At 36.1% G+C, this 72,089-nt stretch overlaps 2 protein-coding genes across 3 annotated transcripts; one reads left to right on the forward strand and one right to left on the reverse strand.

Moving 5' to 3' along the window:
• Positions 1 to 8,708: 8,708 nt before the first annotated feature.
• Positions 8,709 to 36,905, forward strand: LOC122006047. 2 transcript variants are annotated; one of them, XM_042561369.1, is made up of 20 exons: positions 8,709 to 9,125; positions 9,203 to 9,451; positions 10,615 to 10,693; positions 12,889 to 12,967; positions 13,042 to 13,358; positions 14,949 to 15,170; positions 15,625 to 15,752; positions 24,672 to 24,746; positions 24,939 to 25,010; positions 25,677 to 25,742; positions 25,833 to 25,950; positions 27,909 to 28,005; positions 29,718 to 29,877; positions 29,946 to 29,994; positions 30,081 to 30,163; positions 32,177 to 32,385; positions 35,185 to 35,271; positions 35,358 to 35,433; positions 35,544 to 35,600; positions 36,445 to 36,905. In XM_042561369.1, exons 1-20 carry the CDS (start codon positions 8,805 to 8,807, stop codon positions 36,517 to 36,519), a joined length of 2,619 nt encoding a protein of 872 aa, XP_042417303.1. In that variant the 5' UTR covers positions 8,709 to 8,804; the 3' UTR covers positions 36,520 to 36,905. The 2 variants fall into 2 exon arrangements, with proteins under 2 accessions (XP_042417303.1, XP_042417304.1); XM_042561370.1 differs by having other exon boundaries at positions 35,341 to 35,433; positions 36,445 to 36,534.
• A 1,180-nt stretch (positions 36,906 to 38,085) lies between these two features.
• On the reverse strand, positions 38,086 to 44,601 carry LOC122006048 (la protein 1-like). Its single transcript, XM_042561371.1, has 10 exons — positions 44,444 to 44,601; positions 44,298 to 44,376; positions 44,033 to 44,185; positions 43,483 to 43,625; positions 41,538 to 41,686; positions 40,745 to 40,822; positions 40,193 to 40,574; positions 39,396 to 39,540; positions 38,671 to 38,749; positions 38,086 to 38,545 (listed from the first exon to the last, which is right to left on the reverse strand). The coding sequence occupies exons 1-10, from the start codon at positions 44,495 to 44,497 to the stop codon at positions 38,440 to 38,442; spliced, it is 1,368 nt and encodes a 455-aa protein (XP_042417305.1). The 5' UTR covers positions 44,498 to 44,601; the 3' UTR covers positions 38,086 to 38,439.
• Between the last annotated feature and the right edge of the window lie 27,488 nt (positions 44,602 to 72,089).

The following is a 72,089-nucleotide window of genomic DNA, read 5'->3' on the forward strand; positions in this document are numbered from 1 at the left end:
AAGAAAGATAAATGCTTGGCCTAAGCATACCTTATCATAAGCAGGGTGTTTGGATTTGGTGGGTACGGTTCTTCAAGGTATGGTGTGTTTGCCAACTATAGGACTATCCTATATGCTATCACAAGAAGGATAAATGTTTGACCTAAGCATACCTTATCATACGTCGAGCATTTGGAATTGGTGGGTACGATTAAATTAACTTAGCTTGATAACAAATTGAGTTTGATTAATTAAAGTTTAATTTTGAGTTTGACTAATTAAAGTTTAAGTTTGACCTAAGTCAATCTCACTCTTTTTATAGATTTTTAAACAAGGAACTTTATAGGTTTTATGAGATGGTTATTAATTTTATCTTTCTTGATTTATTTTAATATCTAAGGATTAATTGACATTTAAGGTAGATTCAGATTTAACTATTAATTAGTTAAATATATATTTCAAAAATTAGCTTCTAGGTTGTGGCGAGGCACAGATGCCTTCTTGGGTATCAGAGCAACGACTATTTTTAGACAAAGTCTTTTTAATAAATTATATATTTAACCTTCCTATTGAAAATTTTTGATCTAATTAGTTTAAGATGTGGTGAGATAGCTTCGGTTAGTTTTACTTAACTAAGTAGACCAAATAGGGTACATCTTACCTTACTTAACTTATAGATTAAGCTTTCCTAACATACTATCATCTTGTCCCACCCTGGTACTAGATTGAGCAAGTCTCAATAAAGCCTAAGTCCTTATCTAACCTTTCTAAGTTAAGAATAAAAATAAGCATGTAAAGAAAACTGTAAATCAAACAAACATGCAAATTTATCTAATTAAGAAAATAGTTTTTTATTGGCTCCTTGAATCATAGCCTTGATAAGGTCTATCTAGGAAATGAATCTGATTCTTGGGGATCCAATATTAGTTTGGTCCAACTTGATTAATCAAGTTTGATTTAGGGACCCATGCTTGGACTTAATTTGTAGTTATTTGATTAACAATTGATAAATATGATTTATAATGAGACTTATCCGTATATCATAGTTCGGATTGATTGTATACAACCCTTTGTTTTCCAAGAATCATATCAAGATTTTTGGAACCTAAAGTGAACCATTCCAATGAATCCTTAAATTCTTTAACTTGGGTTTTCAAAGTGAATTTTCTTTCTTAAGTTATTGGACTTGAGTTGAGGTTTCACTTTGAACTGGTTTAATCAAAGAACTTGAGTTAGTCTCCTCCATAAGGGCATTTACCTCCTTTTGGAGTGACTTGACTCGAATATTGGACTTGACTAACTTACAAGTTAAATATGAAATCATGTTATACAATTTATTTACTAAAACGGGACTTACAACGATATTGGAGCCTTTTGAACCAGATACGGATTTGTGGCTTGACTCAGACTCGGCTTCAGATTTAGTCTCGGACTCGACTTTAGATTCAATCTTGATCACTTGTGCTTGCACTAGTAGTGCTAGAAAACTCACTTGTTCTTCCTTGTCAGATTCATCGGAAGACTCGGTCCATGTTGCTTTTAGAGCATTCCTTCTTCTTTGCCTTTTGTTTTCCTTTATGTTCGGGCACTCGGGTTTGTAGTGTCCTTGCTGATTGCACCCATAGCATATCACTTTCTAACTTTGGCTTTGTTGTTTGACTTAGACTTGGTTACTTTCCCTTAGATTGAATCATCTTCTTTTTCTCAAGAATTTTCCGAACTAGGTTGACTAGTTTGAAGATTATTTTCTCAACGTCTTTTAAATCTGATTCGTCTTCGGATTTAGGTTCGGTTCTAGGCTTGGGCTTTAACTCCTTATGCTTGATTTTTTTTTTGCAATCAAAACAATAACTTTCTTGGTCGGAGAAGTATTAGTTTGTTCAAGTAATTCAAATTCAGAAAATAACTCATCTAATATAATAAATGAAATGCCCTTAGAAACACTGTAAGCATCTACCATAGATGCCCGTAATGTATTCCTAGGAAAGGCTTTAAATGCATACCTTATAATGTCATGATTTTTTATTTGTTGGACAATTATGAAGTTCATTTAGGAGGTCCTGGATTCGAGCATGTAGCTGGTTTACCGACTCTCTTTCTTGTTATGCCTAAAGGATGTCCACATATCTTCACAATAGTATGATATTGTCCACTTTGGGCCTACGCCCTCATGGCTTTGCTCTTGGGCTCTACCCAAAAGACCTTATACCAATGGAGATATCCTACATCCTTGTAAACTCATGATCTATACTAAATCTTTTCAATGTGGGACTTTGATTGAATCCCAACAATCTTCCGCTCAAACGAAGGACCACAATTACTCTCATAGTCTGGGCCCCCATGAGCATTCAGTCACCCTCAACTGTTCTGGGCCTCCCCGCAAGCAACTAGATCGGGTCACTCTTGACCTGCTTCGGGCCTATCCATAAGCATCCGGTCACCCTGACCTGCTTCAGGCCTCCCTGTAAGCATCCGATCACCCTGACCTACTTGTCTCCCCGCAAGTATCCAATCACCTGACCTGCTCCAAACCTCTGCGCAAGCATCTGGTCACCTTGACCTACTCTGGGCTCTCCTTCAACTTTATTCAAGGCCGTCCCACATGGCATCTGGTATAAACCATGAGTCTGATATAATTTGTTATACCCAAAGGATGCCCACATATCTCCACGATAGCATGATATTATTCACTTTGGCCCTAGACCCTCATGACTTTACTCTTGGGCTCTACCTAAAAAGCCTCATGCCAATGGAGATATCTTACATCCTTTGAAACCCATGATCTTTATCAAATCTTTTTAATGTGGGACTTTGATTGAATCCTAACACTTCTTACATTTTTATATTATACAATTTATTGAACAATAAATCACGTTTACATACCTTTGTGTCGGAAGTGCCTTCATGTAGATCGATCAACTTCTCCTATAGGTCCTTTGAGCTGATGAAGGATCATACTTGGTTCAACTCCTCTTTGGTTAAGCCACACTGGAGAGTTTGAGTCATTTATGAGTTGGCCTCAATTTTCTTTATTATTTGTGGGTCCCGGTTCTTGCATCTTGTCGGCACTCCATTTATGTCGATAGGTATCTTGAACCCTATTTGGATGATCATCCATATTTGCACCTAGGTCTTTAGGTGATATTCCATCCGATTTTTCCAGTAGCCGAAATCCTTGTTTGAGAAAAGAGATGGGCAGGCGGGCGGGGCGGTGTTATAACCTTGATGAGTCATAAAAAAATCTCACACAACAAAAACATAAAATAAATGTACCAAAGCTTGATCTTGAATTAGTAGTGCGGGAGAAAAGAAAATTGTAAAAAAATGACTCGAGTAGTATTGTACCAACTTCAAGAAATTTTTAAAAAATGAAAAATTTGACAGAAGAGATAATTACACCAATTTTGACTCAAGAGAAAAAATTGAAAATGAAAATCTAGAAAAAAAAGTGTAAGAATATTTTTTCCTTAAATAAAAATTGAAAAAGCAACAAAATACTTTTATGGTGGTTATACCAATTCAGAGCTCCCCCACTATGACACCAATTGAAGGATCGAAAAGCATGCGGAGGGGTTAATAGTGCTTGTGACTTTTTCACATTTTTCATAAAATTTAGAGAGAATAATGCAGTGAACTAAAAACAAAGAAGGAAAATAATGCTAACAGTTTTCTTTTACTTGGTTCGGAGTCTGTGACGACTCATACTCCAAGACCCGCGATCCTTGATTAATTTTGTTGGATAATTCACTATCAATTCGAATATTACAAAGCTTGAATATGAAGATACATTTTTTAAAAATAAAATATACCAAAAAATAAATTATCTGGGATAAGGCTAGTTATCGAAGTAGCATTGTAGTGCCATAGTCGAAGTTTGGAGCAGTGCGAAGCTTGTTTGATCATTGTTAGAAGTTATGATTTGGCTACTGCTTGTGACCTCTTTATATAGATCGATCCATGTGCCTCTTGTTGGTTGCTACTCGGAAAACCTATCGGTTCCACTGTACAAAAATTTTGTACAAAGGTCTGAACCTTTTCCTAGCTACCATGTGTTCTTTTAAATTAAACTTGGATCGCCTACGGAACTTAACACGTTTGATCCTAAGTTTAATTTATTTGTTCTTTTAGGTTTAGACTTTGATCTCCTGCGGAACTTAACACGTTCGATCCAAATCACCTAAGTCACAAAGTTGATTAAATATTAATTTTCAAATTTAGCTTCCAGGACTGCATGGCGAGGCACATGGCCTTCTTGGATATGGGAGCAACCACCACCGTCTAGACAAAGCCTCTTAAGGAAAGTTAACATTTAATTTCCTTAAATAACTCTAGGTTAACAAAAAAGAACAATCGAAGCACAAGTTCGAAAAGAAAACAAAATAACACAACATCGAAAACTAATTCGAAACCTAGAATCACATGCCTCTTGTATTTGGTATTTTTACAAAGAAATAAAACTAGTATGATGAGGAAATTAAATACTAGTATACCTTTTCTTTTGCAAGCAAAAACCTCTAGGTCTTCTACCGTATTCCTCTTCTAACCTCGGACGTTGTGTAGGCAACGATCTTCCGAGATGAGAAACCACCAAAGCACCTTCTTCTCCTCCTTGGAAGGTTCGACTACAATAAGAGCACCTCCAAGGATGAAGAGATTCAACCACCACCAATGCTCCAAGGGATGCTAGAAAAGAGGCTTCTTTTATCTCCTTCTTAGATCCGGCCACCAAAGCTATCTCCACCAAGAGAAGGTTTTGGCCACACAAAGGAGAGGAGAGGAAAAAGAAGGGGTCGGCCACACCCAAGGAGAAAAGAGAGGAAAAATATAATAGAGATGTTAGCCATGAAGGCACCTCTACCCCCTCTTTTATAATCCTTGGTCTTAGCAAATAAGGAAATTTTAATAAAAATTTCCTTAATTCCTTTGTCATGAAAAAGAAAATTTAATTAATTAAAATCAAATTCCTTTTCTCACATATCATGGCCGGCCACATTCAAATCTCCAAGCAAATAAAAATTTTAAACACAAATTAAAATTTCCTTATTTGCTTCCGGAAATTTATAAAAAATTTCTTTAATAATTTTTCCCTTCATGGTGGATTTATAAAAAGGAAATTAAAATCTTTCTTTTAAACATGTGGATAAAAAGAAAGTTATCTCTAAAAATTAAAATATCTTTTAATCTACAAATAAGGAAAGATATCAAATCTTTTCTTAATCTTTTGTAGAAACTTATAAAAGAGAATATTTAATTTTTTAAACTTTCTTTTAAATCATGAACATGGTTAAAAAGGAAAGTTTTCTTAAAATTTAAAATCCACCTTTTAATCAACAAATAAGGAAAGATTTCAAATTTTAAACTATCTTTTAAACATGTGGATGATTTACAAATAAGAAAAGTTTTTACCAAAAATTAAAACCATCCTTTTAATCTGCAAATAAGGAAAGAGATTAATCTCTTCTCTTAATCTTTTGTAGAAAGCTATAAAAGAAAATTTTTAATTTTTTAAACTCTCTTTTAAAACCATGATATCCACATAAGAAATAATTTTAATAAAAATCCTTTTTAATATTCTAGTGGCCGGCCACCTAAGCTTGGGACCCAAGCTTTGGCCGGCCACCAACTTGGCTCATCCACTTGGTCTTGGCCGACCCTAGCTTGGGTTTCAAGCTAGCTTGGCCGACCCTATTGAATGGGTAAGAAGGTGGGTATGTGGTGGGTATAAATCTCTATATACAAGAGGCTACGATAGGGACCGAGAGGAGAAATTGGTTTTGGTCTCCCGATGAAATTAAGCTTCCCGTGTTCGCCCCGAACACACAACTTAATTTCATCAATAATAATTCATTCTACTAAAGAACTATTATTGAACTACCGCACCAATCCCAAATTACATTTTGGGCTCCTTCTTATTATGAGTGTGTTAGTCTCCCTGTGTTTAAGATGTCGAATGTCCATTAATTAAGTGAGTTACTGACAACTCATTTAATTAATATCTTAGTCCAAGAGTAGTACCACTCAACCTTATCGTCATGTCGGACTAAGTCCACCTGCAGGGTTTAACATGACAATCCTTATGAGCTCCTCTTGGGGACATTCCCAACCTAGATTACTAGGACACAGTTTCCTTCTATAATCAACAACACACACTATAAGTGATATCATTTCCCAACTTATCGGGCTTATTGATTTATCGAACTAAATCTCACCCATTGATAAATTAAAGAAATAAATATCAAATATATGTGCTTGTTATTATATTAGGATTAAGAGCACACACTTCCATAATAACTGAGGTCTTTGTTCCTTTATAAAGTTAGTATAAAAGAAACGACCTCTAATGGTCCTACTCAATACACTCTAAGTGTATTAGTGTAATTATATAGTTAAGATAAACTAATACCTAATTACACTACGACCTTCTAATGGTTTGTTCCTTTCCATCTTGGTCGTGAGCTACTGTTTATAATTTATAAGGTGCTTATAACATGATCCTCTGTGTGTGACACCACATACCATGTTATCTACAATATAAATTAATTGAACAACTATATTTATCATAAATGTAGACATTTGACCAATGTGATTCTTATTTCTAGATAAATGTTTATACCAAAAGCTAGGCTTTTAGTATACATCCTAACACCTCTATGCCTTTGAGGTGCCTCAGTCAAAACTGATCTGATCCAAGCTTATCATAGCTTATCCGCTTTCAAGTGCCTCAATTCCTTTAAGCTGTCTCGGTCACCGATGTGGCAAGCGCTGAGCGAAACTCTCCTTAGTGTAGAATTGGTGGGGTCGAGAGAAGAGGGGTGAATCTCGATTAATTACTTTCTTTAGTTTCATTGTGTGTTTATTCTATTAGAATTACTGTGCAGCGAACTATATAAATAAAATAATAAGATAGAACACGCGAGATTTACTTGATTGCCAACCCTCTAGGGTCAGTACATCCACAACCTAATCACATGAGACACCCGTCCACTTTGTTGGAGCAATCTAAGTGTCATAGGTTTTGATGTTTGGACAAAAGTTTAAGTTATGTTTATTGTTGTATTTGATATGTATTGTGAGTGTGCAGGATACATGTATAACAAGAAAAAAGTTCAAGTGTGATCTTGGCAAAGGAAAAGTCCAAGGGTGAGTCTTTGCGGTGTAAGTCCAAACATGTAGTCTTGGCAAGGTAAATCCAAGTGTGACTTGGCAAAGGATGAAGTCTCGGAGTGTGGCTCTTGGCGGTGCAGACCCGACAACAATGACAAGGCCGATGGAAGTTCTAGAAGGTAAGATGTGAAGGATAGGGAGGCATATGAGGGGCGTGAGGCTGATTGAGGAGGCTAGAAGGCTAGGTCTAGGTTGTGCGGGCAAGGACGTGTGCATGAGAGACTGTACTCAGGGTAAAATTTTAGTGCTACTGTAGCATCACTGTAGCAGTTGACTAGTATTTTCATCAGTCGATTAGTAGCCGATCGTTGGCTTGTAACGGTTGAATTTCACTTAGGACCAGTCGACTGGTGATGGGAAAATAGCTTGGTGTTTTCCTTCCGAGCTCTATTTAATAGAGCTTAAGGTGCTTGGGCATGACTGACGAAATAGAGGTGGTTAACCCTATTAGAAGTCTACCCAAGCCCTCTTGTGTGTTTTAAGTGTTCTTGAGCAAGATTGTGGTGAGGTTTCTCCACCCACAAGGAGATTGAGCTAGCCGGAGGTTCTCCGGGAAATCATCCACCGACGGATCAAGATCGTCCACCTTACGGACAGACCTGAAGTATGACCTCTATCTTTGAACTACGTTAAATCAATGTGTTAGGTTTGCTTTCTCTTGTTAATATTTATTTTTGTATTCCGTCGTGCGTACTAACCATTATAGGAAGCGACGTTTTGGGTGAGATGATATTCACCTCCCCTCTAGCGGATATCAAGGTCCCAACACACTTGTGGTCTCCTTTCTGAAATTTTTCGGAGGCAGAGAAATCTGTCTTACAATTTAGAGTTCAAGCACAAATAAGATATAAAAAATAAAGCGCAACTTGTAAACGAAAGTACAAACAAATTATTACGGTCGATCTGGAAGTCCTGAGCTCAGCATATCCTTTTTGGAGCTTCTCCGATTGTAAAGCTTCCTAGCACGTTCATTGAGTGCAGCGATGGAGACTAAAATAAAGAATAAATTTCTTAAACGTAGAGCTTTCGACTCCTTTTATAGAGTTAGATCAAATCTTTATCAAGATCAACTCTTATCAGATCTTATTTGAATTAAGCTTTATCTCTATCCATATAATATAGCTTATCTTTATCCTCATTCATATCATAAAAATGAACTAAATCTTTTGTCACGTCATTTTCTATGTCAACATTTCACAACTCAATAATTTGGACTGAACCCATTCGATCTACTGAACCGATTTAAATCCAATTTAATCCGAATCAAGTTTGATTCACTCATTTATATTTATCTAATATCTATTTTACTTTTAGCTTCATATTCTTATAAAATAATCATACAAAATATAAACAAGCAACCGTACTATTACAACAATATAATCTAACAAGAGAAGGGAGTACAAATTATAATTAATAGAATGAAATTATAATTAATAATTACGATCCTATATTAAATTATTTTTATATAATAATAATTATGAAAATAAGAATATTTTTAGAAATTTAAAAAAAATTGATAAAAAAAAATAAAAAAAGGCATCGGACACCCTTTTATTTATGACGTAATCTAAACCCCAACGGATCAAGCCCAAGTTCATCGGACTCCTCCTGCCACTCTTCGTCGCGGAAGCGAAGCGCGGATTGCGATCCCCTTCGCCCTGATGGCAGAATCCCTTCCCCTCCCAGGCCTTGTCGCCGGAGAAGCCCTCCCTCCCTCCCCGTCATACCGAAATCCTGACTCCACTCCCAACCCTCCACCTCTCCCTTCTACTTCACAATGCTCGGCGGCGCCACCATGGGAGGCGATGGCCCGAGCTTGGCTCGCCTCGCTCCCGATTGACCACTACCCCTCGGCGTCCGAGATTGACAGCTTCATCGACGCCAATTCCGCCTCTTTTCCTGTCGACACCCAGCTCCCACCCCGTTCCCAGCTTCACCTCTGGATTCTCTCCTTCCACGAGGCTTCCTCGGGTTTAAATCAGGTACGGGAATCCATTAACATAATTCTTCATAAAAGCTTGCAAGTTTCTCCGAGCACTTAAAGCTAGTGCCCTTGTAGGTCTCCGTGAGCGATTTGGCGGAGTTTCCATACAGATTCCAACGCACCGACCTTTGGAAACCTGCCTATAGATGGCTGGAATCGTTGGACAGAGATGAGCTGGTTAACGCAAAAGAGGTATCAGAATGGTTGACAGCAAACCCAGAGGTCGCGGAGAGGTTGGTTACCAAACATTCTCGCTACCATACGATGCATTACATACAGAGAATGCATTTGAAGTTGCTCAAGAAAAAAGGAAAATTGCCAAAGGTATTGAATTCAACAACTTAATGTAGTTAAAGTTTCCTCTATAATTTTTGTTTATGTTCCCAACGCCCAGAGCAAATGTGATTATTGAATGTCGCATGAAAATCTGTTCACATTCTATATCCGTTGGTAATGTAGCTATTTTCTTCAATAAAAATACAGATAATCACCTCCATGGGTGCAGGTCTTATGGTATTACAAGCAAGCTTAAAATATGGTTCGAAGTCTTAATCTCCAGATGAAATGGTACAATTTAGGTACTCTTCTGTGGTGATAATCAGCGCGCCTAAAAGAGTTCGAAAGTCAACTAAAATTCTCCTCCTTTATCCGGGCTTGGGACCGACCATGAATGGTTCGTCATGGGCGGAGTTAAATTAGTTTTGATCTATAATGCCCTTTTACTTGATCAATCAAATTTAAGTTTTAGAACAACAAATTACAAAAATATAACAACAAATTGGAGAATTGATTCTCGTAACATTCTGTTAAAATTTATTACATAATTTTTCAAGAGTCATTAAAGAATATTGCCAAGACATCACATATTGGAATTAGTTTCACTACATGTCCATAAATATGTCTATGGGTAACCACTGAGAGATGGACTCGGACTAACCTAATTAAAATTTAGAACAAGTATATGCATAGGATAGGATATGTCACTGTTTCTGTTTCTCTTTCTGACTTGGGCTTCATTCCTTTTTGCCAATTCTAGTGTTTTGGTTGATGAATCTTCTTTTCACTGGAAACACTTTTCTATTTCCATTTCCTCATTTTCATTTTCCATATTTTTATATAGTATTACTTTCTTGTTTGTGGGGAATATCAAGTTTTTTCTGTGTGAGAAAATAATTTTTAGCATATAAAGGTGTCACTAAGTTGATTGCAAACATTTTTCCTTTTTCTTTTTAAAATTTTCATTTCAATTTCCAAATTTCTTTTTTTTTTTCCTTTAAATGAAAAGTAGATAGAGAAAACTGGATACTGTCTTCATTAATCACTTATTTAAATCTGGTGAACCCCCTTACTTTCTAAGAATCTATGTTCTCTTTATATTCTTTTTGTGCAATTACTTCAATTTTTTTATAAACTGTCTTCTCTGAAACTTTAGAAGCTCCTTCTTTACTATACTTGTATAAGAATAGTCTTTGTTTTCATGTGAACAGGGTTTACAACTATCAGTTGCAAAGGCGTCATTGAAGTCTGCAAATAATGGGGTGACAAGTCAAGAATTTGTTCTTCCAGGTTTGGCTTTCACTTTCTTTGTAGACATATCTCCTTATTCCACTATAGTTGTACATACATATGCAATTTACTAGGAGATTTGCACTGGATCTATTTACAGCTTCTTCAGTTGGAAGGGTGAATAACCAATCTATCTATTTGCATGTTCATTTGAGCGGACATGTGTATGAAATGACCAATCTATGCATCCATCCTTTACCTATTTAGTTTGAAGAATAGGTGGCAGGATAACTAACAGTGAAAAAAGAGATAATAATACCCTTTTCTTTATAACTATTATTATCTCTTCTCTTTCATTCCATCATATGACTTTCGCACAACAATTTATAACCAACAATTCATGAAATGAACAATTGTAATTAACCAATGTAAATAAGATGTTATTTTTTCTTTGCAGAATATTAGCCATGGTGATTAATTAATGTATTTTTCTTACTTGTATTGCTTTGCCTATTGAGGTGCTATGATTTGTATAGCGGGAGTTGATTCACGATGGTATGATGCTTAGCAAAGTTGGTTCATGTGGACTGTGTCTTGTGGGTGGCGAATAACGTTTGTGAGTGGATGACTTTGATGTTGTGGGAGGCGAATGTTGGTGCTATGGTACATGGGCGACAAACGGCATTGATGCTTGTGAGTGGCGGATGCGATGATGCATGTGACAAATGACATTGCTATATATAGGTTACAAATGACACTGTCGTGGGGTGCCGGTTTTGCAAAAGTGAACATTGGCACTAGTTTTATGAAGACAATGTTGGCGCATATGTGATAACGCATGAGGGAACTCCTAATGAATCTACAACAAGTAAAGCATGAGGGAATTTCACAACAAATATGTGGTTAAGGCTACGTTTGGTAGGGTGCAATCTGCCTTGTAATGTAATCAAGATTACATTACAAGGCTGATTATTTTGTTTGGTTTAACTTTAAACTTGTAATGTAATGTAATCTCAATTACAAAAGGTAGTGAAGTTTTGTAATCTGGATTACAAAGTAAATACTATGTAATTTGATTACATTACGAGATCATTGCTTAACTAAAATTTGAATGTCGAATATACCCCTAGGCAGTCGCCGCCCCCTGCCACCGCTTGTCGCCTGCCATCGCCGGTCGCCCGCTGCCAGTCGCCGGCCGGCCGCCCGCCGCCAACCGCCGGCAGCGACAAGTGGTGACGACCGCTAGTTGCCGGTGGCTGCCGCAAGCTTCGACAGAGATGCGGCGGCCCGTCGGTAAAAGTCGTAGGATAATTTTGTCATTTTATAATAATATGAATTACATTCCTTATACAAAATAATGGACACCAAACAAAAGAATGTAACCATCATTATAATCAAAGATTACATACATTATATTACCAAACGTAATAATGTAATCAAGATTACATTACATTACATTACAAATTTGATTACGTTACAAGCTCCATTATATTACACCCAACCAAATGTCGCCTAATTGTTTATAAAGTGAATTCTTAATTTAGTAATTTAGTGCTTAATTTAGTAATTAACTAATTGTTCACATTCACTCCTCCCTTTGCACATGCAATTTGGGCGGGCAAAAGACAAACTATAAATCACAATCTTTATCCCTTCAGCTTATCCTTTTTAATTATCCTTTTATATTGATCCATCCTTCCAATTGAACAACCAAGCAAATAAATATATGAACGCGTCCTTCCCCTCATTCATCCATCCTTCAACTTATCCATTCAAACAAATAGGCTCTAGATTTACAGGTATTTTACTGAAAATAAAAGATCTGCAAAAATGCTATCTAATAAATTTATTCAATTTAATCCTAATAACTAGCATGATAAATTTGATTTATATCTCAGCTGTTTATTTGCAAGTACTTATGAAATATCTCTCAACCTTTGATACTCACTAACACCTGTGTTAAACATAAGATTGCCAAATTCTTGAACCCTCTTAAAAAGTTACAACACTATGGGTTTCTTTGTCAGTGGGAATTTCTGATGCGCGGTTACTCAATGATAACTAGCTGAAGTGATGAAGTCCATTCTTCAGCACTAGATAATGGAGCATTATGAAATTTTCTTTTTCACAATATTATCTTGATAAATAATACTTTATTACTTATTTCTTGCAATCTGCTATTTAGTAATGGAAAGTGATCTATCAGAGTAATTCACATCTAACACATGTCTCTTCACCTTTAATTTCTTTTTTAGGTAAAATTTTGAACTATCCAATAAGGAAGGAAAAAATGGTACTGCACAAGAATAAAGAAGCTTTTCTTCGATATGAACTGTAAGTGACCAGCTATACTCAATAACCAATCATATTGTGGCTCTTTCCTTAAATAACCTTTTTGATATTTTCAGTTTAACGGATTTGCAGAACCAGCTAACAAGTGTTCTGTTGAAACAAAAACAAGCAACTGACTCGAAGGAGTTTCAATCTTCTTTTTGTGTGAAACAAAAGCCTGAAAATGTTACTACTCAGTCATCTGACATAGGCAAAAATGACACTCGTAGCCAGATTTTTCCTGGAGATGCATCTCTCCCTCATGGCGTGGTGAATGTTCATATAATGCAAGTGTCAAAACCTACAGCACTATCTGAAATGATGAGTGGGCGAAAAAGGAAGCGGAACCCTGTCATTGTGACTCCTGCTTGGTGTTACAGTGAAGCATCATCTGGTATATTCCTTACCTTCTGTGGGCTTATCAGCTTGAGCTTATTGCTTCCCAACAGAACATGTTTATCATCTTACACAAGAAACTGTTCTGTAGTTGGCTGAACTGCAATTTGTGCTTGAAATAATGACAAATAGTTTATGTATTCATCTTCTGTAGGTGTAAATCATATGTGAACATTTTCAAGATGGACTAGTAGGCTTTGCCCATTTTGTGGTATTTGTAGGAGAAAATAATATAATCCAACTATGATGGATGCTAGAATGCACTTTTTATAATCTAGTAATACATGCCATGAATCAAAATCTTCAATGCTAGACACCGCCAGAAATCTATTACTAGATTAGTAGAAACTGAAATCAGACAAAAACATCTCATGAGCAAGGGCAAAGGGAGACAAGCTCGACACTAGGGCTATGTTACTTGTAGGACTCAAGATTGAATAGAAAGGAAAGGGGGGAGAGGAGGGGGAGAGAAAAGATAAAATCATATTCACTTGAATGAGGTAAGGAGTGGGAATGATACATTCTGTTCACACCCTCGTCTCTTACCTCCTTAGTCCTGCCATCCCAAGTTGGGAAGGTGGCAATGGCAACGATGGTTGGCAAATGGAGATGCCTGGTGATTGTCGGCAATGATGTTCGACAATTGTTGGCCTATAATGGTAGCTAACAATGTTTGTTGAAGAAATAGCATAATGGTTTTCACTGCTTTCTTCCCTCTCCACCTTTAATTCATTTGATTTTGGATGGACCAAGTTTTGTAGAAAACAAAGGTTAAGGGATCCCTCCTCAGTTGCCACCCACCCACTTACCCACTCATCCATACATCAAATTTTAGATTGAAGAGAAAGAAAGTGAGGAGAAGAGGAAGAGTAGGGATAAATCATGTTCATCACTGCAATTAATGGTTGGCATTGGTGATCAACAATGTTCATCAAGGAAAGAGCTATGATCATCTCTTACCTCTTCCCTTTCCCCCCTCCTTTAGTCCTTCTAATTTAGGACAAATTGAATTCAGTAAAACGGAGAGGCTTGGTGATCCCTCTTTGGTTAGTTTCACTCTATCCATTGGTACCAAGGAAGCATTATTTCTCCCTCCCCTCCCACTCCTCCATTTTGGATCCCTGTGCTCCAAGTAAACACAACCTAGGAAAAAGGGAACACAATAATGCTTACATAATTCACAAGCGTTATATTGAATACTAGGAACATGTGTCAATGATAAAAGAGGCATCATCTAGACATCCACTGAGGAAAGTGGTGACCAAGTTGATAGTGCCACTAGTAAGGTGCGATATTCTCAACTTGAAATGCAAAAAAGTAAGAGTACAAGTCTATCCCTATGATAGTTGACACTAGTATACTATGACTCTCACTACCTTCGCGTTCGTGCTGATCTTGAAAGATACCAAGGGTAACAAAATTGTTATCAACAATCATAGAATGCTCTCATTTGTAATTAATTCTTGTGTTTTGTTATTTCAATATGATTTTGATTTTTTGTTCACTTTTGTCAATATATCACAATGTTTATGCTAGTTCAATTGTTATCCTTAATTCATGATTGGGTTTCAAATGTCCTAACTTACAGATGCATCTGAAATTGATCAACTATCCAATTCACGTTTTGAAGAAGGAACTACCAATATTTGGAAAGGGGATATGTATTCTTCGTTCTCACGAAGTTCTTTCCAAAGGCAAAACATTCTCATGTGTTTACAGGGGCGTGAACAAGGTTTTAGCTGGAGATCTGCTCATCCTCTAGGTGGTAGTCCAGGAAGAAACCGAGAAAAATGGATTCCATTTCTTGAAGGTAGGGCTCTTGATCATTTTCTTACAGCCTTCACTATGTTTATACCTGTGGCCAGCGATGACTAGAATCTTGTTAGTTTCCTTTCCATAACTTCTCTGCACCATAAACAAGCTTGCCAGTATGCAGTGTGTAGATTAACTGGGGTTTCCCTCCTAAGCTATCTGAACATAAAGCACTAGTAACCTGTTAGTTTGGTTGTGTTCTACCTTCGAGTCATAAGATAGACTGGTCAGACAAACTGGTGATATGTACTTTATTGGGTGAAATGGCTGAGAGGGAGTCTTGTCAAGTGAATTTGTTTTGGATTATAGTCTATGGTTCGTGTAAATTATTTAATCTTTAAGCTTTTGGTTGCTTATCTTATTATTTATTAATTTTTTCTAAACTCTTAATTTTAAAATGATGTTGTGCCCCTTTTAAAAACATATATGGCATTTGCTTTGTGGATGGAAAGGTTGGAGATCTCTTGGTAAACAGTTTGAAGGGCCTGCTGCATGGCTTACCCATAGAAGCTATTCATCATGGGTTCCTATATGGAGTGCTTATACGTCAAGTGTGGCTGTTGTGCAACCTATTGGCAGGGTACTTATTTTTATTTGAACACACAAGTATGATAATTTAATTTGTGAAATAACATGAAAAATGCTTGCATCATTGTTTTCTGTCTTTGATTTATTTTTTCTCTTATTTCTTGCTGTAACTTACATAAGTCTAATGCCCCAATTTGTCTTGGTCATTTATTTTTCTGATTCCTTATTCGATGGCCAGCAGTATGGTAGTAATCAATGTGCCATGCCATTATTGCTCATCTGTATGTTGGTTTCTCCATTTGTGAAATGATTAGGTGCCGTGGAACTGTGAAACAAACTCCATGTTGCTTGAAATAGCAATAGTATGACTCCCCTTTATGTTGGGTGGAGCAGGCCGATAGTGACGTGGAGGCCTTTAAGATAGGAGACTCAATGAATTGATATATAAATTAGGAGGGGTTGATCTTGGTTCCTTAGAAGTTATAAGTCATCATGATAGGAGCACCACAATCTGAAACAGGATCTTGTTTGCCTTGTCCTGTTCCAAAAGAATTGGTATGATGGTGCCACTGTTTTGTGGGGTTCCCTTGATGTGCTAGCGACACCACTTGCTATCTCGGGAAAATTTGAATGTGGATGAAAGTCATTCACCCTAGAAAATCATTTGAGTATTTAAGTCTTTATGCTTGTGTCCATGTGCACAATCTATTACTATGTACTTGTACTGATATCAGTATCATAATAATTTATTTTTTTAAAGGAAAACCTAGCTATTGATGTCTACCTGCTTTTAACTAGTTTTTTTTCAAATTCATACACAAGAAAACCTGAAGAGGAGCCTTGGTGCAATGGTAAAGTTGTTGCTTTGTGACCAAAAGGTCACGGGTTCGAATCCTGGATACAGCCTCTTGCAAAAAGCAGGGTAAGACTGCGTACAATGGATCCTTTCTCGAGACCCCGCATCGCGGGAGCTTCGTGCACCGGGCTGCGTTTTTTTTTTTTATACACAAGAAAACCTCCAAGATATTATTACTGGAAAATAACTTGGTTTAATTCATTCTGATCAATCCCACTTAAATACTTTAACAGATTTAGTGTTAAGTCTTGGTCTCTTTGTTGAAGCTCATCGTCAAACGTTAATACATAAACTTGAACATCTACTTATACTTTCTTTGCAACAACAAAAATTAACAGCCGAAGTTTTAAGAAATCTTGACTACTTAAAAAACTCAAAAACGTTAAAACCTGTAACAGAAACAGATACTTATCAACTTTTACTACAATCAAATGACTTGATTAATTATAACAAAACACAAATAAACGAAAAATTAGAAAAAATTAATCATTTATTAGAAGAACTAAAATATAAATGAACAAATTGAAATATGAAAATACTCGTTATGATGATGCTGCAGAATATACAAGACAATTTTCCACCACAAAAGAAGACGGTTATTGCCAGATTACTTTTCCTAGCAAAGGAGGTCAAATTCAGATACAACAAAATAATATCATTTTAGCTCTCCTTGCTTCTCTTCATTATCGTTTAACTTTGATTGAATCAAAACTTCTTCAAGTAGATAATCATCTTGTTGGTAACTTTGGATCTAGTGAGGTAAAAGAAGCATTTGCAAAACTAAATAGAGATTTTAGTAACTTATCTTTAGGAAAACCTCGTCCTAAAACACCACCAGTCACTTCTAAATTTTTAACATACAAAGCCAATGAGTCTGACAAAAACTGAGTCTTTCTCAGGACCGTCTAGAGCTGTTAGATCCATGGAAGTAAATACTTCTTCTTTATGGTTAGATACCATAATTAGAAGAAATAGTACTTCTACTTTAGGCCCTCTCCGCCTAGAAGAAGTTATAGATGTGGATAAAGATTTGACAATTTTCTCAAATGAACAATTAAATGCATTAAATCCAAAAAAACTTTATAGTCAAGGAATCTTAAATTTCTCCACCTTTGTCTATAGACATCGTAAACAAGATGCTGTTCATCTTCTAGATTGAGGAGAAGTAAAACTAGGCCTTATGACTGAGGAGGCTGCTAAAAGTCTGTATCTAAGAAAACATAATTATATACATCTTGAACTGATTGTATTTGACCTCAGAGGCTTAACTCGAGCCAAATTAGGAGGAAAAGTTTTAGTCGTATTACATGATACTCGCTTTTCTGACACTGAAAAAGCCATCATAGGACTTATTAGATATGAATGCTAATTTAGGCATTACATACTTATGCCCTAATTTTAATATGACTATACGTGATTTTGTAAAACATATTCAAATTCACATCCAAGCCAAAGGGTATGGTCACTTCCAAGGGGATAACCTCCAATTAGACATTATCTTCTTAGGAAAAACAATGAATCATATGCATAACCATTTTAAAATCTCTGTTACAGACATGATTGAAGCCTTAACAACAAAAGACATATACTTTTTAAAACCAAGAGAATACACTTCAGAGACCTTAGCAGGATTAGAATGGAATATTAATTTACAGAACCATGATTCCACTCTAAAATCCACTACCTCACTGATGTATAAAGATAGAAATAACCAACTTTCGGTTAGATTTTCCGGATATCAACCAACTTCAATGGCACCTGAAATAAAAGCAGAAGAAGAATTAGTACCTCATGTAAATTTTATGAATCAAGCAATCATTTACCAAACACATTTAAAAAGGCAACAACAAGTACTTAAATTACTAGGTAATAAACATTTACAACTTCTAACAAAGCAAAGAATGGTTAACACTAATTTGATGAATCCAGCAGAATCAGCAGCAACCTCTAAGCCATATGATGTAAGATTACTAGAAAGTACTATGAGGACTACTATGGTTAAGGACATCCACCTAGAACCAGAATAGTACAACATCTTTTCCAAAGAAAGTCATTTCTGGTGGTCTAAGTTTTCCGGTTGTTCTGACTAAAGTGTTATTATTTGTATATGGTACTATCTTGGTTCTAGGTGGATGTCCTTGACTATAGTCCGTACTTTCTGGTAATCTTTCATCATATGGCTTAAAGGTTGCTGATGATTCTGCTGGATTCATCAAATTAGTGTTAACCATTCTTTGCTTTGTTAGAAGTTGCAAATGTTTATTACCTAGTAATTTAAGTACTTGTTGTTGCCTTTTTAAATGTGTTTGGTAAGTGACTGCTTGATTCGTAAAATTTACATGAGGTACTAATTCTTCTTCTGCTTCTATTTCAGGTGCCATTGAAGTTGGTTGATATCCGGAAAATCTAACCGAAAGTTGGTTATTTCTATCTTTATACATCAGTGAGGTAGTGGGTTTTAGAGTGGAATCATGGTTCTGTAAATTAATATTCCATTCTAATCCTGCTAAGGTCTCTAAAGTGTATTATCTTAGTTTTAAAAAGTGCATGTCTTTTGTTGTTAAGGCTTCAATCATGTCTGTAAGAGAGATTTTAAAATGATTATGCATATGATTCATTGTTTTTCCTAAGAAGATAATGTCTAATTGGAGGTTATCCCCTTGGAAGTGACCATCCACTTTGGCTTGGATGTGAATTTGAATATGTTTACCAAATCACTTATAGTCATATTAAAATTAGGGCATAAGTTTGTAATGCCTAAATTAGCATTCATATCTAATAAGTCCTATGATGGTTTTTTCAGTGTCAGAAAAGCGAGTATCATGTAATACGACTAAAACTTTTCCTCCTAATTTGGCTCGAGTTAAGCCTCTGAGGCCAAATACAATCAGTCCAAGATGTATATAATTCTGTTTTCTTAGATACAGACTTTTAGCAGCCTCCTCAGTCATAAGGCTTAGTTTTACTTCTCCTCCATCTGGAAGATAAAGAGTTTCTTGTCTATGATGTCTATAGACAAAGGTGGAGAAATTTAAGATTCCTTGACTATAAAGTTTTTTTGGATTTAATGCATTTAATTGTTCATTTGAGAAAATTGTCAGATCTTTATCCACATTTATAATTTCTTCTAGGCGGAGAGGGCCTAAAGTAGAAGTACTATTTCTCCTAGTTATGGTATCTAACTTGGAAGAAGAAGTATTTGCTTCCATGGATCTAATAGCTCTAGACGGTCCTGAGAAAGGCTCAGTTTTTGTCATACTCATTGACTTTGTATGTTAAAAATTTAGAAGTGACTGGTGGTGTTTTAGGAAGAGCTTTTCCTAAAGATAAGTTACTAAGATCTCTATTTAGTTTTGCAAATGCTTCTTTTACCTCACTAGATCCAAAGTTACCAGCAAGATGATTATCTACTTGAAGAAGTTTTGATTCAATCAAAGTTAAACGATAATGAAGAGAAGCAAGGAGAGCTAAAATGACATTATTTTGTTGTATCTGAATTTGACCTCCTTTGCCAGGAAAAGTAATCTGGCAATAACCGTCTTCTTTTGTGGTGGAAAATTGTCTTGTATATTCTACAGCATCATCATAATGAGTAGTTGCATATTTCAATTTGTTCATTCATATTTTAGTTCTTCTAATAAATGGTTAATTTTTTGTTTATTTATGTTTTGTTATGATTAATCAAGTCATTTGATTGCAGTAAAAGTTGATAAGTATATGTTTCTGTTACAGGTTTTAACGTTTTTGAGCTTTTTAAGAAGTCAAGATTTCTTAAAACTTCGGCCGTTAATTTTTGTTGTTGCAAAGAAAGTGTAAGTAGATGTTCAAGTTTATGTATTAACGTTTGACAATGAGTTTCGACAGAGAGACCAAGACTTAACACTAAATCTGTTAAAGTATTTAAGTGGGATTGATTAGAATGTAAGAGATGACCAAGTTGCTTACTTCTAATATAGCATATATGTTTATTATGGTCTAGAGTTATTATATTTCTAGGGGTTTTACATTATTCAATTGAGGCTTAAGTCATTGAACACATAAGCAGAGGTTGTACTATATGCTATGCTTGTTTCTGAAAAAAACTTGAATGTCTAAAATATTGTTTTGGGTACTAGTTCTGCTGAATGATCAGAAGGGTACTGACTTGATTGTAACCTCATCCTCGATTCTCTTCTTCAATTCTTCTTTCCTCTTGTCCTACTACTCCCTTTGTGGGTGGCCTCCTTGTTTTTTTTCTTACATTTGTTCATATTCTCCTTTCTGCATTACCTCTTCTCTCTTGTTCTTCCTTAATATTCCACTTTTCCTGGGCTGAGACATGAGAACATGACCTCTGTTTGCTGGCACTCCGTTGCTGCTCTTTGGTGGATCCATTACATTCGATGTTGTACATCAAGTCTAACAATCTCAAACAGGATTTATGCTAAGACTGGTTATGTCCTGGCATGACTTTGAATGGATGTGCTTCTTGTATTAGGTAGTAGAGAGACAACTTCGATGAATGAATTGCAATAACTCCCTTGTACTTTTGTGGAATTGTACATGAATTCTTTGAGTTACAAATGACACCCCCCTGAATATGGTCACTCAGCAAAAGTAGAATTTCCTTACTATTTTGGGTTCAACTCATGCAATCAAAACACGTTTCTAGTTTCAAATAGGCTCTTTTTTAGAGTTTGTAGCCGTCTTGTCCCTTCTATGAGAAATCATCCACACCCACTGAACTTAATCTCACTTGGTGATCTTTGACTAAGCTTGGATCAACATAGACGGAGCTTCAACTATTCTTAGATAAGCTCCAAAGGTTGTTGAATAGGACAAATAAATTAAATTAATATCTATATTGTTTATTGGAGTCATTTGACGGATAAAAAGGTCTTTCAGTTGACTATATACTTGAATGATACTGTACAATTTTGACATTTGAAGGATCTTATTATAGTTTTATGAAAAAAGAAATATTCGAGGGTTAGTAGTAAACCATTAGAACAAGGAAAGTTTTGTGAAACTTTCATCAACATGGATTGAGCTGTGTGCAGATGCTCTATTGGCATGGGAAAAATATCTGAATCTACTTTGGATGAATTTCTACCATTTAGATATTAGTTGAAAATATAAATATTTCTATGTTGCTTCAAGTTAGCAACTCTATGTACTTTAAAGTCAACACAAATGCCTGGTCCAATCCTTTCATATGTAAGACTGTTTAGTTGTTATTAGTTTCACAGATGGCTGGTAATGCTGCTTTATCTCGGTAAGCAAGATAAGCTAATGCTGCTAAGAGCAACTATTTTAATTTTCAACCATGTACTGAGCTTTTCTTAATACCCTTTTAACCGTTTAACATTGACTTTGCTATGGAAGCTAACCTTTGTGATCTCACATCTAAAAATCTGGGATTTATTGATACCAATTATTGCTTGAATGCAGATTTGTGTTGTTATTGCCAGTTTTAAAAAAAGCCATGCGATAATGGAAAAAGCACCACTTTTTAGTCACACATTGCTAAATCCCCAAAGAGGATAGGTTCTTATATTTGCATAATTAGCCTCACCCATTAGTTATTTGTGATGTATGATCCTCATGCATCATCCTTTTTTAAATGGATGATCCACCTGCACCATAATGGTATCATCGCTTGGAGGGAGTGAGGAATAGTTAAGTCTGAAAGGATGAGCCAGGTGCAACCCTAGGATGGGCTATGATTTGAGCAAGAAGGATTATGTTGTCTCTTGTTTATGGTGCATTCCGTTTGTTACTGAGGCAGGTGTTGGGATATACCCGATGCGTTGTGTGCTAAAAATATTTTTCGTAAACATGCACAACGGAAGACTTAACGTAAATAAACTAATTTATTACAACACACACTACACGCATGCAGGATACAATCGCACTGACAAGATTATAAAACAAAACGAAAGGAATAACAATTATTCTAGGTACACCTTATGGATGACCTGTAACGAGAAGGGCATCAACCGTAGCGACGTTGTCGAACCTCGCCTCTATTCATATCCATGCCGAGCTCCTCAAGACAACTCTGTGAGTACAAGCCTCTCCTTCAGAAGTTACAGATCAAGAGGAAGAAGAGAAGCACACAATGAAGAGATTTTTTCCATGTAGTGGTCACGACAACAAGGAGAAAGACGGCGAGAGAGAGAAGGGGAGAGGAGAGAAAAGTTGGGTTAAGCTTTCTCAAAACCCTATCAAGCCAATTATGATTTCATGTGTTAATTTTTCTCTCAACAATATTAATATATAGCCCTCATTAATGAGTTGGATTAGAAAGCTCAAATCCAACCCACCCTTAACAAAAAATTAGTCCATTAACCCCTTGGTTTGGTTCACAACTAAACCAAGTTGGTTCATGACTAATCCAAATAGGGTCTAACTCTTCCATAAGAGATGTGGTTTATCCGTGTTTTCGATTCGATAAATATTTCCATATTTGTCTTATGTATGTTCCAACTAAACATTTATCTATTGATTTAAGAATCCTATTCTTTAACTTATTTTCTGTCTTTTAGAGACTCATAGTGTGTGTGGCCTAATATATTCCCGATTTATTTTGGTCGTCCATAATTAACTACTTAATTATAGAACGATTATGAGTGACACCTAGTAGTACATCATGATCCCCAATTAGTCGGAAAATCATAGTTGATTTCAGAATTAATTCTGAACCCTTCAGCAGCTACAATGAGTCGTGCTTCGTTCCTTTCACTCGTCTTATACCCACTTAGTGCAGGTCTATATGCCAGTCCCCACTAGGCTGACTACGTCACACCTAGCCCAAGTAATACTTTCTCATTTTGCGAATTCAAATTACTCATACATCTGTTTAAAAGTCTCGTACTCTTAACATGTGATGCTTTGGCCAAAGACTTTGAGTAATAATTCTAACGAGTGGCCATAGGGTATACATCTCCTCGCAAGGAGTGGTGAATCCTTTGTGGACTATCGAAACACCTTTGGCCACTTCAACTTATACCAAATCATCCCGGGTCCACACCTCGATGAGATGCTTGCTTAAGATGTCAAAGTATAAGTCTCCATGACCAAGATGACTTGTATACCTCAAGTCGAAGTAAACTTGCATTCGAGCTGCAGTAAGAGCTTCACAGACATATCCATATATGTAGATAACTATATAAAGTCTTACAGCGAGTCACTCCAATGAACTAGTTACCATAACTAGCATTCACGTTTAACTCTCGACATCCCACTATCTCCAACCAGTGAGAAAACAACTACTTGGCGAACCAAGGAGTATAACCCGTGCTAGTCTTACAAAATTGATGATGTCCGAATGCATCAATTCGACGACTAGGGAAATTCTAATACGTTCATAATTACAAAGTAGAGATAATCATAAGTTGTGATCCAATCACAAATTCTCTCATGCTATGAATTGCATTGCGGACATTCAGTAAATGAGTTTAAGACAATAAAAAATATAATATGCACTCAAATAGTGAATCTATATTTATCAAATAAATAGTAAAAATCATAAGGCAATTGCCTTAGGGCATCCCTCAAAATCTAATAACAGGCACAACCCTTTTACCCCCACATTGCTAGACACGGAGAGGGAGGCAGGCATGATGTTTTTGTCCCATATTGTTAGGACCCGAAGGAAAAAGGTACTTGTATGTGGAAGAGAGCCCTGCCCAACTTGGTTACCCATTGATTGATGGAATTCATGCATCATTGGTTCTGGAATATTCTTAAGTTGATTAGTTGCTTTTGTTATGATTATGAAAATGTTTGATCTCTTTACTATAGTAATTTAAAAAAAACTATTTCCCTGTGATTAAACTTAATTTATATTTATACGGTTTCTTGCATGACCTTTAAAACTTAAATGGTTCTTGATTTCAGATTTCACCCAGAAGGGCTGTGTCAACCAGTCCAATCTCCTCTCTCACCAGTTCCACTTGACTGTCCTCAATTATTCTTGTATTTATCTTATTGTCTGCATCTCCCCTTGAAATACTACATGACGTCACATCTTAAAATTTAGGATTTATTCTGGAGTCTTTTTAAGTTTGTTACTTTGTTGTTTGATGCCAAGAGGTTAGTTGGGATCTGAACAAAATTTTCACTGTTTTTTAGCAAGGAGTTCAAAAGGTTCTTAATGTCAGATTTCACCCAGATGGGCTGCCTCAATTGGTTTGCAGTTCGAATCAGGTTAGTGATATTTACTTTATACATTTGGGATGCTTGTAAATGCAAGTTCTTTGTTGACTGTGTTAAGTTCATAGTCCTACCCTATATACTTTAGTTGTTTGTTATATTGGTTTATTATTAGTTTTAGATTAGTTTCATTCCATGTATCAAAATTAATTGTTTATTCTTTGCTTTTCTTGATTTGTGTCACAGGCTCCTAATGAATTACTACTCTATAATCTTCTTTCTGGCAAGGCAGCTCAACTTAATGGTCACAATTGTCGGGTATTATGTGATTCTATTTGCTAGAATTATTTTGATTTTCTTTGTATTATATAAATGCAGATAGGGTCCTTTTGTTTAACAGATTAAGGTTTTGGGATAAAGCTTTGCCCAGATATAAGAGTGAGTAGGAGCTCCAATATTGGAATTTTGAAAAAAAGGAAAAAGGAATATTCCATGTGGTTCTGTCAACTGTTTCATGTAGTATAGTAAAAAGGAAAACTCTTTATATAAATGCAGATAGGGTCCTTTTGTTCAACTGTCAAGGCTGTTCGACTTGGCAGCATAATAACCACATGCTCGTGCCATGTGATTCTGTTTGCTTTAAGCAATATTCCATTCCTTGTGTTTGAAAGTTAAGAGTACAGAATTCTAGATTAACATATTTTTCCACAGTCAAAATTAAGATAAATATGAGGGTTGGAGTTCGGTGTTCAAATCTTACTAATGTTTATATTTAAAGAATATACATTGCTAGTTAAATCAGTGCATCTGCTGTTTTTGGCCACTAGCTTCATTATACTTCTAATTTATGCCTAACTGTTAGTGGCAACTTGTCATACTAACGTCTAGGAATGCATTATTATTATCATTATTGGTGGTGTTGTCTTGCGATATTTTGATTGCTAGAGATATAATTAATTCGTCATGGGTTATTGTTGTTTACAGATCCAAGCTGTTGAATTTGCAGCAAGGGGTGCTAGTATAGTTTCATGTAGTTCCAACTTGTTGAAGGTGAATTAACTGTCCATGGTTGGTGTATGAATATATTTACAATCCATTACATATGTATTTTTTTTTTTTTAACTTTAAATTGCAAATTAGGTATGGGACTGTACAACTGGGTCTTGTCTCTTTAACTTGGGGTCAGTGAATGGTGATGGATCAACAGTTGGGCACAAGGAAAAAATCATTGCTATGACAGTCAATCGCTGGCAGTCATGTATGGAATTCATATTTTCATGCTGTACTTTTCTAAATTGCACTTTTAATTATTTACAATCCATGCTTTGAATCCATGTCATATGACATACTTCCTTTTTTCATTCATCTCTTGATGACCAGTTATGGTCTTATAGATTATACGAATTGTTGACTTATGGATCAATTAGAAAGACCAAGAAAACACTAGAGTTCTAATGAAGGAACCAAAATTTTGATAGTCCATTCATTGTTTATGTTCCTTATCCTTGAGTTAAAATAAAACAGTATCTCACATGACAAAAAACCTGGCAATACAAGCCCGTCAGTTTTATCCATTGTGGACCACACCCACTTCCTTGGATCCACAGCTAAGATTTGACAAAATTAATAATTGTTTAGTTACAGTGTTCTAATTGGCTGTCTACAACTACCTAGTGGATCACTAATCCCTTAAATTAGGTTAATTATACTTGAACTTCCAACTATAGAATTTCCTTGGCTGACCCAAGGAGCACACCTTACTTGAGTATTGTTCTAAGAGTAGCATTTCTCTTGTGAACTTCTTTACTTGTTCTCTTGGGGTTTTTGAGCCACTAAACTAAGGTCCTTGTTCATTGGACTAAAAGCCTTTAAGTTAGTCACTGTACAAGACAATAAATCAACAGTAGGGCAAAGCATTACATTGATTATGAGAGAGTTTGGCCTTAATTGAATTTGTAGCTTAATTCCAATTGCTCATATCCTATAATTCTTGTGAAATTCGATGATTATTTGAGTGATTGTAAGAAGACTCAATAAATTCAAGTTTATTCTATTTTATATCCAGAAAGCTACGGTGGTAGATATTCTCTTGTAAACCTCTATTTGATGATATAATATGTTAGAAAGGTTTAAATTCTCATCTTGAATTCTGATGGTTTGCACTGATGAGATGGTTTTGGTGCATGCCAACATTCCGGTGAAGCTACAAGTTATTGACCAACATTGACTTGATGAGACGGAGGAATTGAAGTGAAGAGGAAGAAGAGAAGGGAGGGAGGAAGAGGACGGAGGATATGAGAAAGGCAAAGGAGAAGAGAAGGAAGATGATTATCTTATTGAGATCTCCTCCATGCGTATTTCCTGGTTTTTGATAATTTTAATAGCTTTCTAGTCCTTTAATTTTTGTTGGACACTTGACGCGATCCAAAGAAGTTGTTGATATGTGATTGGAGTCAATGTAACGGAGCCAGATATTGTGGATTCAAACTGCTTTTAAGGTTAGTACATAATTGGAGGGAAGAAAAGAGTGTTGAGGCATGGAATTGAATAATTTGGTTGTATATCATGACATCATCTGTCCATGACCTTCCTTGAGTGTGACAGGCAAAGAAAGGAATGTGATTTAGCAAAAGACCAATGTTCTGGTACCACCCTGAGTGGAAATTAGCTGTTGAATTGAATTGAAGAGTGATTAGCTGCACAATATAAGGTCCCCATGTTGTAGCTATTTCCCAATAAGGAATACGCCACTATCCTTGCAAGTAATTTGGAGGATGGGAAAATGCCAAAATAGTTGTAATATCATTATTCCTCAATGGAATAATGATCATTTTGTAAGGATGAAGAGTTTGTTTCCATAGGCGAACTACTTGTACAAATTAAGGCATTTAGTGGATTCAACTTAGAGCAATTCAAGAATCATGTCATTTGGCATTCAGTTAATTTACTTGATTGTTCCCAGTAACATGTTGGCCTCTTAATCAATCCGAATAGCAGACATTGGTGAGTTCGTCTGACACTAGTCTAAGTGGTTGACTTGCTTCAAAATAAGTTTATGAACTTTATTTCTGTGGATAATGTAATACTCAATGTTTTTCTTGCATAAATGGATAACATTCTTTGGTCTTCTCTTTCTACTTCTGTAGGAAGTTTTTCTAGAAGCTAAGCTTATTAGTGTTAACAATATTGTCTTTTAATTTGCTATAAGCTGTTCAGGTCTTGTTGTCACCAGTGGTGCAAAAGGAGATGGAAAACTTCTATTATGGAATGCTTTGAGAGGTGAACTTGATGCTGATCTTAATTCAAGCTTGAGGTAATAGCTTTATTTCCTTGTTGGCTTCAACAAATTTGATACCACTTTCAGTTTAATGTCTACAAATTTACTAACTTAAAAGAAAAATTGAAGTCATTTAGTGACTTCTTTTTCCCTCAAAGTAATAATATGGTTTTCTAATGAAGTACATTTTCAGGAAATTTGCTCAACGGCTGAGTTTTCCTTAGTTTTCTACAACATTGTTAAATATAACCTTGTGTCTAATTTCCAAGTACTTGCACAATGTCTTTTTGTACTTTTAATAATTTCCCACTTGTATGTCTCGTTCTTTTCTTGAGGAAAAAAGATAGCAGAAGTGACCTTCCATATATATTAAAATAAATAAAGTATAAAGCCACTTAGCAAGTACATATGAGGTAAATTTGGTGAAATTTACCTTTAAGTTAGAATTACATCGGACTTTTATGCTCTGACATGAGAGTGTCAGAATAATTCAATAAATAATTGGTACTTGTTCTTCAAAGGATTAATATTATAGCCTTTCCTCCTAATTGGTTGCAGTAATAAAGAACAAGGTATGTGCAATATTTCTGATGATTCAATCTTTACCATCCTGCAGTTCTTTGTCTGATCTTCCTACCACTTGAGTTTAACTTCATTGTTTTTACCGGTGCATACCATGTGCATTATCATCTTGGCATTCCTTCTCTTGCCATTCTCACATATCAATAGTATTACCACTGATACCACAAGTAACAATGGTTGCAAACACATGCAGAAACAGGATGTTGTGATGTTGGTCATTACATTGCAGCCTCCTTATTTTTTTACACATATCATCTCTCTAGCACGCTGGTCATCTCGGAACTCAATTAGTTTTCTCTTGATGCTACTGAGCTGAATGTGCTAGTGTATCTATGACCTTGAGTGCATCAAGGGAGGTACCACATGGTGTGAATGTTATTTTGACTAACTATGGTGTATTATGATACATCGTCGAGGGCAATTTATATGTAATTTCATTTATTTACTAAAGATCTGCAGTAAGAGAAGAATCTTCTTTCCTGTTTAAACTTGTATGATTATGGCATAAATTAATTCTAGTTATGTCAACTGTTTTATCATCAGCAAAGATGCAGTTCAAATCTTTTAGCCACATATTAAAATGCTCATGTCTAGCATAAAAATAATAATCTACTGTTTTCCTCAATAATATTGGGTCCCTGTTGGAATATGGGTTCACGAACATTTAGAAGATATGATTTGCTGAGAACCGTGTGATGATCTTTATGCATTTCCTTTTTCTCACCTGTACCATTTCTTAACAGATATTTGTTCTCATCATGTTAAATTTTCACGTTGTTTAGTATCCTTTAAACTTTTTATGATTTAAAGCTCTTTTTATATCTTCAATTATAAACATGTTTGCTCCTATTGTCGTGATGATTTTCCATGAATATCATTCTTTGAATTTCTATGCTTCTCTTTTTGTATCTTCAATTATTATTTAACTGTATAAAATTTGCCTTGTTTAGTAGTATTAGCCACTTTGATGCACTTTTGATATTCCAGTTTTCATCACATACTGGACTGGATCTGAACCTTCCTGGTCAAACTAGTCAGCTTGCTCTGGTTTTGAAAACATTGGAGTTTGGCTAGCGACAGTTCAATTTTTTTGTTGTTTCATTCAATAAGCAATAGCATTTAGCTATTATGTGCTTCTGATGTCATTGTTTTTCTTATAATTGCAGACCACAAGATCAGGCTCATCCTTCAATTATTGCAATGGAGTTCTGTAGCGAAAACATGTTAATAGGTGGGAGTGACTGTGAGTATGGTGGTCCTGCAGTAGTGCAATTATGGGATATCGAGTCTCCAAAGACATGTTGTTCTTTTTCTGCACATGATTCTGTAGGTTATTTTTGCTTGCATGTTAAAAGTTTGTATGTTCAATTTCTGGTGACACACTTTGTTTACAGTATATTACTTCGTTGAAAACAAACCCAACTGGCAACACTATCATCACAGGTGCTATTTTCTCTTGTAATAATGGTCTAAATTCTGAGTGTTCAACAATCTATCTTTGTAACTTATATATCTTATTATGTTTTCAGGTGCGGGTGATGGGACTATTGGTTTATTTGACATCCGGACTTGTGCTACAATCAATCATCTCTCTGTGGGCCCTGGTTTTGAGGTCATTGTACCTGCTTGATAAATTACTGTTTTGCTACAATTGTACTTTTACCATCATTCTATTAATTAATTATGTGACTTTGAACTGCAAGCACACACTTGGATCTTTTGCCTACTGCTTCTATTCATCTCTTAATATCTATTTGCAGCAAATATGGTGTAGTAACAATTCCTACTAGTTTTTGTTTAGATGATGCATTATTGACTATTTATTATTTGCCTTTCTTGTGCATTAACTAATAATATTTCTGTTTAGTTGGATCATACTTCTTGGTTAACTGAGGTCATACCTTCAGCTTGGGAACATGCTGTTTTTTTCTATATTTATGCCAGGTGAACTCTGGTGGGAAGATTTAATTATTTGCAATAATAACCAGTATGGGTGTTGAGGGCAAACTGTTTGTTGCCTTTTTTTTCCTTTCTGAGAAAGAGAAAAAGATGATATGTGATTATTGTGATGCCAGATAAGCATAATATGGCATGGAGGGAAAATGTGTGGTTGAATTTTATATTGAACTGGAAAATGTGTGGTTGAACTTTATATTGAACCATAAAAGTGCTCCAAAATATGCTTGGTTTTTTGGTTTTTGCTAGAATGTTGTCGGAACAATTCCTTATGGATTCACATCCTATTTCACTTTAGTGAGTCCTACATCCAGACATTGATCAAGATATACTATTTAAAGTCTGCAGGATCTGTTTGCATGGTGAAAATCCCAAATTGATTGACATTTTGCTTTTATCTCGATTGCTTACATCAAAAACAGAATTGTATGACTGAGATAGGGGCCAACACTCTTGGCCATCCTAGAGCAATGTGTCATCAAAAACCTCCTTTCATACCAGATGTCCTCGAGAATATGTGGAGACACTCAGGTTAGTGGGTGCCCTTACTAGGCCTATAAATAAGGCCATGGGGATCCATTCAAAGGCATGACTTCCACTTTTCCACTCCAACACCTCTTCAAGCCTATTCAAGACCAGAATGGAACCTCACATGAGTGCATATTTCAGACTCCAGGCAATGCAGTCAACCTCATTTCAATCTCAAACAACTCAGCCTGACCTCATTTAGTATTTGTGTGCTTCTTCCAATAAGACTATTGCCTGTGCTAGCCACATGTCAGCAGCCACACTATCTTATGTAATTTAACCATAACAGTTGGACTGAGCTAAAGTCTTTGTTCCATCATTAGCAAAAAGTATTAGCTGAAAATATATTGAGATAATATACTACTTAATTAGCAAATGAACGGAATTATTGAAGTTGGGGGCTCCGTGCTCATAGTTGCACATGAGAGAGTATGAGGGTCCTTTTAGTGATTATGTGAAGGGTGTGTCCCCCCACCAAGATTATTCATTTTGGAATTGATTGGGTTCTGCCCTTATCAACCTCAACATAGTACCATAGCTTTTTTTCCGTAGGCATGAAGGCTATGTTGATTCAAGACTGTTACATGCTCATAGCCTCACATGGTAGAATGAAAGTGCTTAGGGAGCATACCATCTAAGGCTAGTCTAATTTGGACCGGATTCCATCCCTCTCAACAAAGACAATATGATAGATGACTTAATAAATGAATATGATATCAGGAATTCAGAAACATCCGAGGAGAAATGGCCATGCGAGAGCAAAAACTTGACTCTTCTAGCTGACCTTCAAGTTCATTGATAATGCATTTTTCTTGGTTGACTGTATTTTTTCACAAATTTTATTGTGTTAGTTTATAGTTTAGTTGACTTGAGTACTTGGGCCAACTATCTGTATTCAGCTTTTCAGTTTGGTTCATTCTCCTTATAAGTTTTGAGCACAAAATATCTGAAGTTGCAGAGAAAGAGCCTCTTTTGTACAAATATTATTATACTCTATGTTAGCATTTGGATGTCAAAACTCTCCTTGTTTATCTATTGCTAAGTGTTCTCTAAATATTTTAGACTGCTCAAAAGATGTTGGTACTTTCTATGATATTCTTGGCAACTTCATAGATCCTTAACTCAATTTCCTTTGTCACAGGTGACGTCTGTTTCTTTTAGTAGTTGTGGAACCTATTTTACTGCATCTGGCACATCAAATAATACCTTGGTATGGGATACACGAGTTTTGCCAATGAACTGTGTCCAACTAGCCCATGAAAGCAATGATATGCGTTTCTTAAGGCCTTTGCATTGTTTGAGCCATGGGAAGCAAATGCCAACTGCTGAATATGCAGGTCAAGTTCCTGGGTGAGTACCCAAAGGAGAATCCATATTTTGTTAGCAAATGAACTTGAAAACTGAAATTGCATAAAAATTAACTAGAGTTCATATCCTACTTGAAGTTCACTGTTCCTTTTCAATTGCTTTCTTGGTAATGAACGTAGGCTTTGTATATGAACTCAATCACCATATGAAAATTCAATCCAACATAGTTATCCACATACTTGGCAATTTAGAAAATTATAAAATGTAACTATGTTATGGAGTTTCTGGAGCTTTGTGCCATTTTCATTTATGATCCCCCTGATTGTTCACACTTGACAATATCTAGACAGATGATTTTTATTATTTTGATTGTGTAATATAAGTTGTCCGTATTTATGGGCTTAGCTAATCCTGTAGTGGATGTTATTTTGTTGTGTAATTTGGATGAAATATATATATTATATATATATAATGGGTTGAATTACTTTTTTTTTCTTGCTTAGTAAATCTCCTCTTGGTCTCAGAGTTGTTTGTTTTGTCCTTCATAAACTGACACTCTTCCATTTCCTCTGTCCTCTCTTCTTATCTCTCCCTATCTTTTCTCATTCTATTTTTTTCTACCTCATCTGATTTTTTTCCTGATGCAGAATGAGAAAGATGAAAGAGAGATTGTAGGTCCGATAACTGCTTAAAATAGGGAAAGAGTAACAACAACCACCCAGCCTTATCCCACTAGATGGGGTCGGCTATATAGATCCTTCTACGTCATTGGGTTATATCTCCTACTATATCGTCATTTTTATTTAAATAAATATTATCTTGTTTAATTGTTGCTAACCAAGTTTTTTTTTGATCTCCCTCTTTCTCGTTTGATGTGCACATTTGGCATAGTTTCACATTGCCTAATTGGAATATTTATTGGTTGTGTAAGTACATGATCGTATCATCTTAAACTTGTCTTCCCGAGTTTTTTCTCAGTAAGTGCAACTCCAAATTAAAAAGAGGAAACAGTGACAAAGAAAATATTCTGATCAATAGAGGGCTACTTCAAGAAAAAGAATAATAATAAACAATGTAGGTGATGAATTGAATTAATGTTCTTTTATGCTATTTCTCCTCTTTCCATCATCTCCCAGTTCTTTATCAATTCTTTCCTGCATCACTAGGATATTGAGTCTACTCTTAATTCAGTCCGTGGAAACTGATCAAATATGGAGTCTGGTAAGAGTTAGCTGATGTGCCACTAGAAAATTGGGAGTTCAATTAATTTGAAGTACTAGGAAAGAAAAGACAAAGGAATGTTCTGACTTATGATAGAACTTTCATGAAATTTCATGATGTTCCATAGTTAAAATTTTTGACCATTTGTCAAAGAGTTGTGAGTATTATTTCTATTTTTTAATTGTCTAATAAATACACGGCTGTCCAATTTCATTCACATTCCAACAAGTGCATGCATGTTGTAGGAAGATATTGCATACATTATAATAAGTTCCACTGACATAGATCTTGGTTGTCAAATTGATGTTTGTAACATGAATAGTTTCATAAAAAAATTATAAACTGTCAAAAAACTATTCTACTTTAGATGAGTTTTGGTATTTACAAGTATATAAAATAATATAATATTTCATTTAATTGCATGATAATAGGTGAAATTAAATGCAAATTCATAACAAAAATATATGTGCAAATTATTATATATTTTAATTTATTAAGAATTTAAATGAAATGAACTATTGAAATTTCCTCGTCAACTGCTTTTGGCATAGAAAAATTATTGTCATCAAATAAGAGACAACTTAGATATGTCATGCTTCTATGTCTATCAATTTTACTCTCGATAATTTAATCTCAATCATTGTTAGGTGTCAAATTCATATTGGTTGCACTCAACTCTGCCCCACTTACTACGATTTTTTCTTCCATGTTATTGTTAACTTCGAGATGTCACTTTGTTTTACTATATATTGTTATCCTATAATATAAAATTTATTAATTGTTTCTTTGTTATAATAAATTCAGTTCAATTTGTAAAATCTTGGGCTTAATATAATTTCTTAATGGGTTAAATTTATTTTTTAGTTTGTTAAATTTAAATTCTAATGAGGTTTTTATTTTTAGAATCATATATAATGAGATGAATCAGAATGGTTCTTTCACTTCTGATTCATATGAAAGAACTATATTCTTTTATATGTGAATGGTATGATTTTGACAACTATGACACAGATATCTTCAGAATACACCAGATTAGCATACAAGGTCCATTTAAGAGGTCAGACTCTGTATAAGTTCCAGTGAAGAACTTATGAAAGTTAAGCTTTTAATTCTTTATTACCAAAACTATGGCATAGCCAACAAAGGTATAAAGTTTTGTTCCCAGTTGGGGTTTTGGTTTCTGGTTAGAATGAGATGGTGCAGGCGCCATACAGTGTGCCGACATGTAATGCCAATTGGTATCGATTAGAGGAGATACCGAGGAGAGGAAGAAGTACAAGAATAAGGGTTGTCATTATGTGGAGACAGTTTCACTACATGAAGAATAAGGACTATTCCTATGCAGGGATCTAGTTGCCCTGGAAAGTCACCGAAGAAGGTCTGCAGCTATGATGCTAGCTCCAAACCCCAGCCACGTAATCTCTCTCAATACAAGTGAGATAGTACTGGTTTCGAAAACCTTGTGATTATCTGATTGGGGTTTCACACACTATTGAAAATTCTGACTTGACATACTGTAATTATTTTACACTAGTTTCCAATTTTCAATTCCTAGTGGTTGGTTTATGTATCATTTATCTCATGTAGAAACCTCAGTCATAACCCTTTTAATTGTCACAGCCATGTTGAGAAGGGTGATGAAGGAGTAAATGATGCTCGGTGGCTTCAGACAGAACCCGTATTAGTAACTGTCAGTGGTGATGGGAGGTTAGCAGATTACATTGATCTTCTTCTGATTTATTTATTTCCTGTATCCACCTTAGAACGTTTCCTTAGTTGTTTGCTATACACAGCATGGCAATGTGGAATGTTACCCTTGGTCAACCTTGCGTCAGACATCTATTTAGTCATAAAAGATGTTCTAATACTGTAAGTTAATGTTCATCATCATTTTCGGGACATGTTCCATGGTCATGGTGATTTTACCGCAATATGGCACATTTTTTATTTGACCTTGATTTAAATGTTATCAACTGCAGCTTGCTGTAGCTCCAAATGATGAATACTTGTGCACAGGAGGGGATGATCAAAAAATTGTGAGTTACTTTGGATAATTGTCTCTTTCGGTTTATTTGTAATAGTTGTCCTAATTTCCACGATAGGAGTCAATAAAAGATTTAGTTGACTTGATTACTTCCATTTAGGGTGAGATCAGACTCATCATTCAGGTTATACTGATGAACATCTATCATAACTTTAAAATGATTTCATGCCTCGAGTTAATATAGAAGACATTTAACAAATGAACAATCAATAAACACAGATGCTGTCATAAAAGATCTATGCAATCTACAATCATCTTGTTTATTTCCTCACAGCTATGTTTTACGATGCTATGCAAATGTATCTTTATCCCACTGGCAATCTGAGAACACTATGACTCAATAACCTAGGACATGCCTTCAAATCATGGAGCTTTTTTTAAAAGATGCTATGTTATAGACAATAGAAGGGGAGCCTTGATGCAATGGTAAAGTTGTCGTATGACTTGGTGGTCACTGGTTTGAGTTGCGACAACCTCTTACAATGTAGGTAAGACTGCGTACAATAAACTCTTTCCCGAGACCTTACATTGGCAGAAGCTTCATATACTAGACTGCCCTTTTTATAGTATAGACAGTGTACCAGCAAACTAAGCAAAGACTAATCACAAAATTTAATACCTTCACAATGAGGGATGGAAAGAGTTTTATCTCGAGCTTCATGTAGCAGTAATCCGGGGATCATTTGGACAGTGGAGGTTTTTCTTATTGGTATTAGGTTATGGATAGCGGATTTGCTTCAACATTACCTGTTGTAGCTTTAGGTTTAGGTTGATTCTTATCTGTACTATGTAATACAATCGTATTTGTCCCACGGTAACAGTTCATGGGTTGACAGGTTTTGTATCACAAGAAAGATGGAGGTGCCCGCTTGAAGTGGCGACTGACTCATCCACTGCAGGACGATAATTAGAATGTTCTACTACAATGGCTCTTGCAGGCTCATGCTGACAGTCGAGTATCAAAGATGGGAACAACTTAAATGCCTATGAATGAACTTCATACGATTGCCACAGGAGCGAAGCCAATCAATACGCCGGGTTATAGCAAACTACTTGGAATCAGAGGCACTGATTGCAGCAAGTGGTGCTCCAGAATCACCGAGGGTCTTTTGTTTTGGCTAACGACATGAAGATGGAAAGAGCGCTAAAGATCGACTCTAATCTAGAACAATCGAGGATGACTGGTCTGTTTGTTAGACTTCATAGCTCTTTTCCCTAGCAGAAATGTGTGTATTATTAATAGAACCATTGTGTTTTCTTTACTCTTTTATATCAATCGACGAGCATTTAAAATTCTCGTGATTGTGCTTTGCATTAGTTTTACAATCAGCAATGAGCATAAATAACAAATCGAAAAAAGATCCTAGATTTGAGAATGTCATGTGCTTCTTGGTACTCATAGTTTTGATAACCAAGATATCTACAAACATGTTTATAAAAACCCAAATTGATTTTGCGTATGCCTTTGGTGAACTGAAGATAATGGATGTTTAGTAAAACTGCCCGTTGCCGACTCAAGTTGACTTGTCTGGCATGGAACTCCGGGTCCTTATTCGTTTTCTTTGCCTAAAGAGTTTCTTTGCCTCACTCTCTTAGAGCATCCCATTTAACTTACCTAAAAGAATATTTATCTTAAATTTTATATTTTACATAATTTTTTTACATCACATATTCATTTCTTAAATTTAAATTTTATAAATAATATTTTTTAAATTAAAAAAATAAAAGTTATTTCTTAAATATTAAAATATTATTTAATTTGAAAAGAAAAAAAATAAAAAGAATGAATTGGATAATAAATAAATATTACATCCAAAGAGAAAAAAAATAAAAAATAGAAAAAAAAATAATTAAAAAAATAAATATAATGAAAATTTTAGAATAGTAGTGAAAAATAATTATTTAAATTTAATAATAAGAATAATTTAATTTAAATTTTAAAAATATTATAGAAAAATTAATATGGATGTTGATAGTGGTGAAGTCGGATCTATCGGCTCCTATTCTTTTATATATATATATATATATATATATATATATATATATATATAGCTTTGCTGTGCAATCAAGTTTAAGTCATCATCAACTAATAACATCGACCGATTAGGGCAGGCATAACACGATCTCAAGTTGTGTTGACTTCAGCATGGACTCAACCTAGGCACAACTAGGATACTAAGCCCCATTAAAATACTTAAAAATAAAATAGGAAAAAATTTAAAAATATCAAATAAATAGAGAATATAAAATAAATTCACAAAATATATCTACTGGATTTTAGTTTTAATTTTCTTATATATATACACACAGGTCATCTCTAGTTTACTAAAAAAAACTCAACACTCACGAATTGCTATTAGTAACCCTTAACAATACTTTACTCCAGCCGGAGTGGATTCTAAAGAATACTTTTGCGTGTCACTTCCAAATTTTGCTAAAACTTACAAAAAAAGAAATAAAAATAGTGAATTCAATTGTTGCTTCAAACTTAAAACTTAAATAATATTCGATCACATTCAAAAAATAGACTTGTCACTGCAGTCTGATCCAGACTGACAACTTGAAACCTCAAGTTTGTATATCACATGATAATTCAGGAAGCTGGAATACTAGAAACATTAGACACCACGATCCAGTCAACTAAATAGATACTAGCATAACATTAGAAGTTGGTATATCACATACTATCAAGACTAAGGTAGTTATGTTTGCTCTTATAACTTACTCCATATGGGGAAAATTCCTGAGCGTGCAGGCTAGTTTAGCTAACTTGCCTCAGAATGCTGCAAAACTCGGAGAACACTTTGGCACTAGCACGTCATGCAGAAGCCTCAAGCCTCAATTTTCTGAGCTTTATTAGGATGCTTTTCACCAGGATTTGTGTGGTGAGGGCGCTTGCCGCCGTGCCCTCTTCCTCCCCTATTAAATCTACCACCCCTAGGAAGGAGCCAATGTATCAGAAAAAGGCGAGCATGATGATAATGGAAAGATGGTGGTAATGAAAAGAGCATTGAATTTAATATAATGAACTGAATATAGAAAATTAAAAATAGGTGAAATACCTTCCTCTGTTTGATTTGTTTTCTTTACGCTTCTCCTGATTACCACGGAGCAGATTCCAGTATTCCTTCTCTGCATCACCTGAGAAAGCGACTAAATATTAGCATACCATGATCTACAAGGATCTATAAGGGAACACAAGATACTGAAGAAAATACAAAAGAAATGGGAATGCATGTGTTACTATAACTGCTGTGTAACATTAGGAAGCACTGACAAAAATACAGAAAAAAAAAAAGAACAGGAAATGTAAGAATTCACAAGATATCCCATTTACCATTCAACAAGAGATTTATGAGGATAGTGTTTCTAAGATAAAAGTAGGACTCATAAGAAGCTTGAAGAGGAATCTAGAGTTTTAAGTGATCATTGAGTGCCATTTTAGATACAAGTTTACAGACAATGTAAAAACCAAGCATATAATACGAATTGAACATTGAACAATTAAGAAATATGGCATCGAACATCTGTTGAACACTTGAACTTAAACCCAATTGTTAACAAATTGTATTTTTCAAAAGTAGTCACTCTAAATAATATTGGCCCATCTTCTGATGCAAAATTAGGAGCAGACTGACTGACAGAAGGTTATTTGGCAAAAGCATATGGATATTACTTTGCAGCTAGATACAAGATAATAGTAATAATGATATCTCTCTTGCTATTCTTTTAACAAGTAAAATTAAGGTCAATTAAAAAGATTCTATTAAGTTAGCACAAATTATACCAGTCAATGCTTCCAGAGTAGCAACATAATCCTTCACGATGAAGCCACCTTCAACAAGGACTGCTGCAGCACGAGCTTTCGTAGCAGATTCAGGGTCCTCGAAACGAACATATCCCGATTCCTCACCCATTCTAAAATCAACAAACTGCAACCAAAAACAACAATCATTTGTCAATGAGATTTTCAAAAGAAAAAGTGAGATCAATTCTGACGCAGGATGAACTTTTGCAGTTCTTAAAACAATGCGATACAAAATCATGCCTCTTTTGAGAATTTGCCAAAAGTACATTCAACAACTTAGATGGGATTTTTCTCTTTCCAATGTTCTTGTGATTCGTCATGATATAATCACGATGTTGATTAATTGGTTATTTAATTGTATTTTTCTATTTGATTGTCCACTCAATTCAGCTGATAAATATTGCATTCAAATGTACGATCCCATCGCTCTTCCCAAAGCATGGGTCAGTCAGATCATATCATGTTTTAGCTTCATGTTGTGGTCATTAGTTGGATATGCATGAAATCGCTTATGCTTGGTTTTACACATGCAATTATCAAGTGTGGCTATGCTTATTTATGTAGTTGCCTCCGGTTTTAGGAGTATCAAGTTGGTTAGACAGATTTTAAAGGACTGCTAGGGCTATTGATATAACACTAACAATCAGTTTGTCTAATTACATGCATTTGGACAAAGTCAAATGGTGGTTAGATTTGACACTTGATGAAAGTGGTACACTGAAATTGCATTTAAGTGAGGGAAATATGAGGAAATCATGGCTTGTTATGTGAAATACCTTAACAGTACCAAATTTCTCGAGAAGTTGTTTAATGTCCTCCCTTGTCACTATACTACCATCATTCGTGTTCTTGCTTTTATCCACTGGCAGAGATTTATCTTCCTTATCTTCACTGTCATGTTTAACCTCATCGGTAGCCTCTTCTTCAATTTTCTCTGAGAGACATTCAGTCATATCTTCATCATTTTTTATGTTAACATCGGACAACTTGCCAGCCTCTTCTCCCTTCTCTTTATTCTCCTCATTCCCTGTGTCTTCAACCTCTTCACTGGTGGAGCCTCCTTTATTCTCATTAACTTTGTTTTCAGTATTCTGTTCAAGAGGTTTATCGTCTTGCTTTTTCTTCAACTTAAATGCAATAATTAACCCTTTTGGATAGCTATCATGAACCAGATACAGAATATTAGTCAGCAAAAAAAGTTAAATATTTGGATGAAAAATAAAGACTCAAAAAATATAGAAAGCCGTTGGAGAATCTTTCATCAAAAGGACTAAAGAAGTGCAAGAAATGACAAGTCACAGAAGAATGCATAAGTTAATAGATATAACCTTTCATCTGATGAACTTCTGTTATAAAACTTTTCAGCTTCTACTCTCTTCTTCTCTCTTTGAAGATCAAAATCCTTTCTGCATTTAAATTTAAAATAGTAATTGAAAACCATAGTTTCATAGATGGAGTTAGTGAAACAAGCAAACACTACGATGTTAAATAGGAAAAAAAATGAAGTATGAACCATGTCTTTTATGCTATCTACTAGACTGATTAGACCTAAATGGTTTTAAGCTTATCAAATTCAGACTATTGGATCCAAATATGATAGCTATTATACCATTCCATCATATGATTTCTTTTCGCATTTGATGGTTGAATGGTATTTGTCATCAAATAGTGCTTGAACCACACAGGGACCTGGAGAAAATTGACTGAGCACAAGCAAACCCCTAGGTTTCAAATGAACACTAGAAGTACCCTAAAAGAATTCAGAGAAAAAGTAATGTGCTGGATCTCCTATTGGTATATCATGCTGACATGCCATGTCAAGCAAAATTCAAAATCTTGCAGAAGACCAGTTTGTCACTTTTGACAGAAAAGCTACATTGGAAATGCTGATAATCTTAGGATAACAAGCATTCATCACCTATACCCAAAGCACAAATTATATGAAATTTTTATATCATGACAGGAGAATCCTCTGTTAATCTATGCATGGGACTGATATGGCTAACTAGTTGGTTTGGATAGTTGAGAAATGAGCCTACCATGTACCGATTATGGTCAACATGGTAACCTGAAACATTTTTTGGCCACCTAAATGTACAAGGAGAAGACAAGAAAACTTACTTAGGTTGTAATTCTAACTCCGCTCCAGCAAAAACAAGTTTCTCCTGTAAAATTTTAGTTGCGTCCACTTCTTCTGAAAATTCAATCAAAGCAGTGCCACAGATGTGTCTTTTGTCAAAAACATGACGAGGAAGCCTAACACTATTTACCTGTGTGGATTCATCAAAACATTGAAAAGTAATTAATGAAAAGAAAAAGATATAACTTTTGAAAATAACTAACCAGCAAGTAATGAATGAATTCTAATGTACTATCCTACACATAAGATGAAACCTTGACATCAATAAAAATTACAGCCACCTTTCTGATCCAATACTGTTGATGATAGATTGTATGAAGTGATCTAAATCATAGATGTATAATTAACTGTTAGAGTTTACAAATTTCAGCAAATAGGATCTTAAATTCTCTGCTACGACTATCAAATTTTGTACATTTAAAAATCTTCACCATTCAAATAACAAAACCTCAAATATGATATTCTTAAAACAGAACAAGTCAAAAGGCTGTAGTCAAGTAGACAAAAGCAAAGTTATAACGTTTCAGCTTAAATTGTCACAAAAGCAGACAAGTGGAACCACTGTGGTTGACAATGCAGACTAAATTCTGGATTTTTAACTTAGTGTTCATATTTTCTACAGAAAATATAAATAAACTATTAAATTAAAGTCAAAAGTATTCATTTTATAGGAGTTCAGTTTCATAACTTGAAATGTACTGGAGAAGTCAAAATATTTACTAAAGTATCTCATGAAAAAACCAAGATGTTTTTCTTTCAACTGGAATTGGTAATGATTTACTACTGCTCTACCTTTCTTGTTTCTACTTTTATGCTCTTCCATTGCTTTTCAGTTGTTCTCTCTTCCACTCAGTCACCTGTTTTTTTAAAGGTATGTGCAACCATCTTGAAAATAAATCAGAAGCAACAAACTCTTTATTATTGTTATTTTTTTTCCTTAAGAAAAAAGGTCATTAAGTCCCTCGTAATAGCTTAGAGCATCCACAATAGAGGATATTTGGAGGGGATATTTCTCCAAATATCCCCTATTGGAAGGGGATATTATGGAGGAGATTTGAAATCACCAGGCATAGACTCTCTCTCTCTCTCTCTCTCTCTCTTTGTTTTTTAACAAAAAAATCTAAAAAATATATTTAACAGTGGAATTTGGAATATTTGATAGTGGAGTATTTAATAGGTGGACCCCATAAATATTTGGTTGGTGAGATATTTGATTGTGGGATTTGGGATATTTAAGGAATGAGATATTTGATTGATGATGTGGATGTGGGGACCACAAATATTTGGGAGAAATATTCAATCTTATTGTGGATGCTCTTAGAACACCAAATTCTTCAGGCCAAACTCCATGTAGATCAGCATGATTAAATTCAGAATCTAACATTTGAATATTTTAGGATAAAAGTAACTCGACATCACAACTTTAGTTTTTTGAGGTGCTGCTTCAGGCATGGTAGGGCTTGAAAATAAAGAAATAGAAATTTTGAGCTAGCAAAATAGGTTGTTAATTTATTTGTTCTTGCTAATCATGATCTACAATCATAGTCAGTTTTGCTAATCAAAGGATAATGCCGTTCTTCAGTTCAACGATGGTTATCAATAGAGTCAAGGAAATAATTATTAGGTCTGGACAAAAAATCTAATACCATACACATGAAATATCCAGGAATCAGTTCCATGCTATAGATATCACAACACAATGGGTCCTTTGTCTTTTCAAGGTCATGCATACAGGTGGATTGAGCACTTTTCAATCAAAATAAGCAAGGAAGGCAATCGTACAATTCCTAATGTAAGTTTTTCAATATGAGCAAAAGAGGGTATTGATTATAAACTCTCTAAGGGTTGTGAAACCAATCAGTTAGCAAAAGATTGTCACAACATACAAAATAATAGTGCAACAGAGCAATCAAATATTGATTATACCTTTCCACACTGAGCAAAGAAGGAATGGATGTCTTCTATCTTAACATCATAAGGCAATGGCGATGCAGCAACAGTCTTTGAATCCACAAGCTCTAGAATTTCTTCAGGTGCCACAAGGTTAGTACTCCTTCCAACTCTCTTTCCTAGGGAAAAAGAAAATTGGCCAGTGAAAAAAAAATATATCTCACTAAGGAACTCAAGATCAAACAGGACGAAGAATCTACAGTCCATAAAACCAAACAATGATCACAAACGGTGCAAAACTAGAACAAAAAGACTTTTTTAAAAGAAAATATATATCTTGTCTGGAAGACGAATCTTGTTTGGAAGACAAAAAATGTCATTGAAGAGGCCCAAAAAAAAGAATAATAATAGGTAACGCAGGATACAAAATAGTATAGTCGTATGGGAGATAAAAGACTCTTAAATTGGTGTTCTCAATAAATATTTTTTCAAGGGCAGCAAGAAAAGCAACTGCAGCTGACACAGTAACAGAGATTCCTCAACTGCTCAACCAACCAAACAGCGATAAATATCAACAGAAATTTACCGTCTTCTGAGATTCGAAGGGATGTTGAGCTCCTTAGAACATCCGCCACCGCTAGCACTATCTCCTCTGGGATATTTTCGGGCTTCAGCGCCGCATCCAAGCCCAGATGGTTTTTCATACGAGTGAATGAGCATATTAATGACAAGCTCACCACTATTTCCAACAGTTAAGATAGACAAACCGAGTAGCAACATACTGACGATTGAAGGGGGGAAAAGACATATATCAAAGGAAGAAACAAAGAAACATCTTTAGCAAAGGATACGTCCATCCTCATTCTCCTGCACCGATTGCTTAAGAAACTTGTCGCGGGGCAAGTTGCTGTCGCTGAAATAGAACTCCACCTACGAAAATGGAAAGCAGAACAATCAGAGGAGTCGAGAGACGAAAGGAATAAGCCAAGCCACCAACCTGCCGTAGCACGTTCTTCGCCTTGGCCTCGTCCAAAGGGGTTGCCGCCGCCATTGTCGTAGGGATCGAGAGGGGGGAAGGCCGGAAGGGAGGGCGCAGAACAAGGAGAGAAAAAGAGAGGCGTATCGGGGTTTTTCTAGGGTTTTTTTTGGAGCGTCGAAGTACGGTGGTCTATAATGGCAAGTGGTCCCACGTGCGGAAGTGCCTCCGATTTATGCGGCTCGTAGATCGTGTCACTGTATTCGCCACGTTGACAGATAATTTCACTTTGCCCCTCCAAAGTTTGTCAAATTATTCTTCTCTTAAAATCGTCAGTGTTTTTAATAAAAATTAAAAGGCCATTTTAATTTGTTGTCGACTCCACAAAAATTTATTTATGCACAAGTTAATTAAATAAATAAATTTAAATAATTTACTTAAACAAATGCACCAACTTGTATCACCATGGTCCCGGTGGTGCCGCAGTAGTATATTCATATTGTCATCTAGGTATCCGTAGTTCGAATCCTAGCTACAATGTATTTGTAGGAATTTTTTCTCTAAATGAGAGACGTAATTAAAGGATGTTGGATTTCTGGACTGGCCACCGCATGTACTCCTGATTTACCCTTCCGTGGAGTCGAACCGATCATTCCAGAAATGATTAATGAGATTAACGAAGATTATCATTTTTTGTTGGTATCATATTAAAAAAAATATTTAAATGTATATGAATAAAATTTATAAATTATATTCATAAGAACAGATCTTATCAATAAGGTTTATAAAAAAAAATTAAATGAATAAATAAATTGAATTAAAAATTTGATAATATTTAAATAAATCAAGCTTTTATGCTTATGCTTGAACTATTTTCAATAGTTTGATTCATTTTATACTCAACTTGGGTTGATTCAAATAAACTTAAATAATACCAGATCTAATTCGATTTAGCTCTTTTACAACCCTTATAACATCTCCAATAATAATAGCTTTAGGAGAAGTTTCTTGTAGTCCCTACTAGGTCATATCAATATTATGACAAAAGTGAAAAATCTTAATCATCTTTCCACTATAAAAAAAAAAAAAATCTTCCAACAACTTCTTTACGAGTCTTACTCTTTCATACCAATTATTTATGAAATATAGCATAAGATAATTAAATGTCTCATAATTAATAAATAATTTTTTCATTGATCGAGATCTTAGTATGCCTAAATATTGTAGGTCCACGTTAAGCTGGTTAGAGAGAGGTGAATAGTCTGAAAAAAATATTAGCCAAATATCTTTTTTTGACCTTAGTAAGGACACGCAGATTAGATAAGAAATAATAATATAAAGAAATGCATAAAATAATAAGGAGACAAGATTTACTTAATTACAACCTAGATGATTGTTAATTCAAGATAGTTGAAAGTTCACTAAAAGAATGCTCCTTCTTCGATAACAGTCGGAGGCGGAGAACCCCTTACAATAGTTAGAAACTTAACAATTAAGCATAGAAAATGATTCTCAGTGTGTTCTTTAAACTCCTAGCTCTAGGGTGTTATTTATAGTTTTTTTGAAAAAAGTTATCATTTGCTCACGCGACACTGGAGGCACCTCCAAGGACATACGAGGCACCCTCAATGGATAAACTTTTATTCACGCAGCAACGGTCACTTAACGGTTCTGTCGTATTGGAGGCGTCTTCAATGTGCTTGGAGGCTCCTTGTCACTGTTCATTTGAGGCGCCCTCAAGAATAATGGAGGCACCTCGGGTCCTGAATGCAGCAGCTTCGTTGTCGAAGCTTGAGGTGCCTCCAATGACTTGGAGGCGCTTCGAGCACTATTCATCTGAATGGTCAATTGCCATATTGACCATTCTTTTCTCTATGCTCATTTGGGTGATACTCCGGTTGTCCGAAATTGAACTCATCCGAACTCAACTCCAGTCTTCTCCTTGAGTAGGTTTTCTCCCCAGCTTCTCATCCTTCGAATACTTCGTGCGCTTCTTTCTCTTCCGTCAGTGTATTCTTCCGCAACACCTCATTCCTCGGATGCACCGAGCTCATCGACTCGCTTCCCATGCCATCTTTCTCGCTAGCTGCATCTTTCATTCAACTTCTTGTGCTTCTAAGTCCCTGCACACTTATACACAAGACATCAAAACTGCAGAGCTTAACTTAATTAATTTGGTTAACCACATCAAAACTCATCCAAGGTACTTACAATCTTTCCTTTTTTGATATGCATCAATCCAGTTAAATTAGGGTAAATAAGCAATAAAAAAATTTATGTTTTAGATTTGACAATAAGTATAAGAAATAATTTTACAATAAGTACAAGCAAAATATATCAAAATTTTGTAATTATTATCTACCCATAACTTAATCCCTAATTACTCCTCTTTTGATCACATAAAAAAAAGTTAGGGAAAATATGAAAAATAGTTTTAAAAAATCATAAAATTTTTTATAGGGATACAAAACATAATTGTCAATGATATACCAATAAATAATTTTTATCAATTAATTCTCTATTTTGGCAAGAATAATATAAAAAATTATTTTTAAGTTTCAAGAAAATATTAAAAATTTTGTCACGATGAAGAGAAAAAAATAAGATCAGGAAAAAAAATTCATGATAACTAATTTTTATTTTGACCAAAATTAATATTTCTGGGCAATAATAATCATTTTTAAATTTAAATAATTAAAAATAATTTTTTGGTTTAAAAAGTCTTTTTGATTTTTCTTAATGTTCAAAATATAATGTTCCTTAGTTGGAAAATCATATTTGTCAAAATTTATCTCCGAAAAAATTTTAAATTTTAAATTATTTTTTTATTAAAATTTTATAAAATTTCAGAAAATGACCAAATAATCTCGAAAAGTTTTCTTTTAATAGAAAACCTAACTCAATTTTCAAAAATAAAATTTTGAAATAATTTTAATTTTAAAAATCTAATTTTCATTAAAAAATAATATAAAAGTTAAAAAATTTCAAATTTTTTTTTGTTAGCAGGTAATAATTTCATTTTTCATAGAAAAAAATTAGCACAAAACATGAAAAGAAGAATGCAAAATAATTGATTTTAAACAATGTTGAAAATCATAGCAAATTCAATTTAAAACATGCATAAAAATTGATTTTAATCATAATAAGAATGATTTAGAAATCTAAAATAAGTACCTACCTACTAATTTATCAAGTAATTTATATGAATATATTTTCTAACTACTTTTGTAATTTTACCGATATGATTTCATAAATATCAACTAAGTCCTTTATAATTTCTAAAATTCTTTTGTGGAGCATATAAGTTTGAACATGCATAATTTTCTAATAGTTTTATTTTATTTTTTAACTTTGCATTTTCATCCTGCGGTTTATCAAATTCTTCTTTTAATACTGCATACGTTGTTTTTAATTTATACAAACTTCTAGAAAGCATTTTTATGAACTCTTACAATTTTTCGGGAGGTAAGGAATACACCTCACTTATCGTATTGCTCTCGTAGTCTGACACTTTCCTTTTATCGCTACTTTCTTCCGACGTATCTCACCCATCATCAATGCTCATTTCAGAAGCACTTTCATCATCTACAGGTGGATATTCGACTATTAGTGCTGTTCTGGCAAACTCCTCGATCTAGGACTCTTCTGAAGATGAAACAATGTCCATCAAAGAATCGGATTCTACTTGTCTTGGTTCTTCGTAGAGTTCCAAGAACTTTTCCTAAAGTTCTTTGGCACAATTGCAGTTGTCGATTCTTTCTAGTTCTTGAGTAGGCAACATGCTGAGAAGGTGAAACTCGGTCTTGACATTTGCCATAAAGTTGTCACCCTGCTTTTTGGTTAGAGGTGTTCTTTGAGTTCTTCTCCGGTCTTGTCCTTTGGTGCTTCAACAACCATATTTCATTATTAATAAGATATTAAAAATCTATTTTAAAGAATACCACTATACGACACTTCCAAAATGCGAACTCTCTCTCGAATATTGGGAGGTAGATGCTAGATCCGGTCATCTTCTTGTTGCTTCTAAAGTGTCTTTGCTCTAATACCAATTGTAGGTCTGCGTTAGGCCGACTAGAGGGGGGTGAATAATCTGAAAAGAATGTTAGCCAAATCTCTTGCTTGTGAACTTAGCAAGGACACACAGATTAGATAAGAAATAATAACATAAAGAAATACATAAAATAATAAGGGGACAAGATTTACTTGGTTACAATATAGGTGGTGTTGGATCAAGACGTACATAAGAAGGGGGTGAATCACGTGGTTTTAAAAACTTATCTTTTCTTTTGAAAAAGTACTCAATGGAAACACAGAAATAGAAGAAAAACACAAGTACATGAACTCGGTTGGTTTTGCTTGATTCAGAGCCTTTGGCAACTTCTGCTCCAAGACTCAGGTCCCACGGACCTATTAATGGGTAATCCACTAAATACCTCTTCTGGAACCACCAGAAGAGGGAATCAAGTACAAAGCAAAGTCAGGACAAGTGTAACACGCTATACATTCCTTTATGCAGAAATTAAGTATCGTTACCCAACACCTTCGAAGATGATCAGATCAGGTTTGGTGTTGTACGACTCCTTAGCAGTAGTCAGGTGTAGCAGTATTGTAGCAGAGCAGTAGCGGAAAGTCAGAGCACTTGAAACTTCAAATGAATGCATAGAAGCTTGTAAATAAGGTGTGTCTAATGCCTTGGTCGAAATGCTCTTTTATTGAGCACTAAAGGCGCCTTCAATGCATAAAGTCTTATCTTGAACAGTCTGCTTATTGTTTATGAAGTCTGATTTTATCTGATCGAAGGTGCCTTCCAAGCTTCCAAAGGCGCCTTCCATGAGCAGTACTCAAGGCGCCTCGGGTACTGTTTATCCGAGGTATTTTGTACTCTTTTGCCCTATAAAATGTGTTAGTCCAATACAAATAAAATATACATAGCAAGACAAAGTTAGCATAATAAAATTAAGTAGTTTAGTAATTAGATCATGTCCTTCCAAGATTAGAAACTAGTCAAGGTCTCAGTTTAGGGATCTAAAATGAACCTAAACTGGGTCGACACCTACTGTTCCCTCAAACGAGATGGGTCCTCACTGAGTCATTCTCCTCCAGTGACTTACCTTCACTTACCAAATGCCAATTTATTTCCTTGACGTCCAATGTGATCCACCAGGTCTTCCTGTTGGAATTACACATCCGGATTTTGTCAATCAGGAATCGAACATCCCGACCTCCTAACGAAATCGCACATTTGCACTTTAACTCATCGAGAATCGAACATCCTGACCTACTGCCATAATTCCACATCTGGACTTTGCTAATCAGGAATTGCACATCCTTACTGGACTTCCTGCCTGGTGTTTGGTTCTCTTGACCCATCAAGTTAGTCAATCCTGCGCACTTAGTAACAAGGTTAGATCAACAACATATCTAACTTTAATCCACTTGTCATTCATCAAAACTTAGGTTCGATCATTGGTGCTAAATGCATCAATAGGTGGTTATTAATCCAAGATACACTAAAAGAATGCTTCTTCTTCGATAACAATCAGAGGCGGAGAAGCCCCTTACAATAGTTAGAAGCTCAGCAATTAAGTACAGAAAATGATTCTCAGTGTGTTCTTTGAACTCCTAGCTCTAGGGTGATATTTATAACATTTTGGAGAAAGTTACCATTTGCTGATGTGGCACTGGAGGCACCTCAAAGGACATCTGAGGCGCCAATGGATAAACTTTTATCTGCATAACAACGGTCACTTAATGTGCTTGGAGGTGTCTCGACACTGTTTATCCGAGGTGTCCTCAAGCACAATGGAGGCGCCTCGAGACCCGAATGCAGCAGCTTCACTGCCAAAGCTTGAGGCACCTCCAAAGCCATTGAAGGCACCTCAAGCACTATTCATCCGAATAGTCAATTGCCATATTAACCATTCTTTTCTCCATGCTCGCTTGGATGATTCTCCGGTTGTACAGAATTGAGCTCACTCGAATCCAACTCCAGCATTTTTCTCGAGCAGGCTTCCTCCTTGTATTCTTGGCCCTCGGATGTGTCACAGACTTCCTTCTCATCTGCCGGTATACTCTTCTGCAACACCTCATCCCCTGGATGCACCGAGTCCATCGACTCACTTCTCGTGTCATCCTTCTCGCTAGCTACTGTTGGGATCTTTGGATGGCTAGAGAGGGGGGGGGGGTGTGAATAGCCTCCTCTAAAAGCTTAAAGAATTTCTTCCTACAAATCGTTAGCGCAACGGAAATATGCAAACGAAAAGATAATACAAGAAAAAGAGACAAACACCACTAACACCAGTATGTACGAGGTTCGGGGATAACTTGCCCCTACTCCTCGGCGTGTCCGTAAGGTGGACGATCCCTTGATCTTTCGGTAGATCACACCCCGGATAGATTCCGGCTAAAGTTTTCCTCCTTCTCGGTGGAGTAACCTCTCCACAAAGTCTCCGAAGATATGTAAATAAAGCACAAGACTTACAATGATCAGTGGCTAAAGAGAATGAAAAATATGCTCACAACCACGCGAAGATGACAGTGAAAGCAGAGCGCAAGACGGACGCAGCTTCTCAGCACAGAGCTCAAAGCTTAGCACACTCATTTTTTTTTTCAGTTCCTTGTCCGAAAATCTCTTCATCCTTCTTCTTATGCCTCTGCTTTTCCACTGCGTTCAGCCTGTACCGAATCGCTGTCAACCTGCACCGAATCGCTGCTGCAAGCTAAGGCGTTGCCAATCACTCTTCCTCCTTATCTGGTTCTCTGAACTCACACCAATAAGCAGAAGTCAAGCTGATTGCCAACAGATCGCAGCCAGATCGCAGCCAGATCGCAGCCAGTAAACGTTGATGCTCCAATTACACCATTTGCAGCGAAACACAGTAGAAAGAACACTTTGTCTTATTCTTCTAATGGAGCTTAATTTGAATTTAAGCATTGACATGATACCTGCAACCTGCAAATTAAAAAGCTCACCGCAGATGGTTAAATCAGATGAATCAGAAGTTGCAGAGAAACAGCAGAAACTACAGACATTATTGTGGATCGGTCAGCAAACCGATCCACCTATCCTTTCTCCCGACGGTCCAGGAAGGCTCTGATCGGTCTGTGGAATGATCAGGCTATAGGTGGATCGGTCAACAGACCGATCCAATGCCTATGTAGGTTTAGAGCTTCCCAGCCCTAAAGCCTTCCTGGTCTAGAGAACGAGCTACCGAGCCCTCTCTAACCTAGTCTGGAGAACGAGCTGCCGAGCCCTCTTCGACTTCATCCGGTCCAGAGAACGAGCTACCGAGCCCTCTCTGACCTAGTCCGGAGAACGAGCTACCGAGCCCTCTTCGACTTCGTCCGGTCCAGAGAACGAGCTACCGAGCCCTCTCTGACCTAGTCTGGAGAACGAGCTACCGAGCCCTCTCCGACTTCGTGTGGTCCAGAGAATGAGCTACCGAGCCCTCTCTGACCTAGTCCGGAGAACGAGCTACCGAGCCCTCTCTGACTTCGTGTGCCAAGTTTCCATACTTGGACTTTTCCCTTTCACCTGATCAACCTTGATCAGTACTCAATCTAAGTTTAATTAATATCTGATACAAACTTAAATCAGTGTCAACATCAAAACAACAGCCAGGTCAGACTGTATCAACAGCTACATCTTTCGCTCAACTTATTGTACTCCTAAGTGTTAGTCTCGGTGCGACCGACAAGAGGGTGACGAATTGCCTGTAGAAATAAAACAACCTCTTTCTAGTGCTTTAGACTTTGATTAGTAAGCACAATTATTTTAAAAATAAACCGAACAACTAAGATAAAGAAGAGACGAGGAATTACTTAGTTAAAACCTAGGTGGTTGTCAATCCAAGGCTTTGAAAGTGCTCTACTAGAGAAACTCCTTTGTTGAAGGCGGAGTGACCTCTTACAAATGTTGACAGCTCACAAAAAGACTAGGAAGTGATTACAAGACTTGCAATTTAGTTGTTATTTAATTCCTAGCTCTAGGGGTCTTTTTATAGCCCCTAGAAAAACCTATCCGTTGCTTGGAGGCGCCTCTAACAAGATCCAAGGCACCTTTAAGAAGATAAACTTTTATTCTCAACTTAACGGTTGTTGTTAATGGATATGTTTAGTTGAAGGTGCATTCAATGAGCTCGAAGACACCTTCGCACTGTTCATGTTAGGTGCCTCCCAAGTCATTGGAGGCGACTTCCATAAAGTAGATCAGCTTTCCAGACGAAGGTGCAAGGGCGCCTCCAAGCCTCTTAGAGGTGCCTTCCATGAAGCATATCAGCCTAAAAGTTGATCTTGTTCATGTAGGTGATGCTCCGGTTAACTGGAGTTGAGCTTACCCAAACTCAACTTCGACTTTCTCCTCGAGTTGACTTCATCCCTTGCTTCTCATCCCTCGAACGTCGTGCGCGTTCTTCTCGTCCATCGGTGTACTCTTCCACAGCACCTCGTCCCTCGAATGCATCGAGTCCGTCGACTCCCTTCCCGTGCCAGCCTTCTCTTTTACTGCATCTTTTGCTTGACTTCTTATGCTTATAAGCTCTTGTACACTTAGACACAAGACATCAAACATAAATATGATCTAACTTAATTAACTTGATTGAGCACATCAAAACTACCATGAGGTACTTATAATCTCTCACTTTTTGATATGTATCAACCTGAGCTAAAGTTAGTATTAAAACAAAATGCAATATAATAAATAAGTGAAGAAAATTTCAATGACACTAATTATTTTGCAAATAAGTATAGGAATAAATTTTCAATTATCCCACCTCCTTTAACTTATACTTATTTCTCCCCCTTTGATCACATCAAAAATAGAAAAAAAATAAAATAAATAGTTAGAAAAATTTCTAATGGTGCATAACAAGAATTACCACTATGCCAATATTTTTTAGAAATAATTTTTAAAAATAATATATTTTTACTAATTTATTTTCTATTTTGACAAAAATAATTTAAAAAAAATACTTTTTAGTTTCAAAAAATCCTAAAATTTTTTGTTGAACTTAAACTGAATAAGCTAGATCAGTAGAAAAGTCTTCATAGAAAGATATTATTTAATCTAATGGAAATAATTTATTTCAGTAGAGCAACCTAATTTTCAAAAATAAATCTTTAAAAATATATTTTTAACTCTAAAAATTTTACTAATTTTCTAGGATATGTAAAACAAATTATTTAACAGCAGAAAAAATTAAATTTTCCAAGTTTCTATTTTCATGAATTTTAAATATTAAAATTAACTTTTAAAAAAATAATTTATAAAAATTTTATTATTTATCAAAAAATTCCTCAAGGAAAACACTACTATCTTATTAGTCTAGAAATTTCGAACAAAAAATTCAAATAGAAGATTAAAAATAATTTCTAAGTCAAACAATTTCTACCCTAACAAAAAATTAGGAATTCAATATAGACAAGATTACTTGCCTATTGGATTCACTAGAAATTTTGGTGGTACATAATTTTTAGAGATTTTACTTATTTTTTCTTTATGATTTACTAGTTAATTCTACCATAATTTCTAAACCTTAATTTTTGAAAGACATTTGAACATGCATAGTCATTTTTTAGTTTCTCTATTTGTGTTTTTTGTTTTCATTTTCCATTTTAAAATTATCATACATTACTAAAGGACATGAATTTGGTAAGTTTAATTTTTGGTTAACATTTTCATTTTTCTAATTTTAGCATGTTTTTGGAAGGCTTTTTAATAAATTTAAAAGATTCTTCAGGAAGTAAGGCTGATACCTCACTTACCTCGTGGTCTGATACTTCGTCGTTATTGTTACTTTCTTCTGAAGATCCTTATCCTTCATCGATGCTCATTTCTGAGGAACTTTAGTTGTTCATCTGGTGGTCTACCATCAGGCTAATTCGGTATACTCTTCTAACTCCAATTCTGATGATGACGATTGGTCCCATATCGCCTTCTGGTTCTTGTACTTCGATCTTGTTGGTCTTTTGCCCTTATCTATCTCGTTCTTTAATTTAGGGCAATCATCCTTGATGTGCCCTTCTTATTGGCAGTTGTAGCATCAAACATTCCTTTTGCTCCAAAGGTGCTTCTTCACCTGCGACATTAAATTTATTAACTTTAAGAAATAAACTAAAATTTCTTACCATTAAAATTGCCTCATCCTCGTTGATTGATGCTTCAGAATCTAGATCGTCCTTTCTTGCCTTCAGGGCAATTGTTTGACTTGGCTTCTTCTTTAATTCTGCACATCTAAATTTATGAAGTTCTAAAGTTGAAAATAAACATTCTAATGAACTTACCTCTAGATCTTAGAAATATAGTAAGAGTCAACTATGGACATTCATTCTTGTATTATAGGGAAAGCATTCAAAGCGTACCTTAGAAAATTTCAGTTTGTTACCTTTTTTATGAGATTCGTGAGTCCAGTGATCATTTTCTTCAGTTTGACGTGCAGTTGCACTACTGACTTTCCTTCTTTCAGCAGAGGTTCATCAATTGGTTCTGGAGTAGGTCCTGTCTAGCGAGTTTTGCTTTGGATGTTCCTTCGTGTAACTCCAGGAACTTCTCCTAAAGTTCTTTTGTTGATCCATAGGCACTGATCCTACTAACTTCTTGAGGTGACAACATGCATAGCAGGTGGAATTCGGCTCATTCATTTGTCACAAAGTCATTTGCTCCTTCTTGGTCTAAAGGTACTCTTTTTTTTTTTTAACCTTTTTGATCTTTTGGAGCTACAAAATCATATTTGATTATTAATAAAACCTCAAAGTTAATTTTAAAAAATATCTCCATTCGCTTTTTCCATAGGGCGAACTCCCCCTCAAACTTCAGCGGATAGATACTTGGTTCAACCATCATCTTGTTTGCTTCAGTCGGGGTTAGTTCTTCAGAAGTTCCCTTGCTCTGATACTAATTGTTGGTCCCGGTGTGGCCGGTAAGAAGGGGGGTGAATTGCTTACAGAAATAAAACAACCTCTTTCTCATGCTTTGAACTTTTATTAGTAAGCACAATTAATTTAAAAATAATCTGAACAACTAAAATAAAGAAGAGGCGAGGAATTACTTGGTTATAACCTAAGTAGTTATTAATCCAAGGGTTTGAAAGTGCTCCACTAGAAAAACTCCTTTGTTGAAGGTGGAGTAGCTTCTTACAGACATTGACAGCTCACAAGAAAGATTAGGAAGTGATTACAAGACTTGTATTTCAATTGTTATTCAATTTTTAGCTCTGGGAGTCTTTTTATAGCCCTAGAAAAAAATCTATCTGTTGCTTGGAGGTGTCTCCAGGAGGATCCAGGGTGCCTCCAAGAGAATAATGAGGCGTTTGGTTCTCTCCTAGGAATCAGAATGAGAATGAGCATCATAGTATTGTGGAATGAGAATGAGTATGAGCTTGAGTATCATTCTTAAAAATAATATTTGGTTAGTTGAATATTTTCAATCAGAATGAACCTAAATTTCCTTTTTTACCTTTAGAGGAAAATAAGAGAAAAAATTAGATGGAAGAGAAAGTTGAATGTGAGAGAAACATATGATGAGAGAGAAAGTGTGATGAGAGAGAAAGTGTGATGGGAAAAAATGAAGAGAGGGAAAGTGTGATGAGAGAAAATGAGGAGAGAGAGCGTGATAGGAGAGATTGAGAAGAGAAAAAATATGATGAAAGAGAAAATGTGTTGAGAGAGAAAGAGTGATGAAAAAAAGGAAGAGAGAGAAAGTGTGATGAGAGAAAATGAGAGATTGAGGAGAAAAAGTTTGATGAGAAAATGTGATGAGAGAGAAAGTGTGATGGGGAAAAATGAAAAGAGGGAAAGTATGATGAGAGAAAATGAGGAGAGAGTGTGATGGAAGAGAATGAAGAGAGAAAATATAGAGAGAGAGTATAACAAGAGAGATTGAGGAGAGAGAAAGTATGATGAAAAAATGAGGAGAGAATGAAGAGAGAGAAAATAATGAGAGAGTGTGTGTGTGTGATGAGAGAGAATACAGAGAGAAAATGATAAAGAATGTGTGATGAGAGAGAATGAGAAGAGCGAGCGTGATGGAAGAGAATGAAGAGAGAGAAAGTGTGATGAGATAAAATATGGAGAGAGAGTATGGTAGGAGAGAGAAAGTATGATGAGAGAGAAAATATGATGAACTAATGAGGAGAGAATGAAGAGAGAGAAAATAATGAGAGAGATTGTGTGATGAGAGAGAATACAGAGATAAAATGGTAGAGAATGTGTGTTGAGAGAGAATGAGGAGAGAGAGAGTATGTTGAGAGAGAAAGTATGATCAGAGAGAACAAGGAGAGAGAGTGAAATGAAAGAAAAATTGAACAAATATACTAAAGGTATTTTCGTCTAAAACTTAATTCTTATTCCCATTCCATCAAAATCCAAGGGAAGAGGGGGTGGATTTCATCAATACCTAAGTTTTTGGATTTCATTCCAAAATCTTGATTTCATTCCCATCAACCAACACACAAGATTTGGGAATAAATCCATTCCCTCATTCCCAAACCTCTAAACCAAACGCTACCTAAACTTTTATCCTCAACTCAACGGTCGCTGCTAATGGATATGCTCAGTTGAAGGCGTCTTCAATAAGCTCGAAGGCGCCTTTAATGAGCTCGAAGGCGCCTTCGCACTGCTCATGCAAGGTGCCTCCCAAGCCATTAGAGGTGCCTTCCATGAAGCAGATAATCTTTCTAGACGAAGGCGCGAGGGTGCCTCTAAGCCTCTTAGAGGCTCCTTCCATGAAACTGATCAACCTCCAAGCTGATCTTGTTCACGAATGTGATGCTCCAGTTAATCGGAGTTGAACTTGTAAGCGTGAATATAGATTATTCTGGGGAGTGAAGTTACAGAGGGATTGAGAAGAAACAAGAGAGAAATAACAAAATAAGAAGTAGCTCAAGATAAGTTAAAAAAAAACCTTCTTGAGAAAATAAGAGTGGGAAATAAAGAACAAAAAAGATGTAGCCCTAACGTGGCTTAAGCGAAACCAATTGATTCAACATCAAAATAACTTGTTCTCAAACATCATCTAAGCATTGGTTTATATAGCTCTCAAAACTCTAAAAAAAAATCTAAACAAAAAAAATAACCAACTACACTTATTCCCTAAGATTTAGGATAAATTAACTATCAAGACTCGATTCCTAAGATTTAGGACAAAATTAAATATAAAAATAAACTAAACTTAATTAACATATAACTACTTAAAAAAACTCCAATTTTGGATTCTCTCTGGCATTAGCCGCCTGGAGTTGAAGAGAACTTGTCCTCGAGTTTAAGGTGGATGTATCCGACTCCAGAGCACAATGACTTAGGTGTTTTTTTTATTAAAAATATCAGAAATTTTTAAATGGCTAGGAATTCGCAACCTGTAGGCATTGTCATTAATCTTTTCTAGTATCTCGTAAGGTCCAATCTTTCGATCTTTGAGCTTGCTGTATTCACTAACAAGGAAATGGTCACGAGTTAATAGAACCCAAACCATATCACCAATGTCATAAAGAACCTGACGTCGATGCCGATCTGCCCTGATGTTATATTCGGTGTTTCTTTCTTGAATAGCTTGCTTAACCTGCTCATGAATAACTTGAAGATGCTCAGCCATCTCCTCAACCTTGGGGTTAGTTTGTGTGGGATGCGAAATAGGGACTAAATCTAATACCCCAGATGAGTTCCGTCCATAAACAACTTCGAAAGGATTCAAACCAGTGACCCTGTTCTTTGATCTATTGTATGCAAATACTTCTTGAGTTAAAACTAGATCCCATTGCTTCGGTTTGGTTCCTGTGAGACATCTCAGAAGATTTCCTAAGCTCCAATTCACTATCTCGGTCTGATCATCTATCTAAGGGTGATAGGCGCTGCTGAAGTTGAGCTTTGTCCCTAGCTTTTCTCATAAAGTTTTCCAAAATTGATTGAAAAATTTAGTATCACGATCTAAAGTAATAGTTTGAGGAATACCGTGTAAACACACAATCTCTTTGAAGAAGATGGTGGCAATCTGAACAGTATCCATGGTTTTTTGCATGCCACAAAGTGAGCCATCTTGGAGAATCAGTCCACCACAACTAGAATAGAGTCTGCATCGGTGAGGGTTCCCTTAGACTGCCGACAAACAAAGTAACGGTCCACTAAATGAGCTACGTCATTGGTTAGCTTGGTCCAATAGAAGTCGGAAGAGATGAGAGCTAATGTCTTATCTCGATCAAAGTGTCATTCGTTATGCAATTCACTGATAATGTGTTGTATATCTAAGAAAGATCCAAAGCTAACATCCTTAATGCTTATGGTAGTAAGCAGGGAAGAATGACAGCTTAGAGCATTTGCAACACAATTAAGACTCCTGGATTAATGCTTCAGTATGAATGTGAACTCTGGAAGTGCTAGAACGGGTGCTTCGGTCATCTTTTCCTTCACCAGTTGAAAACTAGTTGTAGCCGCTTCAGTCCACTTGAACCCATGCCCCTTGAGATACTCAGTGATAAGAGTAATTAAGGTGCTAAAATTCTGGATGAATCGACGATAGAAAGAGGTCAGTCCATGAAAATTTCAGATGTCGTGAATGGTTTTTGGCTGCGGTCACTCTAAAACTGCATCTATCTTTGATGAATCTACACGAACACCATGGGTAGACATTATAAATTCAAGAAACAAAACTGAGGTTGTGAAGAAAGAACACTTTCTGTTGTTGATGAACAAGTGTTCCTCCTTTAGCTTCTCAAAAATAGTGCAAAGCTTGTGTTGGGCTATAAATGAGGATGTCGTCCAAGTATACAACCACGAATCTTCCCATAAAAGGTCGTAAGACTTGATGCATGAATCTCATGAACATATTGGGTGCATTGGATAGTCCGAAAGGCATGATCATCCACTCGTACAACCCATGTTGTGTCTTGAAGGCGGTCTTCTATTTATCTCCGGGTTTGATTCGAATCTGGTGGTATCCACTCCTAAGATCAATCTTGGAGAAGATCTTTGAACTGGAAAGTTGATCCAACATGTTATCTAAGCGAGGAATCGGAAATATATACTTCACCATGATTGTGGTAATGACTTTAATATCAATATACATGCACCATGAACCGTCTTTCTTTGGCACGAGTAGGGAAGGAACTGCACAAGGGCTCATACTCTCACGAGTATAACCTTGTCTCAATAGCTCCACAACTTGTTATTGTAGTTTTTCAGCATCCTTAGGGCTAACACGGTATGTCGGTCGGTTAGGTAAGCTTGACCCCGGAACAAGGTCAATCTAGTATTGAATGTCTCTCCTAGAGGAAAGTCCTAGAGGAAGGTCTTCAGCTATCAAATTAGCAAAGTTGGATAGGAGTTGTTGCACCTCAGCTGGTAGATACAAGTCTAGGTCTATTTTATCGCTTTTGTAAGGAAGAAAAGTATAGATCATGTCTTCCTGCTTCATCTTGTTCAAAAATCTGGATATAGAAAGTAGTGTAGAGTTATTAATTACTAAATCTGAAGGGATTCCATCTCATCCAGACTCTGAATAGAGTGGCAACCACGTCAGAAGACCACGAACTCATCATCTTTCTTGTAAGTAGCCTCGATCGTCCTTCTTCTAGATTCAAAAGGAAAGTTGGTAGCTTTGTTTTCTTCTCGTAACAACTCCAAGGGGAACATAGCCATGTTGGATGGTACTGTAAGACCGTTGAATTCGATAGAGGGGGGGTGAATATCGATTCAAAAATCTCGAGTTAAAACGCAGCGGAAAAGTAAGGAAGTAAAGAGATGAACACGGTTGATTTTTACTTCGTTCGGAGCTTGTGACGACTCCTACTCGAAGGCCCGTACTCCTTGAGTACTTTCGTTGGGCAATTCACTAGCAATTCGGATAATTACAATTTACGTACAAATATTGCTAATGAAAGAAAAACAAAGCTATACCGACAACTAATGAATTAAAAGAAAACCGGAGTGAGTCGTCGGAGCTTTGTGAACGTCGTTGGAGCGCAGAGTATCAGAGTGATTGAACTCAGAGTTCTCAGAAAGCAGATGTCTTGAAGCTCCTGCCTGGGGCTTCTTTTATATGCTGCTCCGGGCGCCTGGATCCCTTCCGGGCGCCTGGAATGTGATGTAACACTCCCAACCAGCATGCTCCAAGTGTCAATGTCGTCTTGGGGATAAAACTTGCCTCCGGGCGCCCGGACCCCTCTTCTCCAGAAAGTCCTTCTCCTGCAAGAAAAGGTTAGTCCGAGGCAAAATGTACCCTGCAGCAAAGATTGTTAGCACAGTTTTATAGATAAGCAAAGTATGACTTAGATTCCGTCTTTCCGAGACCGGAATCTAGTCACGATCTCGACTTAGATATCCGAAATGGATCTAAGCCGGATCGACGCCTAATGTTCCCTTCCCGGGAACGCGTCCTCGCAGTCACTCCCCTCCAGTGACTTACCTTACTTACCTGCCAGACGTCCGGTCAGCCCTTCGACCCGTCTGGACTTCTCGCCAGCTATCCGGACCTAGCTGGACTTCTGCCAAGCGTCCGGTCACCCGTCGACCGGCTTGGACTATCCGGTCAGCCCGTCGACCTAGCTGGACTTCTCGCCAAGCGTCCGGTCAGCCCGTCGACCCGCTTGGACTTCTCGCCAGCTATTCGGTCAGCCCGTCGACCTAGCTGGACTTCGTGCCAGACATCTGGTCGGCCCGTCGACCTGTTTGGACTTCTCCTGCGCACTTTATCAAAGTGTCAGTCAACAACAGACTAACTTAACCTGATTTGTCATTCATCAAAACCTGGGTTAAATCGTTAGTGCTAACCGCACCAACAATCTCCCCCTTTTTGATGGAATGACAACCTGGTTAAGTTAGTGAAAACATATGCAAGAAAAAGCAAGCATTTAAAGGGTTTTTAAGTTAGTTTGTATTTTCAATTCTGGTTTAGCTAACTTAACCACCTAATTCTCCCCCTTTGGCATTCATCAAAAAAATAAGCAAGAGGAAACAAGCATAGTGTGGAGTTATTGTAGAAAGTTATTAATTTAAGAAACAGCTTATTTTGGAAAATATCTACGTTTGATTCAAAATTCAAAGATACTAATAAAAGTGTAATCTTTAAGCCCAAATTAAGTTTAAAGTTAATCAAGTTTAACATTTCAAAAGTGTAAAGTTTTTCAAATAAGGTTTTTCAAATTAGATTTTAAGTAGCATTTACTTTTTAAAAGGTAAATTCTAATTTTCAAACACTAAGTTGAATTTAGTTTTCAATTTTGATATTTTCAAAACAAAGCAACATTTTTAATTTTTCAAAAGCAAGTAAAATTTTAGTCAAAATAAATTTGCTAAGTTTGGAAAGTTTTAATTTTCAAGCATATGTTACAAAACTGACTAAATTTAGATGTAATAATTTTTAATTGAAAATCAATTTTAAAAATTAGGTGGGATTTTTAAACTTCCAAACTTTTAATTAATTTCTCCCCCTGAACCTGATATTTAAGATAAGGCTTTTGAAAATATTTGCTAAGAATTTTTAATATAAGATTTTCAAAGTAATTGGAGTAGAATTTTCAAAAGAAATTAAAAAAAAACGCTTTAGTTAATCCTCCTGAATTTGATACTCAAATTTACATAGCTGTCTAACCAATCAGTTACTAACTAACTATCAGAAAATAGCAGTTTTCACTTGGTTAGTCAGATTAAGTTGATTATAAGCAGTCAGTGTTTGATTTGACTGATGAGCTTAATCTGATTAATATCTGAGTTGTATTTAACGTCCAGACTTATGCCGATGCACTAATATAAGCATCTTAAGTCCAGATAGTTGACTTATGCATCTCACCCCTTTCTATGTTTTTCAAACACAAGCAAGGTAAACCTAAGGTGTTGGTGAGATGCTCAAAACTAATCCTATGGGTACATGCTTTCTAAGGATTCAAAAACTAATCTAAGGCCAAAACTGTTTTTGAAAATCTAAAAATGGAAAGTTTTGAAAACAGACAAGTTTAACCTATAATTTGATGAAACCATTTTTGAGAGTATTTTTGAAATTTCCTAGTCTATTGAGCACATCCCTAATTGTCGTCGTAAGTTGCTAAATTCACTTTCAGGGAGTGGTTTTGTAAAAATGTCAGCTAAATTTGATTTAGACTCAATGTACTTGAGTTCAATATCACCTTTAGTAACATGATCCCTGATGAAGTGGTGCCTGATTTCAATATGTTTGGTTCTTGAATGATGCACAGGATTCTTGGTTAAGTTAATTGAACTTATATTGTCAATTAATACTTTTACATTTGTGATATTTAAGTTGAAATCTTTTAGAGTATGCATCATCCATAATAACTGTGCAACACATTCGCCTATAGCTATGTATTCTGACTCAGTTGTAGATAGTGCAACACAGTGTTGCTTTCTACTAAACCAGCTGACAAGGGATGGGCCAAGTAGTTGGCATCCACCACTTGTGCTTTTGCGGTCTAATTTGCATCCGGCATAATCTGAGTCAGAATATCCTATTAATTCAAAGTTGTTGGTCCTAGGATACCAAATTCCTACATTTGTGGTTCCCTTGAGGTATCTAAAGATTCTTTTGACTTGAGTCAAATGAGATTCTTTAGCACAGGTTTGGTATCGAGCACACATACTAACTGCAAATAAAATGTCAGGTCGGCTTGCAGTTAAGTAAAGTAGACTACCTATTGCGCTCCGATAATGTTTTAAGTCTACAGATTTCCCATTAGGATCATCATCTAGGATTGTGTTTACGGCCATAGGTGTTTTTATTTCTTTAGCATTTTCCATTCCAAATTTTCTAAGTAACTCCTTAGTATATTTTTGTTGATAAATATAATTTCCCTCATTTGTTTGTTTGACTTGTAACCCTAGAAAATAAGTTAATTTTCCTACCAGACTCATTTCGAATTCGTGTTCCATTAGGTTTGTAAATTCGTTTAAAAATTCTGAGTTTGTCGAACCACAGATGATATCATCTACATAGATTTGAGCTATAAAAATATCTTCTTTTATTGATTTCACAAATAGTGTTGGGTCAACTTGACCTTGGTTGAACCCTTTAGAGATTAAGTAAGAGGTTAGTCTTTCATACCATGCCCTAGGTGCCTGTTTAAGTCCATATAATGCCTTTTTTAATTTGTAGACATAATCAGGGTGTTCTAGGCTTTCAAAACCTGGTGGCTGACCTACATAAACTTCTTCTTTTATCAATCCATTAAGAAAGGCAGACTTGACATCCATTTGGTATAGTTTGAATCCTTTATGGGCTGCATAGCTTAGTAACATTCTAATGGACTCTAGTCTAGCTACCGGGGCATAAGTTTCATCATAGTCAAGTCCTTCAACTTGACTGAACCCTTTGGCAACTAACCTAGCCTTGTTCCTAGTAATTTCTCCAGTTTCACTTAACTTGTTTCTAAATACCCATTTGGTTTCTATTATTTTCTTATCGTTAGGTGGAGGTACTAGGTCCCAAACTTCATTGCGCTCAAATTGAGCTAATTCTTCTTGCATAGCTATGACCCAGTCTGGGTCAAGTAGGGATTCAGCTACAGTTTTGGGTTCAATATTTGAGATTAACGAGATTTGACTTAGGTTTCTGAAAGATGACCTAGTTTGGACCCTAAGGTCTGGGTCACCAATTATTTGATCAGTAGGATGGTTTGGGTTGACTCTTATGGTTCTAGAAGGTTGACTTTCTTGTAGTTGTTCTTCTTCTTCATGATTTTGGGTTTGGTTTGTTCCTTCAGAATTGATATGTTCATGAACAGGGTCAACTGGTTGAGGTTGGGCTTGTTCTAGGTTTTGATTGGATTCTTTGAATTTTACATTGGTGGTTTCCTCAATTCTTAAGGTAACTTTATTATAAATTCTGTAGCCTCTGCTATTCAGAGAGTATCCTAAAAAAATTCCATTTTCTATTTTGGAAGTGAATTTGCCTAAGTGTTCTCTAGTATTTAGGATAAAGGCTGGGCAACCAAATACCTTAAAGTGTTTTATATTAGGTTGTTTGTTGTAAAATATTTCAAAAAATGTTTTATTGTGTTTTTTGTTTAGTGTTGTTCGGTTTTGTACATAGCAGGCTGTACTAACAGCTTCTGCCCAAAAATATTTAGGTAAGTTGTATTCGTTTAGCATAGTTCTAGATGCTTCAAGTAAAGTTCTATTTTTCCTTTCTACAATTCCATTTTGTTGGGGAGTTTTAGGGCAAGAGAATTCATGATGGTAGCCATTTTCAAGGCAAAATTTATCAAAATTATGATTTTTAAATTCTCCTCCATTATCACTTCTGATTCTTTTAATTTTTATGCCTTTTTCATTTTCAATTTGTTTGCAGAAAATTTGTAAAAATTTCAAAGGTTTCATCTTTATTTTTTAAGAATTTGACCCAAGTGAACCTAGAATAGTCGTCTATTATAACTAAACAGTATAGACTTCCATTTATTGATTTAACTCCATGGGAGTCAAATAGGTCTAAGTGTAAAAGTTCTAGGACTGAGTTGGTTTGGGATTCATTAATTGGTTTGTGGGTAGATTTTGTTTGTTTGCCTTGTTGACAAGCATTACATATCGTTAAATCTAAGTTAGGTAATTTTGGTAAGCCTCTAACTAGACCATTTAATTTACTTATATTTCTGAAATGTGTGTGTGACATTCTTCTATGTCATAACCAGGTTTCTTCTTTTTGTGTTAAATAACACTTGACTGAAGAAGTGGTTAAGTTAATGGCATAAATATTGTCTTTTCTAAAGCCTTTTAGGCTTATAGTTGGATTATCTAGATGTTTGATCAAACATTCTGTGGATAGAAATTTTACCTTATACCTAGTGTCACATAATTGACTTATGCTCAGAAGATTGTATTTAAAATTTTCAACAAGTAGAACATTTGTAATTATGAAATCTATTTTTAATTCAATATTACCTATACCAATTACCTTGAGTTTACCGTTGTTTCCAAAGGCAACTGTTCCTAGGCTTTTGTAGGTTAATTGAGTGAACTTGGTGTGATCTCCAGTCATATGTTTGGAGCAACCACTGTCCAAAATCCACTTGGTTTCCTACAACAAGTAGGATTTTTATGTTAGTCTTAGTTTATCAATTTTTAATCAATCATTATAAAAAAAAATCTTAATTTTGAAATTAATTTAAGTTTAAAATTTTGAAGTTAATTTTGAAGTTAAAATTAAAATTTTGAAATTAAATTTTAAAAAATTTTAAATTAATTTTTAAGTTAAAATTAAAATTTTGAAATTAATTTTTAAATTAAAATTAAAATTTTGAAATTATTTTTTAAGTTAAAATTTTTGAAATTAATTTTTAAGTTAAAATTAAAATTTTGAAATTAATTTTTAAGTTAAAATTAAAATTTTGAAATTAAATTTAAAAAATTTTTAAATTAACTTTTAAGTTAAAATTAAAATTTTGAAATTAATTTTTAAATTAAAATTAAAATTTTGAAATTATTTTTTAAGTTAAAATTTAAAATTAATTTTTAAGTTAAAATTAAAATTAATTTTTAAGTTAAAATTAAAATTTTGAAATTAATTTTTAAAGCCTTATTCATCTCACCCGAACTATATTATCAATCAAGGAATCCTATGATTTTGTGAGATGAAATTGGTTTGATTACAGACTTTTGGTTTAACTTGTGTTAGATTCAGACTTAGCTTTGGTTTCCACAAATAGGCATTCTTCGGATAAACTTCTAAGCTTGGTGAGTCACAAGGACATCATTAGGAGTAACCAACCTTTCGAGGTTTTCCGAATAGTCCTATCCACGGAACTTAGTACTAAATCTTGGTCTAACTGGTTAGGATTCATTTAAGGGTAGCTTCGGTCAGTTCCACTTGGCCAAATGCACCAGATCGAAACCATATCTTTCTAGACATGCGATGCCCAAGTTTCCCTAACGTACTATCATCCAAAAATTTCACCAATACCATGATTCAAGTTAAACTTGGTCTCTAATTCTAATTGCCCTGCCGGGTTTGTTAGTTTTGGGTTACCCTGTCGGGTAAGTTAGTTTTGGAGGTGCCAGCTATTCTGGAGCCTCCCCCTGAATTATTGGCCATTAATTTAAGTTTTAATTTTAGGCTTGTATCGATTCTTTTTATAGTTATAATCAACTTGGTGATAATCTAAATTTTGTTGAGTTTTGAATTTTGATTTTAATTTAGATTTATATTTTAGTTTTTGATCTGATTTATTCAAGTTTATATAATGTATTTTATCTTTAGGTATATAGAATTGATTAAGTCCTACTTGCGTGGTTAAGCACGCTTTCGGAACCCAAGCTTGTTTAGTTGCTTTGTGTTGGGTTAATAATGATTTAAAGGTTTTGTTTGAGTTTGACTTATATCCAAGTCCGGTTTTATTATAGCATGCCTTTTGGTTATTTAGAATTAAATCTAAATTTTTAGATCTTGTTGTGAATTTTTCCAACAATTCTTTTAACTTATTAATTTCATTTTTTAATGATAAATTCTCCTCCTCAAGTGTTCGATCTTGAGTTGGATTCGAATTTTTTAATTGTTCCTTGAGGTTTTGATTTTCCTCAAGAAGCGATTTATTTTTATTTTCCAATTTAACTAATTTTTTATTCAAACACGAGATAATTCTAAAGAATTTACGATTTAAGTTTAGGTATACCTCTTTGGAACCTTCGGAAACGAGTACGGACTCGTGGCTCGATTCGGGTTCGGACCCGTCTTCCGATTCCTCTGATTCGTCTTCCATTTCAGAGCCATCAGCGCGAGGTGACTTTGGTGCTTTTGCCTTTCTCCTTCCGATTCGTCTGAGGAGGAATCGTCCCATGTTGCTTTGAGGGCTTTCTTCTTTGTTGACTTTGGTTTGTCAAGTTTCAATCTTGGGCATTCGTTCTTGTAGTGCCCCTTTTTGTTACATCCGAAACATGTGACATTTCTTGAGTCGGCTGGCGAACTGATCTTCTGAAGATCCTGTTTGCTGAAGCTTTTCTTTTTCCTGGTGAACATTTTCCTTACCAGGTTCACCAGGTGTTCTTCGTCTTCAGAGTCTTGATCGGAATCTTCTTCGGATTCGGGCTTGTTCTTCTTTTCTTTAGAGGAACCTGCAATTAAAGCTACACCTTTCTCGACCCCGGCGTTAGTTTGCTCATGAAGTTCTAATTCACAAAAGAGTTCGTCCAATTTTAATTTAGATAAATTTTTTGAAATTTTGTAGGCATCTACGATTGATGCCCACAAATTGTTTCGCGGAAAAGCATTTAACGCGTACCTGATTAAGTCTCGGTTCTCCATTTGGTGGCCTATCGTGTGGAGACCGTTGAGGATATCTTTGACCCTCGCGTGGAGGTGACTTGCCGTTTCTCCTTCCTGCATTTTTATATTAAAAATTCTATTTATCGCATCGCTTGTTCCTTCGTGCAGCTCGATCAGTTTATCCCAAAGCTCCTTAGCGTTTTGATGCGGTCCGACCCGGTTCAGTTCTTCTCGTGTTAGTCCGCAGTGTAGTGTATTGATGGCTTTGTTTTCAATTGATGCCTTTTTCTTCACATCATTTGTCCAGTCTTCAGGGTCTAGTATGTTCCCGGAGTTGTCTACTGGAATTTTGTAAGCCCTTGTGACGCTCATCCATTGGTCGTAGTCTGTCTTCATGTAGACCTCCATTCTCCTCTTCCAGTACGAAAAGTCATCCCCGTTGAATAGAGGAGGGCGTCTGTGCTGAAGCCTTCTTGTTGAGACATTATAACCTACACACACGAAATTAACTGGAAAAATATCCCAAGACTTCGTCTTGGATTAGCAGTGCGGGAGAAACAGAAACTCTAAGTTGGTGTTGCACCAATTAAATGCAAAAAAGTCTTCCAAAAAGATAATAATATCCGTTTTTTTTAAAAAAAAATAAAATTTACCCCCTATCTGTTTGGTGGTTGCACCAAATCAGAGCGGAACCTCACTCTGATACCACTTGTAAGACCGTTGAATTCGATAGAGGGGGGGTGAATATCGATTCGAAAATCTCGAGTTAAAACGCAGCGGAAAAGTAAGGAAGTAAAGAGATGAACACGGTTGATTTTTACTTCGTTCAGAGCCTGTAACGACTCCTACTCGAAGGCCCGTACTCCTTGAGTACTTTCGTTGGGCAATTCACTAGCAATTCGGATAATTACAATTTACGTACAAATATTGCTAATGAAAGAAAAACAAAGCTATACCGACAACTAATGAATTAAAAGAAAACCGGAGTGAGTCGTCGGAGCTTTGTGAACGTCGTTGGAGCGCAGAGTAGCAGAGTGATTGAACTCAGAATTCTCAGAAAGCAGATGTCTTGAAGCTCCTGCCTGGGGCTTCTTTTATATGCTGCTCCGGGGGCCTGGATCCCTTCCGGGCGCCTGGAATGTGACGTAACACTCCCAACCAGTATGCTCCAAGTGTCAACGTCGTCCTGGGGATAAAACTTGCCTCCGGGCGCCCGGACCCCTCTTCTCCAGAAAGTCCTTCTCCTGCAAGAAAAGGTTAGTCCGAGGCAAAATGTACCCTGCAGCAAAGATTGTTAGCACAGTTTTATAGATAAGCAAAGTATGACTTAGATTCCGTCTTTCCGAGACCGGAATCTAGTCACGATCTCGACTTAGATATCCGAAATGGATCTAAGCCTGATCGACGCCTAATGTTCCTTTCCCGGGAACGCGTCCTCGCAGTCACTCCCCTCCAGTGACTTACCTTACTTACCTGCCAGACGCGTCTGGACTTCTCGCCAGCTATCCGGTCAGCCCGTCGACCTAGCTGGACTTCTCGCCAAGCGTCCGGTCAGCCCGTCGACCCGCTTGGACTTCTCGCCAGCTATCCGGTCAGCCCGTCGACCTAGCTGGACTTCTCGCCAAGCGTCCGGTCAGCCCGTCGACCCGCTTGGACTTCTCGCCAGCTATCCGGTCAGCCCGTCGACCTAGCTGGACTTCGTGCCAGACATCTGGTCGGCCCGTCGACCTGTCTGGACTTCTCTTGCGCACTTTATCAAAGTGTCAGTCAACAATAGACTAACTTAACCTGATTTGTCATTCATCAAAACTTGGGTTAAATCGTTAGTGCTAACCGCACCAACAGGTACAATATGATTGTGTCATTGGATGCTCTTGCATCAGATGCCTAGGTTGAAAAGAACTCATCGTTGTATCAGAGCTCATTAAGATCCAATGGAGGGTCAACATGGATGTGGTCATGATCGTGAAAGGTAGGTTCCGGCTGAGGAAGCCTCAGGTTGTGGTCGTAACACCCAAGATGAGATTCAGTATCTACAGAGATAAGTCACAAAGTTATCTCAATGTTTAGTGATACGAGAATGTAAATATCGTAAGTTCCTGTATTCGCCTTTTGAAAAATCTCTAATTTCCAATCGAGAAGAGATGTCCAAGCACAAGTTTGGTTTCGAGAAATACAGGTTCAACCACCCCACCACCTACAACTTCAAGAGAACACCAACTCCCTAGTGCCTCTACGCCCCCTTCCTCTCATGGTGGCGGAGACAACCATGAGGATACGGACCTCGACAACATCGAGTACGACCAGTCCTACTCTCTCGATCATCCAATTGCAGGAGGCATCGAAGACGACGACAAGATCGAATTATTCGGTGATCCAATTTATGACGAAGATGAGATCGAAGCGCTAGGCGAACCGATATTTGATGATGAAGTTGACGAGGTACTCTATGGTGATGACCATGAGATTTTGGTCTTATTTGAGGATGCAGTTTGTGTCGTATCGGAAGACAATGCGAAGAAAAGGGAGACTATGGATGTTGAAGACATTATTTTAAACTCGAGGATGAGTTCTTTTCAACTTGGGGTGTCTGATGCAGGAGCATCCAGTGACACAATCATCTCGTACCATCCAACATGACTATGTTCCCCTTGGAGTTGTTACAAGAAGAAAACAAAGCTTCTAACTTTCCTTTTGAATCTAAAAGAAGGACGATCGAGACTACTTACAAGGAAGATGATGAGTTCGTGATCTTCTGATGTGGTTGCACTCTATTCAGAGTCTGGATGAGATGGAATCCCTTCAGATTCAGTAATTAATAACTCTACACTACTTTCTATGTCTAGATTTTTGAACAAGATGAAGCAGGAAGACATGGTCTATACTTTTCTTCCTTACAAAAGCGATAAAATAAACCTAGACTTGGATCTACCAGATGAGGTGCAACAACTCCTATCCGACTTTGCTAATTTGATGGTTGAAGACCTTCCTCTAGGAGAGACATTCAATACTAGATTGACCTTATTCCGGGGTCAAGCTTACCTAACCGGTCGACATACCATGTTAGTCCTAAGGATGCTGAAAAACTACAATGGCAAGTTGTGGAGCTATTGAGACAAGGTTATACTCGTGAGAGTATGAGCCCTTGTGCAGTCCCTTCCCTACTCGTGCCAAAGAAATATGGTTCGTGGCGCATGTGTATTGATAGTAGAGCCATTACCACATTCATGCTGAAGCATCAATCCAAGAGTCTTAATTGTGTTGCAGATGCTCTAAGCTATCATTCTTCCCTACTTACTACCATGAGCATTAAGGTTGTCAGCTTTGGATCTTTCGTAGATATACAATACATTATCAGTGAATTGCATAACGAAGGACACTTTGACCGAGATAAGACATTAGCCCTCATTTCTTCCGACTTCTATTGGACCAAGCTAACTAGTGACGTAGCTCATTTCGTAGACCGTTGCTTTGTTTGTCAGCAATCTAAGGGAACCCTCACCAATGCAGACTCTATTCTAGTTGTGGTGGATCAATTATCTAAGATGGCTCACTTTGTGGCATGCAAAAAAATCATAGATGCTGTTCGGATTGCCACCCTCTTCTTCAAAGAGATTGTGTGTTTACACGGTATTCCTCAAACTATTACTTCAGATTGTGATACTAAATTTGTCAGTCAATTTTGGAAAACTTTATGGGAAAAGCTAGGGACAAAGCTCAACTTCAGCAGCGCCTATCACCCTCAGATAGATGATCAGTCTGAGGTAGTGAATCAGAGCTTAGGAAATCTTCTGAGATGTCTCACAGGAACCAAACGGAAGCAATGAGATCTAGTTTTACCTCAAGCAGAATTCGCATACAATAGATCAAAGAACATGACCACTGGTTGGAGTCATTTCGAAGTTGTTTATGGATGAAACCCATCTGGGGTACTGGATTTAGTCCCTATTTCGCATCCCGAACAAACTAACCCCAAGGCTGAGGAGATGGCCGAGCATCTTCGAGTTATTCATGAGCAGGTTAAGCAAGCTATTCAAGAAAGCAACACCGAATACAAAATCAGGGCAGATCGACATCGACGTCAGGTTTTTTTGACATTGGTGATATAGTTTGGGCTGTATTAACTTGTGATCGTTTTCTTGTTGTCGTGATTGTTTTGATGTGATCAACCAAATCAAGTTAGGTCATGTTGGTATTTAACCCCTGTGTTTAAGTGTGTAGGAACTTAGGAGTACAGGAAGTCGAGCGAAAGACACAGCTAGCGAGAGGGACGACACGGGAGAGAGCCGACGGACTAAGTGCATTCAAGGTACGAGGTGCTATGGAAGAGTACGCGAGCAGACGAGAAGGAGGCGTGCGGCGTTTCTGAGGGACAAGAAGCCGGAGTGGAAGATTACTCGAGAAGGCCGGAAGTTGGGTTCGGGTGAACCCTATTCCGAATAGCCGAGATCACTCAAGTGAAAGGAGTTGGACCAAAAG

This window comes from Zingiber officinale, chromosome 7B (genome assembly GCF_018446385.1).
Source record: "Zingiber officinale cultivar Zhangliang chromosome 7B, Zo_v1.1, whole genome shotgun sequence".
In the NCBI taxonomy this organism is placed as follows: Eukaryota; Viridiplantae; Streptophyta; class Magnoliopsida; order Zingiberales; family Zingiberaceae; genus Zingiber; species Zingiber officinale.

Coding starts and splice junctions, on each gene's coding strand:
- LOC122006047 (XM_042561369.1), top strand. CDS start 8,805: ATGGCAGAATCCCTTCCCCTCCCAGGCCTTGTCGCCGGAGAAGCCCTC. Junction 9,126..9,202: donor CTTCCTCGGGTTTAAATCAG/GTACGGGAATCC, acceptor GTGCCCTTGTAG/GTCTCCGTGAGCGATTTGGC. Junction 15,753..24,671: donor TTGTGCAACCTATTGGCAGG/GTACTTATTTTT, acceptor ACTGTTTTTTAG/CAAGGAGTTCAAAAGGTTCT.
- LOC122006048 (XM_042561371.1), bottom strand. CDS start 44,497: ATGGCGGCGGCAACCCCTTTGGACGAGGCCAAGGCGAAGAACGTGCTA. Junction 41,687..43,482: donor TCTTTGCTCAGTGTGGAAAG/GTATAATCAATA, acceptor GAATCCACACAG/GTAAATAGTGTTAGGCTTCC. Junction 38,750..39,395: donor TACTCTGGAAGCATTGACTG/GTATAATTTGTG, acceptor TCGCTTTCTCAG/GTGATGCAGAGAAGGAATAC.